General features: G+C 40.2%; 2 protein-coding genes across 2 annotated transcripts; one reads left to right on the top strand and one right to left on the bottom strand.

The window, feature by feature from the left end:
* Positions 1–15,094: 15,094 nt before the first annotated feature.
* Positions 15,095–52,504, top strand: SLC9A2 (solute carrier family 9 member A2). Its single transcript, XM_069005427.1, has 12 exons — positions 15,095–15,392; positions 20,920–21,383; positions 26,671–26,921; positions 33,525–33,742; positions 35,101–35,303; positions 37,866–37,955; positions 39,272–39,342; positions 40,779–40,940; positions 41,538–41,634; positions 42,534–42,665; positions 44,567–44,657; positions 46,708–52,504. The coding sequence occupies exons 1-12, from the start codon at positions 15,110–15,112 to the stop codon at positions 47,076–47,078; spliced, it is 2,433 nt and encodes an 810-aa protein (XP_068861528.1). The 5' UTR covers positions 15,095–15,109; the 3' UTR covers positions 47,079–52,504.
* Positions 52,505–53,536: 1,032 nt separating this feature from the next.
* On the bottom strand, positions 53,537–64,134 carry MFSD9 (major facilitator superfamily domain containing 9). Its single transcript, XM_069005415.1, has 6 exons — positions 62,158–64,134; positions 60,114–60,201; positions 58,786–58,829; positions 57,440–57,569; positions 56,839–57,048; positions 53,537–56,315 (listed from the first exon to the last, which is right to left on the bottom strand). Exons 1-6 carry the CDS (start codon positions 62,596–62,598, stop codon positions 55,528–55,530), a joined length of 1,701 nt encoding a protein of 566 aa, XP_068861516.1. The 5' UTR covers positions 62,599–64,134; the 3' UTR covers positions 53,537–55,527.
* Between the last annotated feature and the right edge of the window lie 7,955 nt (positions 64,135–72,089).

Below are 72,089 nucleotides of genomic sequence, written 5' to 3'. Positions count from 1 at the left end.
ATGGACCCTTTGGCTTGAATTCCACTTAATGATAAATATTCCAAAATCGTTCCTCATCATTTTCATAAATATGCAAACATAGATTCAAATGAAAGTGATGACTGCTGTCAAAAGTCTTAATTTGAAGGAGCTTTTTCAGGAGCTTTTTCCTTGTTTTTCCATAGTGTAAAAATGCCTGATACTGATTTACCAAGAACTGCAGAGCAGATAGAACAGCTGGTGCCAAGATCAGATTTACATGTCTTGTTCCTAGGTAATGTAAAGAAAGGCAGATGTAGTGATCAAGCTCAAAACTTCATATATACAAGTTTGCATGAATTAAGTTAAGTTCCCAAGCTCAAATGAGCTCACTTTATTATTATTGTTGTTATTACTGTTATTGGTGGGGTTTTGTTTCAGCTTGTCTTGGTTTGTTGGGTTTCTTTACCCAGCCTTCCATTATGTGCAAATTTTCCTGTACTATTTTTTCTGTTTCTAATGGATAAACTTCTGCTAGATGACAGCATTAATTCTGCTTTATCTGCTGGAAGAGGAATGCTTTCACCGAAGAGGAAAGGAGCTACAGTGACCTCTGTTGATGGAATTAAGCAATGTATTTAAAGAGCCAATAAGGAAAGGCGACGCATTCAAACCCTCTGCTGTAAACCAATAGAACCAAAAGTAAGCTGTGCTAAGAAGAAGTAAGTTTCGGGCTGAATATGAAAAAGAATGACACCCACACTTAACACCCACTCACCCACTGAAGTCAGAACCCTTATCAGAGTAGTTGCCTTTTAAAAACTATCTTTTTTTTTTTTTTTTTTTTTTTTTTTTTTTTTTTTTTGGTGTAGGATTAAAAACCATTAGCATAAAGACAGAGGACATAACACAGAAGGGAGATGTGGGTTTTTTGAAGTTCTATACTCCATTCCAAAAGTTTATATCACCAAAAGAAAACATCATACCTCTATGTATTACATGATCTGAATTTAGTGACCAGTTCCCTGTGCCAGACTGACACACGGTATTCTTGAAGTTTTGAGGCAAAGAAGCTTTCCAGTTGGCAGGCTGCCTGTGGAAAAAGAAGTATCTAGGAACTGTCATGCCTTTATGACCAAGAATTTGGAACGTGTCTTTATGGGCTAGCTCTGATACAGGAAAATAATTAAACACGTAAATACCCACAAGGAGCTGGACCTTAATGCTTAACTTGAAGGTTGGAAGCAGTCTCATTAAAGGCAAGCACTTAAGGGTTGATCCCATATGAATAAAGTTATTGAAATCAATAAGAAATCTTCCATTAAGAGCTAAATAACTTGTGGAAATGATAGTAGTATGTTTTTATTTTTTTTCAGACTTGGGCCTTTGCTAAGGACTACTCAAAGGCATAGGACTAAACAAAGGCACAAATGAAGGACAGGGCTTTGTGCTCTTAAAGTTATTTTATGTTTCCAAACTGCCTAGTAAACAATTGGTGTCCACACTGTTTGTCTTTTCCAGGAGCCACAGTGATACAAATTGGTATTGTTTTCCTTTAGTGTCAGGTGTTATGGTAGGTCTGACCATGATAACCATGATAGAATTTTCAGGTATTTCAGTTTGATAATGCCTCCACCAGAGCCTGAGAAGATTTTTAGTATACTTTACAGAGCCACTGCTGTCCCTAAAACATCCTTCTCACAAGAGACAAATGGGTATTGCTAATGACATTTTATTAGTATCTACTATGGTATTCTCATTCAGGGTTTGTACAGAACGGTTTCTGCAAGTGTAAGGAGGGAAAAATACCAAGTTCATTCTGGTTTTAATAAAAAATACTAAAAAATGTACATAAAGAGATATTATGATAGAGATAAATGTAAATCCCAAAATAATAGATCAGTGCACTATGATATCATTAACTAGATATTAATAGTGTACTTGTTCTGTCAGTCTAAGAACATCAAGATACACAAAGAGTAAAGAATTAAAACCAATCCGAGTCTGCATATGTTATAAATGCCATAGATATTACGGTGTCTTTATACAAATTTCACAGTAAAGCCAGATATTTATAGCTGCCTCTTTGAGAACTACATGCTGCCAGGCAGGAAGGAAGTATTGATGTATCTTCTGTATATAATTAATTATCCTGGTGAAGATCTTCATTGACTGCTGGGAAATTATGTCTGGATATTCTCTCTGCATGAGTCTGACAAATTTTTGTGCACAGTGGTCAGGATATGAGGTATAGCTGGGTGGTAGCTTAGATCAAAGATTTCTTTTCCTCAATACATTATCATCCTACATAGACCTCTACATGTTAAAGGACATCAAATACCCAATCACCATGCTAAATATAAACCAAAAGAAGACTGTTCCTAGAAGAGTTTACATATTAAGTAAATTAATTATATGTTAGAATACCATATAGAACCATTCTATATAAAGAATATTTTTTTCTGATAATTGTTATCCTACCTTGTAAGAAATTTTTGTAGGTTGCTTGACATAATTATAAAAGGAACCTTTGTATTTTTGTACATAGCTACAACTTTTGCAAGGAGGCTGAAATCACCTATGCTCTGACAGCTAAAAACGAGCTCCAATTCCACATGCATTAGCTTTGTGACCTCAGGTATCATTTTAGGAAGCAGGTTGTGACTTGAAAGGAATCAAAATATCTTATTGCTGCTTTCTACTGTGCATTCTTATTACCCAGCATTCAGGATTTATAATGTAGTTCTTTTCCAGTTTAATCTTATAGTGCATTTATGAACAAATTCCTGAGTTGTTATTTATGTACCAGTCTTTAGAGGTCATCTCTTTTGGCTTATCTTATAGAAGAGAAAGGAAAAAGTCAGCAGTCATCTTTTTTTATGTCTGCAAAAGTATCTTTTTCATACAATTATAACTGTTTGACAGGAATTTGCTCAAAGTTAATGAATATCTTTGGATGGAGATTAAAAACAGAAAATTACATCTTCAGAGATGTACTTTTCTTTAAATTACTAGTATGTGAAAACTGTTTTGGAACTTTAATTGCTGCTACAGGCTTACTACAAAATAAACTTTGCAATAAACCCTGGCTGATCCTTATCTATAACCAAAAAATCTCCACACTGGCAATAGTATAATGTAGGGTGAAATCATATTTGGATTTGGATTTTTTTGCAACAGTTCAACAAAGCAGGATTTTCTCTTCAAATAGACCCAAACTTCTCCTCTCTGTATGTGGAGATTATCTGGATCCTGCAGTAATTGCTGGTTTGGTCAACTGCTTGATTTTCTACACTGAGGAGACTTACATACTTTCTGGTTTTGGCCTTACACAGAAGCATTTGGGTATCATTTCTCAGGGTAAACTGCACAGTTCAAACCCAGAATTTGAGTGACCTCCTGAGTTGGAAGCCAACTTCTCAGCTTAGTGCCAGCTCTGAATCATAACAATTATGCCTGTTTCCGAAAACTGCATCTGAACCTGCCGTTTTTTGACCCATGTGATTTTGGAAATTCGTATCTCTCTATTCATCCTATTTTAGCATGATACAGGTGAGAAAATCCTGAGTCTCAATCCCAGGAGAGAAGGCTTCATCAAATGCTCCCAGGGAGGCAACCACTAGAAAGTTGGTAGGTAAAATCTCTGCTCATCACAGAATCACAGAATGGTTCAGAAGGGACCCCTGGAGATCATCTACTCCGAACCCTCATCCATGACTCCTGTCCAGTGAGTAATCAATTAAAAAATACCTGGAGAATGCACACACCTACAAGTTTCTCAGCAAGGGTCAGAATTCATATTCCATCCCAGCACTGTAAGAAAAAGTTCAGGAAAAGAGATACAAGCAGTGAGCTATGGAGGAGGAGGCACCTTTCCTAGGCTGGCCTGTGATATTTTAATAGTAGCTGGGGGAAAATGTAGAATTTGAATCCACCACATTTGGCTTCAGATGTGTGCCCAGCTTATTAAGGCGGGGTGTCTTTTGTGCTCAGCTCTAAGAGGCAGCATCTACAGACAGTGATTGATGGACCTTTTCAAAGTGCCTGCTGCTTTCCAGGAGCCCTAAATAGATCCCAGCGTGCCGTTGCTACAGGACAGATGAGGCACCCTAAAAATAAAATTATGACTACATTTTATTGGGGAGTTGAAGGAGGTTTGAGAGATTTTGGTCTTTTTTAGAGCAGCATCTGAACACATTTTATGTGATGCTAGGGCTGATCTTGTGAGCAGTTGTTAAAATCATGCTGATACTTTTTACAGTTGTTCTGTACCAAGATACTTGCATGAACCCTAAAAAAGCAATTTCCGGAATCAGAGCAACTGTATCATCATCTGTATCATGAGCCCCATGCCCATGTTCATTTAAGAAGCTCATCTATTTTGCCTTACAAATGCATCTTCTCACATGTGTGTGGTACTGAGCTAGTCTGGGAACCCTAGGACTGCTCGGACTGGACTGCATGTAGGATCAAAAATTTGTTGGCTCTTCACTACTGGACTTCTTACAGCTTCGAGTTTCAAGGTATTTGACTTCTGCAATAGAAAACACAGGTCAGACAGATTCCTCTTTCCTCTCTAAGGTTTTTTTTGTTAAACAACTGCTCCGGTTTATTTCAAACACGGAGGGATGGTGTTTGCTATGATTACAGGACTGGCACCAACATGCTGGTCAAGCTGAGATGAGAACCAAACTGCTTATGGGACAAATTTACTTCACCACAAGACAAGCAGAGGTTAATTGCACAGGACAGACATACAGCCTCTGCTCCTCTCCTCAGAAGTGGCATTTCCCAAGGCACCTGCAAATGGAGAAGGGGATTTACTTATTTTATACACCAAGAGGTGAAAATTTCTAACAAATTATTTTAGAAATTTTGCTAATTCTTTATTTTGGTAGTGTGTTCCTTCCTCAGAAAGTATAGACGGAGTGCCAGGGAGTTAAAAAAAATGCTGGTAGTTAATGACTGCGAATATAACTGCTCCACCTTTTTTTTCCATGATGCAATGTTCCAAGAGAGACTGTTGCATAAGAAAGTAGTCAGAGGCAGGTTAAATTACAAGGACATGGATACAATCTTCTCAATACAGTAATGCTATCCTAACATGGCTTCTACGAGTAGGTTTGTTTGTTGTAGGCATTGGAACACACTTTACCATTCATCTGCACTTTTCAGTTTTGGTACTTAGGATGGTTTTCTTCAGGGTGTAGGTTTTCATTTGTTGGGTTTGTTTGTTTGTTTGTTTTCCCTAGGGTTTTTTTGTTTGTTTGTTTATTGTTTTTTTGCCCTGTGCAGCCTTTTCCCTGATTAAAATTATGCTCACATTTTGATGCCCTTATATAATTGCGGGATCAAATCCTACTACTTTTTCTTGACTTTTAAATGCTTGCAATTAAGTTGGGAAGTCTAACATTTAAGTATCTATGCCCAGCTGAAATGGTTTATAAATGAGCAGATTGTATATATATACATGAAGAAAGGGAAAAGTAATTTAGAATGTAGGACTGTTTATTAGAGCTAATTAAATGGAAGATATAAAAAAATCAATAAAATTATACTCATATATATATGTGCATATGTGTGCATGTGTGTTTGTGTGTAAATTAATTGATATAGATATTAAATATATATATAAAAGGAAAAGAGGCTGTCTGCTAGTCATTGAAGAAGCAATAACTTTGCTCTCTACTAAACTATTAGCATTTCAGTATAATCAAAACCAGATAGATGAAGAGGGTATAGGAGCCAAAGTGATACTGTGATTACCAAAGCATTGTCAGTACTAAAAAATTCATCAGATCTTTTCAGTGGTATGTTACATATATCTTGCATTTAAAAAGTTTATCAAATGCTGAGAAAATTAACTGAAGTAATTTCACTGAGGCAGAGAAAATCTGACATCTTCCTCATTATGCCACTGTGTCCAGTTTGTTTCTATAGCAGTGAGCAACCATTAGCTTGTTAACAAAAGCTTCCACTCTTTTCAAAGCTTTCCAAGGAAGTGTCCACATTTTCCATTCCTGAAAGCTCCTGTATGCATCTTCCCAGTTTAAAATGTCATATAAATTCTTTGAGAAGTTTTATAATATCAGCAATTTTTGCTATTACTGTTCATTTTTTCTTTTGAAAAACTGTGATAATGAGAATGTTGTACCTTTTTCTTGATACTCTTTTGGAATGTTAAATGAGGCATAGGGTTCAATAGTATCTTTTTTGAAATCATGAGAAATTTCTTCCTAGGAAAAAAAAAAAGGATTTTGATGCCTGGCTTCTGCCTGCTCTAAGGACTGCAGCTTTGCTCTCTTAACCCCATACACTGATGCTATTCCACTTCGGAAGTGCTAAAATCCAGGCTGTAGGCTGGGGAGGTTTCCTTGTGCAGCTGAATGTCGTACTCTTTATCTCTGGAGCGCAGAGGCAGAATTTAACAGCTGTAGTCCTTTTAAATCTAAATTTATGGTGTCTTCAAATCAGAGGCTTTCTTCCAACTCTCACAGCCTCGCTGACTGTATTCTACCAAATACACTTCCTCTTTAAGAAGCAATGGGAAGGGTGGACTTTCCCATTATATGTCTTCTTGAATGAATGAATTATCTTCTTTAAGTTCTTACCTGATTGTTTTGTGCTAACTTTCCCAAGGACAGGATTATGTGAAGAGGTGAAGATTTATTTTTACACATGAATCATAGGAACAATGAGCTGGACTATTTATTGAAAACAAGCCACACATAACATTCTGTGTAAAATTTAAAGCCAAACTCCACCAAGTCAAGTGGAAAACCTATTTTCACACCAGCTATCTATTGGTTGTAGAGCTAAACAGCTGAGGTAAGCACTTAAAGATTCTGCAAGGGTTTTTTAACATTCTACAGTGAAAATGTAGTCACATAAGCGATCCAAGCAATGGCTAATTGACTTCAGTGGTTAGGCTGGATAAAGAGAAATAAGTAATGGAAAACTGAGTAGAGATAAACAAAACATAAGCCAGTGGAAAGAATAATTAATCAACTCTTGAAACACATCTTTCTGAATCCTAACAGAAAATTATACATAGTCTATAAAAATTACCACCTACTCTGGTTTAATTATTTTTGTAGATAACATATGCTCACAATTTAAGTCTGACATACACAGTATTAGTGTACAGACACTTAATTTTCTGTCTGACCACTGCAGCAATTCACAAACTACCTTTCAGTGCAATTCAAATTGCAAAACACCTTCTTTGTATTGGGGCTACTTCTGCTTCAGCTGCCAGGAGCACTTCCCTGCCTTCAGTGGGATACATATAGCATGTATCCCACTCTCTCAAGAGAGAGTCAGCTTTGAGGATTGTAGAGAATCTAAGGTAGTGTTTATGCATTTGCTAAAGGATGGTTCCTCGGAGCTAGTGATGACCTGAGGAAGCACTGAGTACATTTATTTGTATTTCGCAGGTGGGTTTTTGGGATAAAGAGGAGAAACAAGAGGGTGTCAGACACAAGGTACAGATGAGAAAGGGGCCATGGGATGAACAGCTCCCTATACCACGTATTAATGCTGTTCCAGCTACTGTTATAAACTGACCTTCACTGCTGCTACATGATGGCATTCTGTAAGGCAACCCAGTAGACATTTCTAGACTCTTGCTTAAGATCTGAGTCCTCTTAGAAAAGCTCTTATCAAGGGCCGAATTGTGACCTGCTATAACTATTCAAACCAGGTCATGTCGCTGAAAGGGGAAGCAGAGTTTAGGCTGTGCTTAACTGAGAATAGGGTGGTAGTTGATTTCCTTCAAGACAGAGCACAGTCTGGGCACATTTTTTGCTTTCTTCAGAGCTGCTTGAGAAACATTGTAACATTTATTTTTAAATGAAACTTCTTCAGGGAAAAAATCCACAACCTCCCAGCATTTTTGAAAGCAACACTTCTTCCACACACTTGTGCCACTAATCTAGTGGCAAAGAGTGAGTCGGAAATGTAGCTTAGCAGGATTGGGTCAGTCTTTACCTTGCCCTTTGCAAACAGAGGTTACATATCTATGCTCCAAAGGTTGTCAGTTGTAAATATGGGCTACAGCACTAAAGGAAACACTTCGGTCTCCAATTTCAACACTTGAACTCATGGGAAAGTGTTAAGAAATATGTTTATCATGTCTACCATAATCTATCAAACTCTGCTTTCAAAGGAAAATTCTCATTTTTGTTGATGGTATTGCAAGGCTAAAACTGGAGACATTCTTTTAGTCATTAACTTTTTTTGCCCCCAAAGTTAAACATTTAAATTAGTATTTCTGTATTCATGGCAGTGACAGGTGCTAAGCTTGAGAACAGTGGCTACTTTTGACAGCCAGAATGGGGACACAGCCTCAGAAATCATTCAATGACTAAGTGTCCTGGTGCAGAGTGAGCTAAAGAGGGGATTTACTGTTTAAACATTAAACATGTTGCTTAGCTATTAAACAATTAGATTGTTCTAAGCCTTAAGCAAAGGAGACCAGTCTGTCATCTCGAATTCTAGGTTTCCAGTAAATGTGCCCAACAATGTAATTTTTCAGTGATACCCAGATCACCTGAAACACAAGTAATAAAAGGAAAAACAGTACAACCACTCTGTGGGCACCTCCTCTTGATTTTGCATGTCTTATAAACAAAAGGGCACTTTACTTTGAAGTAAAAGCAGAAATTAACTTCATGGGTTATTAGTCTTCCTGGGTTATATATGTCCCCCTGGCTCCAGAAACATCACTTAGTCCACATAAACAGTAGTTTATGGCAGGTCCCTTTTTCTGTTCTTGGGAATATATTTAATTCTGATGCCCTGTGGTGCTGCTAAAACCTCTCTGTTATTTGCTGTGAGGCACAAAATGCTCTCTCAGAGCTTCCTGTCTGAATCTGCTAGAGATGCTTACTCATGGTGAGCAGAGTGCAGTGTACACACCTGCTGGCTGGGGAAAGCCTTAGGAAAAGTCTTTCAGAGAGTGTTCACATGGGTGCAATTACTCTGATACCCAGATTAGCCCTGGCTTTCGGGAGGTGGTTGCCTGTAATCCACAGAGGCAGCAACACATTGCTCCCCCAGGGCTTCACGCTGGAATAACTGTGACTGGTGCTGTGACTGATGCTGAGTATGGCCCAAGGAAACCCCAGAAAAGCAGAGTTCATCACTCTCAATTCAGCACTTCATTTACAGGGCTGCTTTTGAAGATTTAAAAAATTGGTATGCTCCTTCCCTGATGTTCTGTGTCTATAGCCAGGCAACCTGCTGCTTCTACCACTCCTGAATCCTGGAATATTAAAAGACTGCCGGTACCTATCCTCTTTCTCAACTCTTTCCTGTTAGAAGCTCCGTGGGACGAGGAGCCCGGATCCCAGCGTGGGGAGAGAGAAACACAGTCCAAACCAATATGGTTGATAAGCGAACTCCGTTTATTAGCAGTCCAAAGGCACTTATATAGTATACCAGCTTGTTAGCTCCTAAGTGGCTTAAAGCTTATCAAGACACATTTCTATTTCTACATAATTGGACTTACACTGGCAAGTTTCCACAGTCTTGTTATGATCAAAAGAATTCTGTGCCCCTCTCCCTCGTTCACTCCCGGATAGCACAGCTGCAAGTTTTTCACTCCCTCTCTCTTTCTCAGGCCTTCTTGTTATCTTTCACACAGGGACTTTCCCATGGAAAGTTTTCTCACACACAAGCCTAAAACTTCCAGGCCTACTGCTTGCACAGTTCTTTTATTGATCCCAATAATTCTATTTCCCAACAATTTCCAATTTAAAAAAACAAGTTGTGCAGACACGACAGCTAACATAGTAAGGGCCTTAAAATGGCTAACCAAAGTTCAGACCTGCACAGCTAAATTGCTGCCATTAAAGTGCCCATAAGAGCAAGGTATAATGCTTCTGGTGGACCTGGTTTATGGGGACGATGGCTAAACAGTCCTGGAAAAGGCTGTAGAAAAACACATCCTCAATGGACTATTGATTTCAGATAATAAATCACTTGATAGCTGAGATATTCATTCACTAATTAATGGATTTAGAGGCAGAGTTATTCAGCCAAGGCCCTGATGACACAGTACTTATAAAAAGAGTCTAACCCCTAATGGGATAGACTTTGAAAAATGATTGTTAATATAATATGGGTGAGTGACCAGCCCTCCTCACAAAGAAAACCACTCTCAGTCAAGCATGTTTGTATTTTATAATTCTTAACTCTTCAGTGAGGCTACTTCTAAATAAGTAAAAAAACCTCTATGTCCCCTCTTTGGTGTCTGTTTTCACTTAACTCTTGGAACATCATGGTTGCATGTACTACAGGCACAAGGTTTCCTTGTGTTATTGTGATTCCCATACAGCTGCAGATGCCAAGATGAACCATCTCTTTGCCTGATATAGCCCAGAAACTCCCTTCCTTTTTCTAATGGAAAACTAGATTTTTAAACAAATTTATTCTAGTAACGCACTAATATATTTCAGCAAAGTGGTCTGCCTTTAAGTCTCCTGTGCTTTAGGGGAAAATACTTTTGGGGAAAACTGGAAAAATCTTCGGTTGTTTTGGAGAACTTATTAGGAACAATGGTGAAATTTATGCTTTTCTACTGAACCAGGAACACAGATTTTACAATATTTCTATATGGGCTGTGTCAGGGAACATTTAAGATGTATGAGAGAGTAAGCTTCTCTGCACAGGGCTAGTTTCCATTAAAATAAAACATCAGCAATAGAATATAACTTTTTTTTTGCTGAAAATGTCTGTCAAACTAGAACAGCAATGAAAATGATGGACAAATATTTATTAATATATTTATGATTTTCCCCCAACCATTTTGGTTTTTGATCATATTTTCCAGAGAACACCTATAAAATTTCTTGTAGGAGATCCAGTTACTGAAATAGTCACAGTGACATTTTCCAGAAATGCTTTCTTGACGACAAAGACTGGTCAGAAAATCAAGTATGAAAATATGACTCGATGATTTTTAGGGAATCCCTAAAATGTGGAGCTAAATTTATGATACAGTGAAAATTCTCATCTTTTTCAAATTACCTTTTCTTTTCCTTTTCACTGTGAAAGCAAAGTTTTGTTAATAGCAATAGATTTATCTTTCCTACTATAAAGATAAAGCTGGATTAATAATCACAGACGGTGTACACCCACGTAACTCAAAGCCATGCTTACGATAAGAAAATCCCAGTGGCTACTCCAGCAAAAGTAAAACTGAACTGTCCAAACACCTGTATGAGCCACTCAAGCTACTGCAAACTTGTGTGGTGTGTCTGCAAATGCCTCCCTTTCCCAAACAGCACTCTGTGGGTACCCTGGGCAGTCCCTTGCTCTGGTAGTAATTTCCAGTAGTAATCAATAAATGGATTAAAAGGTAAACCTGAGTCATGTGAATTAGCATCTTGATGTATGAAATAACATGCACTTTGTCACGTGAAATGCTGTTAGCACTGTATCTGGTAAAACAGACAATGCCTGGGAGCAGAATTAAAGAGATGAAAGTACACCGGGCGCAGATGGCACGGCGCTGCGTGGGCAGTGAGGCAGCGGTGGGGGCACTGCGGGAAGGTCCTCTATGGATCAGCTGGAATCAGGCAAGTGCGGCGTACGTGCTTTCTGTTTGTGCTGTCACTGAAATGGTGCGGAGCGACCTGACAGAAAATTGTTCTGAAGTGGAAGCAGATGCATTGAGCTGTCAGGCGCAGAGCCATGACGAGACACCACGGCGCCAGGAACACACCTTCACGTCTCCTCTATAGCTCTCCCTGACCCCCTCCCTTCCCTTCCTGGGCAGCATTGAAGCTCAGGGATATTTTTCTCTGTATGGTGAGGTCCCCAGTCATGGTTTCAGGAGAAGCTGCTTCTTGCACAGATACCCACAGGGCTGGACATAGTGTGTGGGGTACTGGAGGGGGGTGAAGCTGCTGCTGCTGTCTCATACAACCTATCTGGGTGAAGCTGAGATAACAGGAATATCATACTCCATTCTGCTGTCTCAGGCAAAGCTCTGCCCAGATGCAAAGTCCTTCCAGCCTGGTGAAACTCTCAGTATCTGTGGGACCATGGCTGGTGGCAATGAAAAGTGGCATGTGTCAAAATAGTGACAGAATCTTCACAATCACTTCAGTACCTTATACCATGCTGAGCTTCACTGCATCTATTTCAGCTAGGTCCAAAGACAAATAGGGCCCACTCCCCTGCTGCATCATTCTATCCTGTAAAGGCAATTCCTATTCAAAAGGTGGATATTCTTATCTATACAGTCCATCCATAAAATACATTATTTTGGTGTAGTAATAGGCTATAAACTCTAATAATTAATTTCCACTCCCATTTTCACTTTTATCCCAGTGTTTTGGGATCTGTGTCAATGTGATATTTCCCTTTTTATTACTGGCATGTAAGTCTCCAGCCTCAGGATTAATGACATCTTTCCCTCATTTTTTTTATTCCCATTTACCAGCTTCTCATGTGCTTAATACAAAAAGAAAGCCTATTAACCAGACCCACAGCAGTGTCAGAGCTAGAAGGATTTCTGTTGTGTGTGCCCTTTTATTTTTGGAGTGGAGGAAAATAAGAGGTCAAATATTGGCAAATATCTGGATGGTGCCTCAAGGAAAGGTTCGTTTTCCCGTGTGTGGGCAAAACTTTGTGACTAAAAGCACATGACCTGGGTGCTGAAGCATCTCTCTGTCTCTGCCAGGACGCAGCAGCCGTGTTCTGTCATCCCTCACTGCCTGTAATGAACAGGGCAGCAATGAGGAACATTTTCCATGAGAATGGATCTTCTTCCATTTTCGTATGACTCAGTCTTTTCCCATTTAAAGTCCTCCTTCCCCTCTTATGGCAAAGGGAAATTCCTCAGCCAGTTCACAAATTTCCAAATATTGGTCTGGCAGCTGGTGGACCTGCAGGGCTATTGCACAGTGGCTCATTTCCCTGCTCTACAGTGCATTTTGGCTGTGTTATTGAATGGGGGTATGAATTCCAGCATAGATCAGAATTATGAGGGGATATTAGAGAAAAGGGTCGAAGGGACAGCTTGCTCTTGCCAATGCTTCTCACTGACACTACTGAAGATGAGTCTCAGTTCAGTGCAGCATCCTGCAGGTAGATAACTAGAAGGGATCCTAGAGAGCATGTACTGATGTTTTCATAACTGCATTTTTCAGAAAGGTTTTCTTCATCTGCAGAAAAGGTCATAAAATGAGACATGCAAGTACCATTACAGATCTTATAATTTTAGACTGAATTAAATTTATTATTTATAATAAATAAAGGTATCTCCTTCACCTGAGGGTTAGACTTCTCTTCTTATGGATGGTCTGACTGGGACAAGGAGATTAAAAAATTAAAGACCATTTTCTTTTCGTATTCCTTTTCCATATAAAGGAAATATCCTCAGAACTGGCAATATTTATGTGTTTCCCCTATTTCAGAGAATGTAATAAAACAAATAAAAGAAGATATGAAGATATTGCATTGTGCTAGAAAGTTAGATGGTGAATATACTGGTTTGATATTAAAATATGTTTTCCTGACTGAATTGTAGATAAATAATGAACATTTCTTTATAAATATTATGTCTTAAAACTTGTCATTGAAACCACAGGCTTAGTGCCCTTTTTCAGATTCTGAAGTTAAATGACAACTACAGGTATTCAGCTAATTGATTCTGAACTTTAACACCCTTCAGAAACAGCAGCCACTGATAAATGTGTGAAAAAAATAACTCCCACTTCCTGCTTTAGTTTTATTGGAAGTCAAGAAAGACATGCTTTGCTATAGAGGCATGCAGAATGGTGTGCTGTAAAGATTTTATGAGTTTGAGCTTTGGAATACTGTCTTACTCATATGTGGTGAAGTCATGAGTAAATCATGGGTGAGATTCCATTCTTTTAGGAAATACAGAAACGTGGTGCCCAGCAGTATCTGATGGAATCAGCTCCCAGTGCCTTCAGAAACAGGATTTTGCAAATCACATGGTCAGTATTTGCAACACACACTTGCACGTACATAAATATATTATCAGTCATATATATATATACACATACATGAGAATACATGAATGAGCAATCACATATGCTTATACAGTGTGCACTTTTAACTCCCTGAATTAATAGAATTTATATCTCTTAATTAACAGAAATGGGATTGTTCCTATCACTTGCTTGAGAGGTGGAAACATATAGACAATATACATTATTTTATTTATTAAATATATAATATACTATATAACTAAGTATCATGGAATATAAAATGTCTATATTCTAGAACATGGATCTACATATATATGAACCTACATACATACATGTATACAGTGTGTAGTCTTTTAACTCTCCAAATTAAGAGAGTTTTAATTAGTGTGAACAGAATGCTGTCTTTCATATATGTGGTAGAAACACCTTTTCTGTATTTGGTAATGGCAAAATACATATGTTCATACACACATATTCATATGTAAAAATACTTTATTACTATATACATATAAGCATTCATATGCATATATATATTTTTTTTTACATGAATGTGTAGAGATGTACATACATACATATAAAGTCCACAAATTGCTTTTAGATATACGTATGTAGAGACTGTATATGTATCTACAGGCGTATCCATATAGAGTGTGTTGACACCTTAGATTAGTTTATATAAATATATATGTATGTACTTATATGACTGCATACATATCTCTCTTAGAGTAATCTGCAGTTAAAGGAACACTCCCCGGCGCTGCCTACACCTGTGCAGCCCCGTTCATCCTCGCAGGTGCTGAGGGACGGGAGCTGGTCCCGGGGTGCCCGAGCGCCCGCTCACGGCGCAGCACCTGGCGGCGGCCGGGACCTGGACACAGGACCAGGGTCCCTCCCGGGCGCTGCCGCGGAGGCTGCCGGCGGCCGGCCGGAGCCGGGGGCGGCGGGGGCGGCGGCCGGGAGGCTGCGGCGGGGCTACCCCGCGGCTTGGCCCCGCGGGGGCGGCCCCGGGGGCGGCCCGGGGGGGAGCGGAGCGCTGCGGGCGGCCGGCGGCGCCGGGCCGGGACTCGCCCAGTCACCGGGGAGGAGGCGGGGCCGGCGGGGCCGCGGCGGCGGCAGGTGCCCGCGGCGGCGGGGATGGTGGCGGCGGCCGGCGCGGGGCTGTAGGGCAGCGGAGCGGGGACGCCATGGGCAGCCGCCGCGGTCCCCCGCGCCCCGCCGCGCCTCTGCTGCCGGTGCCCGCGCTGCTGCCGGTGCTGGCGGCGCTGGCGGCCGGCGCGGCGGAGGCGCGGGCCACCTCGGAAGGGCAGCTGCCCGGTGCCACGGCGATGGGCACCGGCACCCCTCCGAGCCCCAGCGGCACCGCTTTCGAGGAGACGCGGCTTCACGTCTTCACCCTGGACTACCCCCACGTGCAAATCCCGTTCGAGATCACCCTCTGGATCCTGCTGGCCTCCCTCGCCAAGATCGGTGAGCGGGGCCGTGGGGCGACCCTCCCTCCCTGCCCGTACCTGGCCGGCCGCCGCTCCCGGGGCCGCCGCGCACAGCCGGGCTGGGGCGGTCCGCGCCCGCCGCGGGGGGCGCGGGGCGGGCGGGCGGACGGGGGCTGATGCTCCTCCGCGGAGCGGGATGTCCGGGCGGGATTTGGCTGGCAGGAGTCGGGGTTCTCTCAGTTAGGAAAGGTGCGGAGGAGAAAATAGACCGGTCAGCCCCGGACTACGAGGACCGTAAAACCCGGAGTTCACCCGGTGCATGACTGACTTTTTCTTGATCTCTCTGCTGTCATTTGAGCACGGTCTTCTTTTTCTTAAAATAACGCCGGGTATAATGACAGTCTCAAAACAGAACAACGGATCGATGAAAAGAAAATATTTATGAGGGTAGAGTATGCCTCCTTCTTACTCTGATTTTCCACCATTCACTTATGTCCCGAGAACGATATAAAAGACAGCACTCTTAAGAGTAAGGAAGGCCACCTCTTCCCTCATGTGGAAAACATTTGCATTGCATAGTTTCAATGAGTTTTGTACAGCTTATATATCACGTTTTTAGCTAACTTCTATGTCCCAAACAGAGAAAGGTGTACATCATAATAGTCTAAAAAATGTCAGGTAATAGTGTGCTAGACAGCTATTTAAATTGCAGTAAATCTCTATGAGTTTTGAACTTTGTATCTTCTTACCTAGAGGACAATGTAAGGAATAAAGCTCTGGGACCGAATAAGTAAGTTTACCCACACTGCAGTTGTTACATTCAGAACTCTGACTTTGCAGCACAGATTACCTTAAAAAATACCATCATGCTCATTCTGACAAAACATTTTTATCAAAGTTAAAAATTTTAACCTCTGCTTGTGAAATTTAAATAGACTGTGTCACAATTTCGTCGGTGATCAGGTAATTAGAATTCTGAAAACCCAAAAATTTGTACTCACCTTCTGCCATGGCTAACACTGTAGTTGGAGGCCTGATCCTTGACCCAAGTAACTTGGTCTGCCGTCATTACTTCCTGCAGAAATACTGTGCATTGCAGCCATTAAGCAGGCATGTATCCTGATGCATGTATCTTAATGCATTAAAGGTGCATGCTTAGTCTTAAGTATGCACTTAGGTGTTTGCAGAATCAGAACAGAGTTCAAATATGATACACTCAAATATAATATGAACTGTAATAACCAGAAAACAGGGAGTCGGGTCAGAACTTAGCCCGGTGAGTACTGGAAATTGCTCTGGCTTCTGATTTTAGATAAAGCAAAAACTCTTGAATAAGCTAAAACTATTGAAAAAGTTTCTGTTTTATTAAAGGTTTTTATTAAAAGGTAAGCCATTTGAAACATGTAAATACACATACAGACACAATAATACATAATTTCTGTAAGACTATACATTCTATCATGATATTTTGCCAGTGCATAGGCATCTAAAGAGTTAAAACAAAAAAAATGTTGCCTGACTACTTTAATTTTCCAGTGTGACTCTAGTAAGTAAGCAAGCAAACAGCACAGCTGAAGAAAAATGCATATAATTTTAAAAACCTTTCAGTTACACCAAATGAAAGCAAGTGTGGCTAATCTAGGGCATGCTGTTGTCAGTGCGTGTGCGCGGAGCAATGAGGGCCAGATCCAGGAGTGGCCCTAGGTGTGGCAGTTCTCAGCTTCACCACACCTATCTGCAGGCGCCCTGACTCCGGGACTGGAATTAGGAACATCCAGTTCTTGCTCCTGGAGCTCTGTCTGTGCTTCCTTATCCAGTGAGTGCATCAGGTAAACCTTCCCAGGTCAGGCTCCCATTGCTCCTAAGTCACATTCCATGTGAAATTTTCACTGGTTTGTGCCATCTTTTCTATTGAGGGTAGCCCAGATAGGCAGTTTCGAACTGCCTAGATACCTAAATGCTGCTCTGCCATGTCCTACTGGTTACTACAAGTGTCTCGATTCAAAAGGATGAATATGGGTTTCCCAGCCCATGTCACTGCCTGTAGCCCCAAGAGTGGCCCTTTGAGAGAGGAGCCTCTCTGATGCATTCCTCTCCTCATCATTTCCTGCTGGGCAGCACAGGCATCTTGCCCCTGACATGCCAGGCAGCGTGAAATCCACCTCGAGACTCCTGCACTGCCCAGGAAACTTCGGTGCTTAATCTGGCATCACAAATTCCTTTCTGGGGCTAGGCACTGAATGCTTACGCTTGGCACCGCCGAGTATCAAACCTTCATGAACAGATCCCTAAGGTCTTTTCAGCTGTGAGGAACTCAGAAGATAGGGTCCTGTGTAATAACAGCTCTCTCAGTGTGTGAAAGATCCCAAAGAAAACTCAACTGCAGCACCTAGTTATGAATCTTTTAGCAAATATCTTTTCACAGAAGTGCAGTTTCACCAGAGCTGAAATGTTCCAGTATTTGCCAATTTTTATAGGGAATTTACCTGAAAGGTTTGTCTGATCCTGCCTGTGATCATGTCACTGTAGGCTTGGTTTAGAGGGAGCAAGAAAGCATAAAAAGGAAAACCTGAGGCTGTCAAGCAGAACTTGAACATTTTGACAAGATACATTTTCACAAAGACATTAAGAACGTGGTGCTTTTTATTCTAGTATAGGACATGAGCACAATTTGAAATCTAATAAATTGCCTTGAATGGAATTATTTTATAACTACCTCTACTTATTTCTTCTTTTGTGTATTGATACTAGAGGTGTGTTACTCACGTGCTGATGGACTCCATGAGTATATTAGATGGGACCATTGCACCTGAATATGCTGGAGTGTCTAAGTAGTAAGACTAGTATACTTAATGCCCAGTTTTACTTAATTTTTATGCTACCAGACCTACAGAATGTTGTGTAACTGATCCAGATTCCCATTACTTTTACGTTTAATCACAAATGCACGAGAGGTATTTCTTCTGACTATTGAGCTGATACCCTTCCAACCCTGCTCTCCTGAAAGAAGGTTTAAGCTGTTCAGAGGTACTCATTTAGTGGCATTTCCAGCATCAGAAAGCACTGGAATTCACCCCAAAAAAGAAGGAAACTGGGATTCTAAGGTCTTTTAACTTGAAACATACCAAACTTGCACTTTAGGCAAGTGTCCTACTGCCATTTTTGCCATGATATATGGAGGATGTTTACTCAATAAGCATCTTTCATGCTGTTGAAGCTGAGTCACTGCATAATCTGAAGCCCAAGAACAGGGTCAGAGGAGAAGAAAGTAGCTGTAGTCCTGCATTCAGCATGAAAGTCTGAGTATTTCTGTACTGCAGGGGATCTGCTCCCAGGGCACTCCTGACCCTGTGGCTGTGAATCCAGCAGAGCAGGGAAGATGTCCCTCATCCTGCAGGGCATCTGCTACGACTTGATGTGCTCTGGATTCTAAATCCTAGCTCTCTGTCTTCAAATCAGGAACCATAGTCTGTCCCTAATCATCCTTGAATACTTTTCACGTAGGCAGGAAGTCTTCCAAGAATTTTGATGCTGTTTACATGAATCAAAAGCATGTTTAGCTTAGTGGGAGTCTTTCCATTACCTTTAAGAATGAGGTGGAATCCCAAATCTCTGACAGGCTATGAACTTTCCAGAGTGACTTGTAAAGAAGAAAAGAAAAGATTTTTATTTTTTTACTCACAGTAGACATTTCATTGCCATTGCATTACAAGCGGTTGGGACTATTTTTGTTTTCATCAAAAGCTGCATTTACAAGATTTCCCTCCTCTTGAATTTTTATTAAGGAAATGATTTAAAATTTACTTTTGAAGGGTTTAAAAAAACTTTTGGCAAAACCTACTTACTCAGGGGAAACTTCCTGACCATTGAATAGGAATTCTATTTCTGTCACTGCAGAAACTAAGATAAATCATAAAATGTCTATATGGAAGAGGCTGAAAGGTGAAGAGTCAACTGCAAATTCTTGATTTTTCCAGGATCGTTACCTGTTCTGCCAAAATAGGACATTGGTGATTCTGGTTTTGAAGAATTGCAATGAATTTGGCAGTCCTTCTAATGAGTCACATAGGCTGTGTTTCTAATTATTGAAAGCAGTCTGTGTTCATTCAAAAAGGAAAAAAAATGCAACTTGAGCTGCTTGCTTTTAAAAATAGTTTTAATAGTTACAGAATATATAAGTAAAAAGTCTGTAGATTAAAACAGCTTTCCTCTTGCTCCTTAACAATTTGTTTTTCCTAATTATAAGTTCAGGCTTTCTTTTAACTGGAAAAAAAATCCATGGTGAAAGGAGAATTAACAAAATAGGTGTTACAAGATACATAACCCCAAAACTGGAAATGTAAACTGGATGTAAATGGTAAACTAGATGTAAACTATATGAAGACTGCAGTAGTTTAACTGTTTCAACTACAGGTGGGATTTTTACTGAAATAGTTTTACTGAAATAGACGCCCGTTATTACCACACCCAGTGTTTCCGTGCAGCTCTCATTTAAAATAATTTAAATGCTTTTTAGTCAGGCAGGGATTGTGGGATCTTGTGGGTGTGGATCAATTTCTATATAATTATGTGGGCCAAATATAGATAAGGAGGAGTCTGGAAAAGATTGGCATCGCTGGGACCTGGAATGTGACCTTGGTGCATAAGGTTGATCATTCCATTAGATTGGCCAGAGTAAGCTCCTTCAAAACTTTTCCCACTCATTACCAGAATTATCCTTACAACAGCCAACTTCTATAAGTAACTAGAATCTTTAAATCAAAACTGCATGGCTTTGAGAGTTTTAGAAGGCTAAGTAACATTCAACCTCTAAGTCCACATTTGTAATCTTTTAAAATTCGTTTCTTCAGTACTTTGCACAGATTTTTATGAGAGAATCCTGACTCTACCACAATTCATATGATACAGAAGAATGAATATAATAATACAGGCTACAGCTTACTGTCACTTTATGGAAAACATGTTGATTCTTGTGAAATTAATTTGGAGGCTTCACTAAAAATAATAATTGTATCTGTAAATGCTCCCTCCTTGTCGTAGGGGAAGTGATCATGGGTGACTAGGTGCAGGTCACATGTGCTAGTTCCCCTCCCTAGCTTTGAGACTCTTAAAAGTAAAAATGAAATTAATGTACTCTTTAAACTCCTTTGTGAAGCTGTCCAGAGAGGAAGAAGTGGTTAGTATGATTTTTTTTTCTCTATCTAGATGTAATTTGCCCTAGAGAAGCATTTCATTTGTGTTTCTGGAGGATTCCACATTTTAAAAATTACCCCACAGTTTCACAGAGAACCCTTACACACAGTTGCTCCATCCAGCCTAGCTCTTAAGTGGAATGTCTACCTATTAATTTATCTCTCCACCAAATCAATAGAATTAACTATGCTAGCCAACATATTTGCCTTGACCCATTATGGATGTCCAGTTCAGTCTTTGCAACGAAAATGAAATTGCTCTGCAGTCGCTGTTTGTTTAGCATAGAAATGAAGACAACAGAATCCAGAATAATCTTACAGATTCAGTACAAGTAATCATTTCCCTTTCTTGTGTTTGAATTTCCTTTGAAGGCTTTCATCTCTATCACAAGTTGCCCTCAATAGTACCTGAAAGCTGTCTCCTTATTCTGGTTGGATTGCTTCTTGGTGGGATTATTTTTGGAGCAGAGGAGAAGTCCCCACCTGTAATGAACAGTGACGTGTTTTTCTTGTATCTGTTACCACCCATTGTACTCGACGCTGGATATTTTATGCCAACTCGTCTGTTCTTTGAGAACTTTGGTACCATATTCTGGTATGCTGTGGTGGGTACACTCTGGAATGCCATCGGCATTGGAATTTCCCTTTATGGAATTTGCCAGATCAGTGCATTTGGTTTGACTGATATCACTTTGCTGCAGAATTTGCTCTTTGGCAGCCTCATTTCAGCTGTGGATCCCGTGGCGGTGTTAGCCGTCTTTGAAAATATCCATGTCAATGAGCAGCTTTATATCCTGGTGTTTGGAGAGTCTTTGCTGAATGATGCTATAACTGTGGTAAGTTACTTGATAAATGATTAATTGATAAAAATGATGAATGATTGTTTACATGCCACTCCATTGTAGCTCTTTGTATCTGCTTATTACAGTTTGCTAATAGATGGAAGTCAAGGGGTGCCAATGTGACTATCTAATTCTTTAAACTTTTGATTTAGAAACCACAGTGGTCTTACTACGTGAGAGTAATGGTAGCATATTTACTGTAGGGATTTTACTACCTGATCACTCTAGTTTCTGTATCTTTGTAATTCTGTTACTTCTGTAATTTGAAACTCTCTGTTTTCCTCACCTGCAGAAATGTTGGGCAGGAAAGGGAACGGGCCAGTGTGGATGTCACAGTGTGTTAATGGGGAGGATGGCAAATCATGGAGATAGCACAGGACGTGGCTGAGGTTAACTTTTTGCATATGCCCATCCACTTGGAACTGCCCTGAAACCACCAATACATATATCCCAGGCTACAGATAAGACAGCCACCTGGAGGCAGTAATTTCTAATCATTAACTAGCTGAACTAGGGTTGTGGTGCTGGTGACCTGAGGACAGCAATCTGAAATTCCATTATCGCCTGCAGTGTCCCCCATTTGTACCTGATGACACTGTGTCTAGGGCATTACTCCCATTTACCCATGCCTTGAAATCCTGACCATGCCAAGCATGTCCTAGCATGCTTTCTGTGTTGTGAGGCATAGAGGCCCCATTTTTCATATGCTGGAAGGATCAGAAAGATTCGTGAATTGGGTCTGCACTTTCCTGTCTCTGTCCCTGGCTGCTTCTTCCTGTCCCATTCTATGCACAATTGTCCTTCTGTTTTCCCCTTTTCTTGGACTTTACCTCACCTGTTTTTCCCTTTTCTTGGACTTTTCCTCACCTCCTTAACACATGTTTAAGTCATCATTTATTCTGAGCCTTGGTATTGATAAAATCTTGTGTGTCTGTGGGAATACTATATTATTTTTTCACTTACACTGCATGCTTTACCTGAATCTGTTGCTTTCCAGTCAGCTGAATTGCATCTCCTCTTATGGGCTTGCCTTAAAGCCTAGCTTTTCTCATTAGCTTATAGTTGGAACTGCCTGCCAATGCTAAAATGATACTTAAGCCAGTCCTGTAAATAAATAGGTGTACATACTGAGTTTCAAAAGGCTTAGCAGTTCAGCCATGGCAGGGTCTGTCTCTAGTCACTCTTAATGGCCACTTGTGTGATGGATGTCTCTTCATACAAGATTTTTTTCTAGAGGGAAAGGATCTAGTTACTTAAAACTTGTTTGGTGGATTTTTTCCAAACAAAATCACTTTTTTCAATCACAAAGTCAGCCACTGGAGCAGCAATTAGTACTGCATGATTTGCTAGGAAAACCCTGCATCCTGATGACTGGCATATTCATATGTGCTATTTCCCAAAGGCAAATTTCTCTAAACCACCATTTTTATAGGGGCTGGCATGGCAATTTAATGTGTAGCTTTCCTGTAGGCATCATTATTGCCTTCTCTGGAGGTTTCCTTATGGCCTACCTCCCCAGATGCCCTAACAGAGGGAAGATAACTGTAGGGACAGTCCAGTAATGCACTGGCCTTACATATATTTATGAAGGAGAGAAAGGAATGTAAAGTACCTTTGGTCTTACTTCCTATCGCTTGAAGGTAGCACTTGGACAGAGATCAAGTTGTTTCCACATGCACAGAATTGGTTTGTTAATGGTTCCTTGTTATGTTTTTGCACACCTGCAATCATGTGATTATACCTAGAATGTGACCCGGGCCGCCACACAGATTCCTGGGGCTGCCCTTAGAGGACCTTGCCTTCCCTGCCCATAGCAGGTGCTGCTGGAGCAGCCCTTGCTGGGCTCTCAGTGATGTGCTCTGAGGAGGTGATGTTATGTACTCTCCCTTCCTCTGCCCCTGTTTTACAGGGGGAGCTGATAAAATCTACAACCAGCAGAGCTCAGAACCTTTCAGCTTTCATCTGCTGGAGCCCTTGAGCCCTGGCAGGACCTGAAGTGGGATGTGAGGATGAAGTAGGAAGGGAGTTGAATGTAGGTTGGCCGTTCATGGAAGCCACCTAACTCCTATGGCCAGTGCAGTATCAAAAACCCGGGGTTACGCAGATAGGCAGTGCAAAACAGGGTGGCTTTACTAAAGGTGCTTTTATTAGAATAGCAGTGTCACCTATGCTTTCCTTTTCAGGGAAGGTGCTACTACACCTTCATCTTGTATAGAAAGAAAGGTGTGTTTTCTCAAGAATATCAGTTCTGCTGCATTTTTCAGATGGTCTTTCATACCTAATAGTTTTTGCAATATGTCTGTGCATTTGAATGTTCCATTTCCTCCACTGGTGGAACTTTGGAGCTTGAATTTGGCAGAGGACAATGTTTGACAATTGGATTCTTGATCAGAGTTGGTGTTTTACCAAAAAACTGTTAGACAGAACTAGCAAGGTGATATTAAATGGTAAGATCACAGCTGAGTGTTAGCAGTTCAAACTCCAATTCTGGGCTTAAAATCAGAAAGAAGGAGCCAGCATCATTATAATAATATTATTCCCATGTTAGAAAACATTACAGAAATACTCTGTATTCTGCCTCTGCTGACAACATTATTTTAGAGTGCTTTAAAGTAATTTTAGAATTAAAAACTTAATAACTGAGAACTGAGGAAAATAAGCAATTAGTGTTTCAGAGATACTCTGAGACAAGATTAAAAAGTGATCAGTGACTAATACTGCTTGGTGTGACCTTCAGTGAGTTCACCTGAAGGCTATTGAGTTAATGGAAATCTTGAACGTCAGAAAATTCCCCTGTACTCATACCAAATGCATTAAAAATGTCACCAGAGTTGTTGTTTAATGCACTTGGAAGTTTAGAGAAAGCTCAGTAAAACTGAACTGCTGTAGAGTGAATGGGAAACGAACCTGATTTTGATCTCATGTGCAACAGTGTAAATAAACAATGGGAATGAGGTTAAAATCGTGTTCATTACATTCCATAGTCATAGCTGCTGCTTTTACCATGGCTGAGGTACACAGGAGAAAATTGCTTTTCTTCTTTCAAATAACTTACGGCATTAGACTTGATATTTATGAAGATGTCTCCATGTGGAGCAACAGGCTCCATTCTATTTGCAGGGGGTATACTTTGCTGTGAAGATGAGGTGACGTTAGGAAAGGCTTGGATAGATAAAATTCTTTGCTTCTTTACAAGAACCTTGCAGTTCTCTTACTTTAGAGGCTAGCCTTGTATATATTTATATAGTTATTTTTTAAAATGTAAAAAATAGTATTTAAAACTCCAATTAAAGAAAATAGTCAGCTTCTGTAATACATACCAAGAGAGTATCCTGCCAGGTCAAATTCTGCAGGTATCTTAGAGAAAAACACAACTCTGGGATCGTCCCAAGTTTCAACAAGTGACTCAGGGAAACTCCTTGCACACAACTCAAGTCAACAGTATTCTTCAGTCTGTGCAAGGAGTCCTGGGAGTCTGTGGAACAAGAGGACCTTGTAAAGTAACCAGCAAAGGCACTCCTACTGTCAGTAGGTTTAATTCTGGTATACTTCTCTCCATGCAAATCCATAAGGTCCACAAATCAAAACAGGTGGAAAAACTGTGGAGCCTATGACATTATTTTCTTGTCCTGCAGAGTACACAGTAACATGGAATGGGTCAAAAAGGCTGGGAGTCTGCCTCAGAGCAGCAGGGGGTTTGTCCAGATGAAAAAGGAGACTTCTCCCAAGGGGACTCATCCTGAGAGATCACTGTTATCAAATAAATAGAATCATAATCCTGCTATTATTGTATTTGCTGCTTTGTAATGAAAATTACTGGTAACTATTCTAGGTTTCATTTAACCTTCTATTTTCATGCTTGCTCTGGAATATATTTTTTCTTTTCTGTTTCAGTTCTTTCACTTAGCCCAAACGACCCATAATAAGCCGTGTCTTTGCATTAAACCCTTAGTTCTGTAAGACTTACCCAGTTTTGACTAAGAAGTGCTGAACAGCTTATGTTCTGTCCTGTGAGAGAGAACTAGACTGCAAACATGAGAAATCCTTCCACAGCCACTACTCAAACACCTACTTTGTTAGCACAATGCAAGTACTGATAAAACATTGTTCTCTCAAGTAGCATTCCTGATAGAGAAACCTGTTTGGTTTACTAAGAAGTCCAGAAAGAAAGCAGAGGTTTAACTCCTGCAAGCTGTCTAAGATGACTGGTCTTCACTGGCTTGGCCTGTGAACCCACTGTGATGGGACTAGGTGCCTGTGACCAAAGTTAGCTCTGTACAAGGGGACAGTGTAGCCATCCTGGTACTGCAGGGCTGGGAGCATACATGCAGCACCAGGGGAGGGTTGAATCTCCCAGGTGAGTCTGCAGATGGGGCAACCCTTTAAGGTTTCTTTATGAGTAACTGATTCCACTGTTTTCTGTTTTGGAGAAACTAAAATACCGGATATTAGAGAGATGTGTACTTTAGGTTGTACTGTTTCCTGTATAAAACAAAAAGGGTCTCTGGCTAAGAAAACGTGATAATCCCATTGACCTAGTTTGTTTTGGAGGATGGTTATAAACACTTTGAAAATTAAACTGGGCAAACACCTGGAAACAGGTTTTTTAACGGCAATGAAATTCAAATCTCTAGAAATACTTGCTATTTTGAACAGCCTTTAAACCATTGGATTCCTAGTGGTCGATAATTTTGAGCAAGAGAGATGGCTTCATGAATACCATGTTTCTTTTACTCCTTGAGGTGCTCACTGTCTGTTCCCAGCCCCCCCTACACCCTCTCCTATCCCACCAGTTTAGATGAATCTGTGGTCTAGTTCAGTACTCTACCTCTCAGTGTCATGTAGATCAAACAGATTTGAAAATAACCTGATTTTTCACTGGTTATGAAACTGGTGGGTTTTTTTTCTCCTTCTGTTTTATTTCTTTTAATCTGGGGAAAATCTGAAATGGACATTAGTGGAGAAATTAGAAGCTCTGTAAGTAAATGAAGAACTAAAGAAGAATTAGATAGTTTTATGCTCCTGGCCCCCAGAGTGGCACAGGTTAAGAAATCTGTCCCATTTGCAAAAATGGGAGTAGTTATATTTATCTGTCTTTGTCTATCTCCCCGGTATATATGGATGACAAATAATATGCCAGAGATAAATAACAGCATATCTAAAAAGTGAATTCAAGGTAGATAGAGAAATTCAAGTGCAACTTTTAAGCAGAGGAACATAATGGCATGAAGGGAAATTGAGAATAGTTCAAAAAGATAATGTGCTTTCTTTTTCCTCATAGGTCCTGTACAATTTGTTCAAGTCTTTCTGCCAGATGCGCACAATTAAGGTTATTGACATATTCGCTGGGATTGCTAACTTCTTTATAGTGGGGATCGGTGGAGTATTGATTGGAATCCTTTTGGGATTTGTAGCAGCCTTTACCACCCGTTTCACCCATAAAATCCGAGTGATTGAGCCACTCTTTGTCTTCCTGTACAGTTACTTGTCATACATAACAGCTGAAATGTTTCATCTCTCGGGCATCATGGCGTAAGTACCCCAAACTTCAGTAATCATAGCATCCAAGTAAGAATGCCAAAGGAAATTGGAGAGAGGATCAGATTTTGCAAACCTTGCCATGTGGCATTGTTCCACAGTGCATGGCAGAGTTGCTGGCTTGAGGATTTCCGGCCTCTTCCCTCCCGCTTCCACCCCATTCTCTCAGCTTGCCACCACACCAGCTGTGTCACTAAAACTGCTCATGGCATCACATCATAAGCCATATCCTTGAAATGTTCCAAGTTAAAAATAGTCACTTGTATTTTCAGTGGGCTTATTTTTAACCCAGGTCACTTTGGTGACCTGTGTCCTCATGTGACCTTTCAACTAGTCATAGTGGCATGGGTGAGGAGTGGCCCATGGTGATGTAGGGGCAGTGGTGGCAGGGAGGGAGTGGGAGTGGTAGCAGGGAACTTCATGAGCTGGCTTCTCTTTTGATGCCAATATATTGTGAACCTATGTTTAAAAGTTAGTCATGTGAGCAGCCAGTAAGTACCATTCAGTGAATACAATGTATATATCATTAAGGCAAACTCCTGCTGGATTACAGGCACAATAAAGATTGGGTGAATGTAAAATTTTCAGTCCTATGGTGATATAATCCTATAGTTTAGTATCTTGATACGTGTGCCTGTGTGTTACAATGTTCTCTGTATGCATCATTATGTATAAAATAATATTTTTCTTCCCACTTCCAACAGATAGAAATATTTTCACTTCTGGTTTTCCACTCTTGGTCTTCAGTAAAAAGAGAGCACAGCCTCTTCATTCTGTTTATACTGTAACAACTTCAACATTAGAAAGAGCCATTATGACATTTGATATGCTTAAATGTTTTGCTCTGGTTCCAAGTAATATTTTTAAAGCCAACTTTCTTTAATGACTTTGTATTGTTCTAGTGGCAAATATGAGTCATTCAGGCATTAGGAGCAGAGCTTTTTGTGCAAGCTCAGATGTTACCGCTGAGTATCACTAATACTTGATAATACCTCACCTGATTATTATCTTTTAGGCAAGTGAAGATAGGTTTAATATCATAGTCATGCCAGTATAAGGTTTTCAGGGGCTGGGAGGCGATTTACAAGGAAACTTACAGGTAATGATTATACTTATACTGATTACAGTAGTATAAAAATAGGAATATGCCATGAAACAGCAGGGGTTGGAACTTTAATGTAACTAAAGAGCTAAAGATTGCCTGGGTTTCTTCCTCTGATATGAGCCTAAATAAAGCACCATATGCATCCACTTTGACCGAGTTCATAAATGTGCCATCTCTTTTCATAGCTTCTATTCATAGCATTTGTGTGGTTTCTAGTTTCCTCCACCTCTTAAGCCAAATGTCCTTGACATCCTATGATCAAATACTTAAAGGGTTTCTGAACCAAAAACGTGTGGCTAAACTGTACATGGAAAAAGTTGTGTCAGGGTTTATGAAAATACTGATTTGGACCTGCTGCATCCAGGACACAAAGGAAAGGGCATGGTGGGTCTGCTGGAGGGTCCGTGTACCCACCACATGCCAGTGCCTGTCACCAGCAGACCAGTGCTTCCCACAGCACTAACAGCCTATTTATTTTCATTTGTGCAGTGGCCCCTGAGTGGGTGCAGAATAGAAGAGAAAACGCAAAGTATTTTTGCCCTCAAACAGAACGATAGAAAATGAGTTATCTTTAAAATGTTCTGTCCATTTTTGACTCTAAGCATACTTTGTAATTGCTGACAGAACTGTGTACAGCAGTAACATCCCGGCTGAGACAGAAGGGCTCTCTGCTGCCATGTAGGGTCTCAGCTGCTGTAAGCCATAAAGCCTGTCCCATCCCAGCAGTGCTGCTGAGAGCCTTGGAGCTCCTGCAATCTCTGCATCCCCTTGGAGTAAATCTACCCTGTTCTTTTCACATTTCATTGGCCTTTGAACTACAGGGAGTAATTTGCTCTGTGTCACAGTGCAAAAACACACACCAGTGTTGAGTTTCCTGTCGTTTTCTGCAGTGACTCTGATTCATGTAAGGATTGCTTGGGTCTAACTTAAAAGTCAGCCCTCCTTTGAGAAGGTAGTTGGAGCAAATGACCTTGGAATGTCCTTTACAAATGAGATTGTTTATTTATTACTTGCTTCTCTGGCCATTTACAGTTCAGCCTATGAGGAATAATTGCCTGGTCTCCCCTTTTTCACCCATATCCACGAGTCTGTTAAATTACTGATTCCCACTTCTTTCATTACCAGGTTTATAAAGATCCTCAGTGAGACCTTGTGGTTACATGCTGTACCATCCTGTAGGGGAAGGACATGAACAGGAACGTACAGTGTTACCAAATAAATAAGATACTTACACGGATTGCCTCATTCCTGGGCAAGTAGGAATTCACTAGCAGAGGAATAGAAGGGAATGAAAAGCACTTGTCCCTCTTCTGATAAGTTTGTGTACTCATTCTAAGAACAAACGATTCTTGAAATGTCCGTATATAACCCCTGCACTCGGTTACTTGGCTGAAATACTGAAGGGACTGAACCATGTCCCTGCGAGCTGCAGTGAGAAAATCTTCAGAAGGAGAGGAAAGAGTTTCTACTGTATCTAGAGCTGGGTGTGAATGAGGATCTCAGGTGTAAAACATACAAATGTGAATCTGAGCTTTATTCGCTTGCTTCCATTTCTAATTATAATGCTTCATTTTCTGCTTACTAATTTCTCATAAAGGCTGTGAAGCAGCAGAACTTTTAATATAGGTTTGGTTTGTTTTTTTTTTTTTTGCAACAATAAATTAGCAGGCAGAAAGGAGCAAACATTGAAACTACTGTAAGTTTAGTAGGTCAAGGAAACTTGAGGATTGAACCCAGTGGCCTAGTTTATTGCAGTCCTGACAGAAACTGTACTGTTTATACAGTGAGACTTTTATTCTTCAGAAGTACAGAATGTTGCAGGTTAATTGCAATGAAGTGCTTTTCCCTTCCCCTTCTTGACCAAGGCAACTACTCAGGTCACAGAATTGGAAGCCAGAATTAATGTATGTGGATGAGAAATGTAAAATAAAGCACATCTAAGCTCTGGCTTTGATTATTGTGACAGTAAAAATTTGGTTTTTGAAGAACTTATTATAATAATGTACATAAAATCTTGCATAAAGACATTGATTTTATATTAAATTCTAACACTATGTCCCCACACAATTTTCAAATGAAAGAGACTTCAACTTCTTTTTCTAATGTAAAAAAATACTCTAAAGAAATATCTGATTCAAAGTGAGCAGTGGTTAGCTGTGGAATATTACTTACCTGAAGAGTAACAATTAATGTACTGCTATATTTGTTATAGCATTGAACAACTCCTCAGTTGCTTGACACTAATTGAATGAATGCAAAATGTGCCTGAAAATAAGAGTGTTGTCCCTTTAAATTCTAGTGGTTAAGCAAGGTAGGTGTTTTAAGTTACAGCTTGCAAAGATTCTGATTAATATGGTGACAGATTCTTATCAGACATCTATTTACAGTGTCTCCATTACCTCAGGTTCCAAAACCAAACCATGTCCAGAGCATGCTTCCCCGCTCCCCATGCTGCAGGCTTTCCTACATTACTATAATCATGAAAATGTTTTATTTTAAGAAGGTAATAAATAGTACTGCGTGTTTTGTTGTGCCTTTGATGCAGACCTGACAGTCCTAATGCTTCAGGGCACTAAGCTGCTGCTTTGGGACTCTGAAATGACAGTGGCCCTAGAAATGGCTGTTTTGCAGCCCACCCACTGCCTTCTTGCTCTTTTGCATTTTCTGCCCCTGCAGTTGCCGGCTCCACTGAGTGTGCCATCGGCTGGAGCAGCTGGGCTGCATCAGACCTGTTACACTTGTGCAGATAAGCAGTGTACACACAGGAGAGCTGTCACGACCCATGGCATAGCCTGAGATGTTTGTAGGTGTGTCAGTGCAGCCTATGGCTTGTGAAGAACTGGTTTGCCACTGAGTATGAGACTTTTGGAGGGTCAAAGTGTTAAGTAGATTTGAGAAGATTTGCATATGTACTTTTGTGGTTGATCATCAGAACTATGTGCAAACTGAGGAACCTGGGAGTGTTGACAGCTTCTGGGCTTGAGTGCATGTCCTGCTTCTTGTCAGGACAAAATCCGTGCATGGCCCAGGTCCCCTCCCGCTTTCTTCCTCAGGCACATAAGTTTGTGGGATTTGTTGTAAGTCCCCACTCTGGGCAACTGAAGATTGCAACAAAGAGGACAGCTGGGAAAAGCATCAGTTTGTCAGTATTGGCAAAATTTCAGGACTTCTGTTGTCCCAACCACATGCTCAAACTGGAAAAGTTACCTTAACTACTTAGAGTATCAGGGAGAAAGCTTGTGTGCTTATGAAATCGACATTGTATCTTCCGCAGTGGACCCTGTGTAACCAGGATGAGCTCTGCTTCCCTGGCAGTGTGCTACCTGTGGACCACAGTGGGTCTTTCTGTTTAGGACCTTGGTGAAATAAGCTGGCAGTGAGGAGAGGGCTGACAATTTTATCAGTCCTAAATATAGATGGGGGTCTGGGACAGTCTCAGTGAGGCTTTCTTCCTTCTTAGACTTGAGTTTGCTTAGTGTTGGAGCTAGTCTTTGCATGGCAATGGACATTTTATTTTGTGCTGACTAGATCTGCTTCTCTATCACCAAGTATAGGTGGACAAAAGTGCAGAGTGAAGGCCAGGTCAGGTGCATTATTCTGCCTGTATTTGTAAGCCACTATCTGCCCCATCAGACTGCATCTGTCCCCATATCACATCCTCTTCCTTGGGTTTTATTCACTCTGATGTACATTCAGGGCCTCTTCTGCTTGGGAGAGGTCAGCAGACTACACTGTGTTCGCTCCCAGTGTCCACATGTCCTCCCAGGCTTGTCCCTCAGAAGTATTGTTGCTCAGGCACTTTGGGGATGTAGATGTGGCTCCATGTAAGAGAAGGAAACTTCTGGACAAAACTAACTTTAATTAATCAGGAGAAGTGTGTTCAGAGTCTGGCAGTGACTACAACCTGAGCTGCTGCTATGGGCTTCCTCTTGCAAAATGCTAAGGAAGTTCACTCTATGAAGGTCCTTTTGAAGTTACTGCTGCTTCTGGGATTCCTGCTGTTCTGTCATTTAAAAAAAAATTCCTTATTTAGAAGAAAGAGCCCAGGCATGTGTGTTCATAATGTCAATGAGGTTTTTCTGAGCTCTGCCCCAGTCTGCCTGTCCATTTCCATTCACATTCAGGGATGTTTGATTCAGAGTGGTTCAGAGATGGGGCTCTTGGCTTAGAAGCAGGACATGCTCAGCAGAAGAATTTCTGCAGTGAGGTCTTCACAAAACTTGGGAGATTTCAAGAGAAATTTTCAGGGGTGCTAGCAAACCTGCCCTCCTCCCCCATGAGAGAGAGAAGTGTAGAGATTTCAGCATGAAGAAATACCTCCTATGTTAGCAAATAATTATAAACTGAAAACCTGGTGTAACTGGAATACATAAACGTGGACAAGTTGGCTGTATTCAGAGAGACAATGTAAATACATGTCTGTTTCTCTGTTTAGATTTAGTGTGCATAGTTTGACTGAGAACACGTACATGGATATGTATAATGTTCTTAACTGGGAATCAGAGCGGATGTTGTTGCCCTAGACAGTAGAACCAGGAACGACAGCTGTTTCACAATGTACCTTAGTTGCCTTAGTTGTCCACCTTGATAGTTACAAGTCAACTCAGACTGTGCTTCCCTATACTGAGACACCACCTTGAGGTTATCCTCCAGCCAGCTCTGCTAATTACCCTTGAACTGGTAAATGTGTAGCTGAGTGGTCCTCAGCCATCCCTGTACCGTGGGCAGCCGTATTGAGCAAGTGATGTACAGCCAGTAATGTCATTCTTTGCTTTTCCTGAGGATTAACAAACTCTGTTTGCTAACACAGAAAATGGACTTGTAGATGTATTTACAGTAAGCCCTTTCTTTCCTCTCATGTATCAGCTGAGATGCCCATTTCATTCATTTGTAGATGCTTTAAATGTGCAACAGCACCTGTGTGATTTCTGGTGGTGTTTTTCTCTTATTCAGCCCTATGTGCAGGCAGAGCAGGCCTAAACTGGTGAAGGATGAAAAATTGTCTGTAGCCTTGCTGTTTACTTTGCTTGGAAGAGGAGCTGACTACTGTCACTGCCACTGAGGTGGGACAACTGCTGGTATGGAAGGAGGGAAGTCCTGGCCTGCCCCAGGATGTGCAGTTTCCACCCTGTCTAATGTGCTTCAGCAGCAAAAGATGGAGCAAATCCTGTTTTCCAAGGCTGTCCCTATCTCTCCTCATTTCTGCCTCTTTCAAAACAGAGTTGAAATGACCCCTGCACAGATCATGTGCATTTAGTATGTGAAAAAACCCTCTATACACTGATGTCTTCTCAGAAAACTTCCCATTGCAGAAAAAAAATCATGCCCAAAATTGTAGGTTCACTAAGCCTGTAAATTTGAGATTGGTTATTGAATAAGTTACGCTTTGCATTTTAAAGAGAGCTATGGAAAATGAATAATATTATTTAGATATGAGAGAGGTTAAAAATAACATAAAGCCAATGAAATATGGGATAATGTTTGCCTTTTAGGATTACAGCTTGTGCCATGACCATGAATAAATATGTGGAGGAAAATGTTTCTCAGAAATCCTACACAACAATAAAATATTTCATGAAGATGCTGAGCAGTGTCAGTGAGACTTTGATCTTCATCTTCATGGGTGTGTCTACAGTTGGGAAGAACCATGAGTGGAACTGGGCCTTTGTTAGCTTCACCCTCCTCTTCTGTTTAATCTGGAGGGCACTGGGTAAGCAAGTCTCAGACTATGGGTCAGTATTTTTTGCAAGTGAAATGTTTTACCTCTTGTCAAGTAGAAAATGCCAAAACTTAAGACAGAGACCCATCAGTTTGTAGAGTGGTTTTTGTATTAGTAACATGCAAGGTGAACTTCCACCTTTCCCCAAAATGGAACCTAAAAATCAGTTTTGTCCTGATCCTGCCCATCTAAAGGGAGAGGCAGTCTGCTTGTTAATCACAATACATGTATTTAAGTAAACATTTATTTACAAATAAGCAAATTTTGGAGGAAAGAACTAGCAGTCATACAACAATTAAAAAGTTTGTGGGGTTTTTTGTGGTGCTTTTTTGGTGGGGTTTTGTGGTTTTGTTTTTGTTTAATTTTTTTCTTTGTTTTTGGTTTGGTTTTGTTTTGAATTTATGTTTACTAGCTTTTGGATTTTCCCAGTCATTGACATAAATAGTATCAAACCAGGAAATGCTGTAATTGAAGTGTTCAGGTATATATTGCAAAGACAAACCTGTAAGAAACTGTTCAATCCCTCCTGAATTTGCAGAACTAGCTCTTTTTCTTTTGCCTAGAGAACTAAGTGTAGGGCAGGCTGGTAGGTCTTAAACCTGCTCCTCTGCCCGGCGTCATCTGAAATGATTCAGTCCCTCAATGTACAAAGGTGGGTCATGCTCTAATCTGCAATCCTACATCCAGCTCCCAAGTCTCTTTACAGAGCAGAAATTTGGACTATATTTCTACTGCACCTGCAACCCCACAATTAATATTTTATGCTGAAAAGCAGCCAAACAGCCCGGTTGCCACCCAGCTCTTGCCCCCCAATGCTTGCTCCCTTCACCTGCCTGCACTGGTGTCTTCTCCCCCATCCCCAGTCCTGCATCCTTCCTGTCTGTGTTAGTAAAATTGAGTGAACAGGAGTTTGCAGGATTCTAAGCACAAATTGATGGAAGGGACAAGCCAGTTTTCAAAATCACCTCAAATCCTATTAAAAAGCAATTAGGAGTCTTGGTCTATACTGACAGAGAATTATTGCTGTTCTAGAGGTGCAGTCTAGTAGATAGCTGTCTCGTGGAGATCTATTAGCTGCTTCAGGTCCTAAATCCAGCTGACCTGAGGTGTTTAGCTCACTAAATATGTTTAAGATGATGTCCCTAAGGCTGTTTAATTTAGTATTATGGTATTTTCAGGCTGCTAAATAATGTTTTATTTCTTCAATAATATATATTGAAGAAGCAAATAAAAGGTAAGGAGCAAATAGAAATGTTTCTAAACAAATATTAGCATCATGGGCTACTTCTGTGTAATTTAAGTTCCCTTTTTTTCCCCCTCCTCTTTATATTTCTGTTTTTTTCCCTCAGGTGTTTTTGTTCTGACTCAGATCATTAATGTATTCCGGACAATACCTCTCACTTTTAAGGACCAATTTATTATCGCCTACGGAGGTCTTCGAGGAGCAATTTGTTTTTCGCTTGTATTTCTGCTTCCTCCTACTGTGTTTCCCAGGAAGAAGTTGTTCATCACTGCTGTTATCGTGGTGATATTCTTTACTGTTTTCATTCAGGTAGTACCTTTTTTCTCCTGGACTTCTTCTTTCTCAGGCAGGTTGTAAATAAGCCATGGGTAGAAAAACAAATGTGCTAACTTACTGTAAGGAACATACTTGAAGGTACTCACCAAAGTCATAGTAGAAAAAATGCTATGCATACCACAGGCAGGTAGCAAAAGTATGTCAGATATTAAGTACTTATGCTAACATATAAGTAGTATTAAGTATTTAAGACTAGTGAGTTTGGAGTAGAGATAAAAGATAATCTGGGTACACCTCCAGCACTAATTCTTTTTTTAGAATGTTTAAATGTGTGTGTGTACTCAGGAGTTCAGTGTTGGATACAATGCACAGTGAGTAGGGAAAGACACTAAGGGCCCAGACAGGTGAATTGGAGTCTGGGTTTTAGGAAGTGATGCTGCAAACCGGCTGGACATCCCTAAAAAAGCACCAAGTGTGTGAAAGGACATGAAGAACTTGTCTTTGGTGACCACCTGGCCATGGAGGCCTGGTCAAGGGCGACCAAGAGACTGAAACCTGCAAATGTAGAGGAGGCCAAGCCCCTCAAATAAACATATCAGACTAATCATTTTCCAGAGCAGTGAGAGACAGGTGAGTGGCTACTAATGAAATTTCAGATCTGTGGGAAAAAATGTAGAATTTTGTTACTCTGCATTTTACATGGAAAAAGGTGCTGTGGGAAGCAAGTATCTGTGCACCTGCTTGGGAAAAGGGACAAGGTGGAGGTCAGTGAGTTGATTTATGAAAACGGATTTTGAAGGACAGAATAATTTAAAATATGGAGATAAATGGAATGTGCTATGAGATGCAACATGATTTATCAAGGAAAAACCTGGTATCATTCTTTCATAAGGCAATTTATTTTCTAGAGTAAACTCATTTAACTGGACTATTATAAAATCTTTGGGGAGGGGGCTACAGAGGAGATTGTTGATGTAACTACTCATTAAACTGAGGTTTAGATTTACATTAGGATGACTGTAAAATGAATGAGGACGGAGCTGACAGTTTCTCCTTTAAATGGAAATAGAAGCAGATTGTCCTTTGGGTCAGAAAGGATCTCTGGGGGTTTCTAGTCCAACCCTGGGCTCAAAGCAAGGCCACCTTTAAGTTAAATCATGTTACTCAGGGCCATTTCAAGCTGAGTTCAGAGTATCTTGATGGATAGAGATACCCCAGCCTCTCTGGGCACCTTCTTGAGTGTTCAGCCACCCTGGCCTGATAATAGGCTAATGAGATATTATTAAAGGAATTCCTCAAGGATAAGTTAATACTCTTGTTAACTGACCATGGCACATAAAGGTAGGAGGTTTTGTTGTTGATGTTTCTTGATGACAGATTTTGAAAAGTGTTCTCAGTGTAACAGTGATATAGAGTATCCTGTAGAAAGAACTGAGGGCCAATATGAAAGGAGGAGAATGAAATTGAACAGTAATATGTGCAAACGTGTTCTTGCTAGGACTTTCTTACTAGGAATTTCTCTTGTGAAATGGGAACCTTGCATTTGGAAAAAAACAGAAAGGGAAAAAGATGCAGGTGTACTAGTTGGTAATGGGGTAGATTTTAAGTCAACAATGCAGTGGGGACAGAAGAAAGGCAAATCTGATCTTAGGGCATACTGAGACAGGTATTTCCATTAGAGCATAGTGGCACGTTCTGGAGTGATCACGGGACTGGTGAGCCTGTCATGTGAAAGGAGACCAGGATGCCTTGGCCTTAGCAAGATGAAGGAGAAGAGGGACTATAATTACTGTTTATATGAGGGAGTGAACACTGTTTAAACTAAAAAGACAAATGTTGGCACAAGAACAAAGTGGTACACAGTGACCATGATGCAATTAAGAAGCAGCTTTCTAATTGTCAGAACAATAAGGTTCAAGATGAGTGTTCCATTATGAGCAATGGGGCAAAGAAACCTAACTACTTTTAAGATAAAGCTTGATTCATTTACAAAAAGAAATGTGACCACGTTGTCTGGGATAGTAGGGACTGATCTCAACACCACAGGAGGTTCATTCCTCTCCCCTGTGCCAGTGTGTCTATACAAGTAAACAAATTATCTTAATTCTTCCACAAATAATTGTTCAAAACCATTATATCATTCAGGGATAGCCAAAATGTTTTGTTCTTTCTCTGAGAATGGTCAGGCAAGGACACATATTTACAAAAAACCTTAGTGTCATGATCTTAAATATCAATAATAGTACTGTTTAAATAACTTTGAATACCTATTTTGGAAGTAATCACTTAAAAAGAGGACTTTACATGTTCACTTTGAAATTATAGGGAGTCAGTTTATTAATTCATGTTTTTCTAGCACATAACAAAACTGGAAAAAAAAAGTTTAAAATTACTATGGATGGGATAGGTGATGTATTCCTGATAGGTTCAGTTAGGGTGACCGTCTTGGATCTCTCAGTTCTAGGGTGCCCCTTTCTTCCTTCTGTTGCATTAGTGGAGTCTGAGCTGACAAGGGCTTCATAGCTAAGTGCAAAACCTGCTAATCAAAAGAGTGAATTAATTCTTATAATTAGTGTGTTCTTTTTGTCTTCACAGGGAATAACAATTCGCCCACTAGTGGAGTTTCTTGATGTCAAAAGGTCAAATAAAAAGCAGCCTGCTGTCAGTGAAGAAATTTATAACAGGGTATGTTGCAGCCTCTTATCGTAGGTGAAACTCTTGCAGAGATGAAATTCCTAGTCACATTCGGAAAGACAAATATTCATCATACAGTATTATGGAGGGGTTGTACTAGATTTCTTTTTGATAGCTGTTATAAGCACAATAATTGTAAAGCTTATATTTAACTTTTGGCAATTACCAAAATTATTGTTACGTATCATTATTTTGGAATCTCTCACTTTCTTAATTGTTCAGATCTTGAAGTAAATTAACTTTCTGTAGTCTATTTCACACATGAGATACGTGTTATTTTATAATTTGGCTACATCAGGAAAACTTTGGCTTTATTTAATTACATTATACTGCATTTGAGTTAATCTAATTAAACAAATGCAAACTTCCCTTTAACACACTGTTAAACTTACCTAAGTCTTACATCATCAACCTTTTTATGGATGTATGTTTGGTACATGTGTGTCTCCAATTGCTGCGGATTATTAGCCATGCATCTTCTTGAATGTATTTCTCCTTGCAGCATACCTGAGGCAAGTGGCTTGAAATTTCAAAAGTGAGGAATAGTAAGGCCCACATTCAGGACAGAGGCCAATCTAGGCATCTAAAAGTCTGTCCTTTTAGAGCTTATCCTTTGGACATATCTACTAGGGTTTTTCTGTGAGACTGAGAGACCCCTACTGTGGTTCCTGAATTAAAAGGAAGTGTTGCCTCTGTGATCAAGGGAGACCTTAGCTGAACCCATTCGGTTTTTCATAATTCATAATAGACTCATAATAATTCATAATAGGAACAGTTTGTTTCTAATATTAGGTGAACAGGATGCTTTAAAATGAGGCTAGACCACAAATTCCTAAAATAGGAGCTCAGGACCTAATGCTGGCTCTTAGTTCTGTCTCTGCATCCTGAGGGCTGGTGCTAATGGGGGGAGCTTCTGTCTACTGAGATGCTTTTCTCCACGAAGTCATACTTGCCTCACTGTCAGGCCTGGGGAAGTTCCAGGCATATCACTGAGTGATTAGGGAATTTCAAATAAGTGAAAATATGGGAAAAAACTTTACTTTCAGGCAGGAGCTGAGCAAGATTGACATTGAGGAAATTAGCAACTAACTTCTGTCCTTTTGAGGCTGTGAGCTATGGAAGATCCAGGGGGAAAGAAACAGATTCTGTTTTTGAGCTTGGTTTGGACTGCATTTTGTAAGACTGGAGCATTGTTCTGAGCTGTGACTAGATGTTTCTGTTTTAAAGTAAGTTGGAAACTAAAAAGGTCTAAAGACAAGCCAAGTGATGTCTATAAGTTTATGTAATGAACCAATGTTTTCCTTTAGTTCTTTGACCACGTGAAGACTGGAATTGAAGATGTGTGTGGACACTGGGGTCACAACTTTTGGAGAGATAAGTAAGAGTGGCATGTGAAACTCTTTGTTATACAGGAGAAGTTGAAATGGCTCAGCAGCAACAAACAAAGGCTGTTGGGCATCATATTTCATTTTCAGCATTTATTCTTGAAAGTGGATGGTTGTTTTTAGAACATGTGGGTTTCAAAGGGAAAGTAGCAAAACAATGTCTTTTACTAAACCACAAGCAAATAGAACAGAATCGCCAGCTGGGAAGAAAGGCAGCCTTCTGATCCCAGGGTGAAGTATGGTACCTTCTGAGGGTGCATGTTTCTGACTGTTGCAGAGTGTTTCCTGTATGTCTGCTGAGCCTTTCATCCTTCCCAGCTGCCTTCCTGCAAACTGTATTTCTTAGGGGAGTTAAGTGATGGGTTAGTTTCCTGTTTGACGGCAAACATACAAAAGCTTTTGGATTTCCTCTAGAAAGATCAATGCAGCAGCTGGCATGAGATACATGCGACATCCTAATGGCAGGCAGCTCCACAGTTCTTGATGCTTTTACTTAAGACTTAGTATCAATTAAGAAGATTACCTGAATAATTCATATTTTTACTTTACCTGCTGAATCGTCATCTTCATTAGGTTGGATCTAATTCCTTTTACACCCAAGTTCTTTAGACCCAAAGCATGGGCACTGCTCACCACCCTCTAGTTGCTGCTCCAAGAAGAATTTAAGTGTTTTATAGAAAGAGAATAGCACCAGCAGGAATGGCTGAGGAGAGCTCTCTCCAAATGACTTTGGGGCAACACAGTCAAGACACTTTCCCGACATGGGTACAACTTTCGTGACATGGGTACAACTTTTCTTTACTCAGCCTGGTTCTCCTCCAGTCTGTGTGAGATCTTTAAAGAAAAGGTTACAGAGCAAAGGAGAGTCCCAACTCTTCATGGCCTTTACACCCAAATTCAAGAATAATTTCAGAATGTCTTTAGGGCAAAGTATTTTCTGACAAACAAAATCAACACCAGCTGTAATCAATATTTTTTCAAAAAACATCCAAGAGGGTGCAGTTGCTTTAGAGAAAGGAAGAACTTCTAAAGTTTTAAAAAAGCAGGCTAGAATTTCAAAGAAAAAGCAGTTGATACAAATTCTGGCCTTTTATTTGTTATTACAGTAAATATTTAATGTTCTCTTTGTCTTGATGAAAACAGAGAATTAAAAATAATATTTTCTAATAACACAGAATACCTGAAAGTTAAGTTGCTTCTAGGGAGACTGTCCATTAACATATGAACCAAAACACAGGTTAAGACTATCTATCTGAAGTAAAGTTGACATTGACCCTTTCTTAGGTTACTCAGCATTAGGTTGTTAACATGAACAGACACATTCCCAGAGAATAAAGTCCTTTAAAATTTCATTAACTACAATATATTGGCTTTCCTTAACTATGCACAGTAAAAATTAACTGGTTGGGCTGGTTTGCCTCATGTACAGGTTTAAAAAGTTCGACAATAAGTACCTGCGAAGACTCCTAATCCGTGAGAACCAGCCCAAATCCAGCATTGTTTCTTTATACAAGAAGCTAGAAATCAAGCATGCCATTGAGATGGCAGAGAGTGGAATGATAAGCAAGGTCCCATCATCAGTGTCTCTCAGGTAAGCAAGCGATGCCAGCATGGCCAAGCATCTCAGCTGGGTCTCGTAATTTATTTCACAGCCCGAGCTGTAGGCAGGATAATCACTTTTAGTTAGGATACTTTGTGTCCTAATGTCACCAGAACAGTAAGAGGATGTGAAACAAGAGCCTTTTGCCTGTAGCTTCACATGAAGTGCTGTGTTCTTCCCGGGTATGTAGTTTTACTGGGACAGCTGCTCACTGGAACATTGATCTGCTGTGTAGAGTGGAGGTGGACTTGAACATGTGCCTGCCTGTCTGCTGAGAATAGCTACAAGGGAAGCCTGAGGGGCATTTTGAAAAGTACCTAAATAAAACTGACAAATTGTTGTAATTTATGTCACATTTTGGAGATTGAGTTTTGTGTCTTATCACTGAATCAAATGAAATCAAGATTTCATTTCTACATGTTACATTTTCATATATTAGTTGGTTGTTTTGAAATGTTGTTTCCAGCTCTAACAAAGGAAATAATTCCAATGTCATTCCTGACCATAAAAATAAAAACATTCTTGTCTCTCTCCATCCCTCTCTCTTTCTTCCCTATTTTCCTTTTTTTTTTTTTCATTCTGTCACAGTGACTATCATGAAGGAAAGATAAAGCCACTTTCTCCCACTGAAATGGAAAACATGCGAGAAATATTGACAAAGAATCTCTACCAAATACGACATCGAGTAAGGATGAACTTTTGCCTACTTAAATATCCTACTTCTCTTTGAATATACTGATTATCTTCCTAACACATCTTTGAGCTAGTACATCTGCTCTATCATATAATAAAAATAATGATCTTATTTACTTCTGTTGCCTTGAATCCATATTCTGTCATATATACAGTAGCATATTCACATTCCTTTGTATAAATACTTGATCTTATACTATTGATAAGGCTTAATGTTTTTGTCTTATTACCTCCAATATACCTACAGTATTAGAGCAGGATCATAGGTGCCAATTCAAGCCAACATTGTCTCCTTGTATCAGTATATTGGTCACTTCATGATATGGGATTAGATTTCCTATTTGCCTCCAGTTGTAAAATTGTTTGTATTAAGAGTAGAGATGATGCGCTGGAAAAATAGTGAAATAAAAGCAAAAGGACATTTCACATTTATCCTCCTGTGGCTAAGTAGTTTGAATGCCCGAGCCCTTGGAAAACATTCAAAAATTGAGCCAGCTTCATTTTGCTGGAGGTAAAAATGACTTCCCTCTAGGGGACTCATCACTTTCAAACATGCGTCCTCTACTGACATACTGACCAAGCTACTACAGTGGGGGGGGGGTAAACACGGTATTAAGCCAGCTTCTTCATTTTTCTCTTTCATTATAAATATCAGCAGGTTAAAAAAAAAATGAAACAAAACCAACGAAAGAAACAAGTGGTTGTGAAGGACATGAATAAAAACATTCTCAGTATAATTATTCTTCTTGTTCTTAATCATCTGCAATACAATCTTGTTCACAAGGATTTATGATGCTTATTAAAGCAAAAAGCCTGTTTTTCACTGTTCATATAGTCTGACACATTTGACATCATGCTTTCCAGGCTGTGATCACTGCTTTTATATTTCAGACAATGTCCTACAACCGACATAGCCTGGCTGCAGATGCAAACGAAAAGCAGGCCAAAGAAATTCTGATCCGTCGCCGGCACAGCCTTAGGGAAAGCCTGAGAAAAACAAACAGCCTGTCAAGGGAAAGACCGGTACTTGCATTTTGTGGTGTTTTTTGGTTTCTTTTTTTTGTCTGTTTGCTTTTTTAATTTTAATTGAAAGCAGCTCTTTGTAGCTAATTGTCATGCAGAAAAAACAATCTTCTGACATGCAGGAAAAAATCCTGAATTTGGAAGACTACTGTACATATAATACCACACACCTTGAGTTGCACACATGAGCCTCTTAATTTGTGTTGACACCTTCAGCAAAGCTTCAGTCTCGTAGAATGTGTTATGGGAGTGGGATCTGCTGCCATAACTTTGCCTCAGAGAAGCTGGACAGGCCCTGTACACAATGTGGGGATGATCAGTATTCTCTATCAGTATTTTGATGAAGGTTGATGTTGTTCTGATGATGGTTGAGGTTAAAAATGACTTTGAGATAGAAAAGCTACTTACAATATTTTGACCACATCAGTCAGAGCAAGCTCTTCACCTGAAAAATGTTGTATGCTCTTTAGTACTCATAAAATGTAGTCAGGCCTTCAGATTTTGACACTGGTTGTGAAAACTTCCATTTACAAGGATTGCTGTGGCATGATAATATTTGAGTCTCTGAGGCAATCCTGCAACTGTAAACTTCCAACCATACTGCAATGGAACACACTAATTAAGCAGGGAAACTGATCCTCTGAATCATGTCAGGTATCAAGGAAATTAGCCATCCTATAAATATGTACTTTCATGTTGCAGGAAACTTAGTGACTGTTGTCTTCATTGATACAGTTGTCCTTCAGCAGCTGAGGCTGGAATAATATCTCTAAAAGGGCGGTATCTCATAGGTGATCATTACCAGAGCTACTGTGGTGTTAATTATCACAATAAGACTGTTCCCGAATGATTTTTTCTCCTCTCAAACACAGTTACATACGTTATCTTTTTCATACAATTCAAATATTTACCGTGTGGAATAGTGAGGAGACTCAGCAGGACTTTTGGGACAGGGAGAGACAAAGGATGTCTAATAACTTTTTAAAACACACAAGCTATAGTTTTAAGAATAATTATCCTTGGATAAATCCTCCACAGAGGGAAGAGGAGAAAGAGGAAAAGAATAAAACTCCAAAGAGAGAAAATCTCTAAGGAAAAAAAAATTTCCTTTCAGGTTCCCTTTCGGTCTGCCACAAGGAATGGTATGAGCAGAGGAGAGCTGGTAGACTGTAAAAATTTTAAAAATCTTTGTAGCAAATGTAAGAAAGGATGTCCTTGAGAAACTTTTGAGTTTAAAAAAAAGCAATTTGTCCTGGAAAGTACCTCTCATGTTCCAGGAAGTATGAAGTGTGGTCTGCACCCAGAGCCTTTAAAGCTAAGTCTGGGGAAAACAAGGATTTTATGCCCTGAACTGGTAAATGATCATGCTGCTGCCTAACTTCCTCATCAATTTCAGTGTGACTAGTCAACTGCATAAAGTCATTTATATGTATAAAGCACTTGCAGGATCAGAATACAGATTTGTTCTTGAGCCCGAGCTTCAGTCTCAACCAAACTTTTTCAGCTGACTGATAAAAAGTTTCAAACCAATTTTAAACATGGAGCTACATCTAGTGCCATGCTTGCAGCATTTGCCTTCCTTGGGGAAACCTGTGCAGGCAGGTTGAGGTTGAGGTTCGAGACCATACATTTATTAACTCTGATCTCAGAGGGCATATCATTAAGCTTTCATTTGATTAAACTGCTTGAGATTATTCAGTCTTTACCTTAGTTAGCACAGACTTCAGCCAGCAATCAGCACTGAGTGTGTAGTAAAAGATCACATATTAGCTAATCCCAAACTACTCTCCAGCCCTTTGGCTGCATAAACCTGTTCAAGCCTCAGTTGTATACCTGAACATACATTATGCAGGTACTCTACTCTGCAGTGACTTAAAATGTTCTGTTTCCTTTGCATGCAGGCTGCAGCAAATACAAAAAGATTCCTTTCACTTCCTAAGAACACTAAACTCCCAGAGAAACTACGAGTGCGAAATAAAACATCTTCCAGAGGTAATGAAATTTTTCTGCTTTTCTGTTACTGTGCTGCAATCATTTTGCTTACATAGAAGGAAAGTTTTTCCAGGAATGATGTAGAGAAATCAGCATGTTAGAGTATTTAAAGCAGTGGGTCCTAAAGCAGAAATTTGAGTGTAGAGATATGCCCTGGACAGCAGGGTTTTATGGGGCTTTCTCACTTCCTATTCCACATTGGCATAGTCCTCCCAGCACATCTCCCATCTCCTCATCTCCTCCTGTAAGCAGCAGCCTGCAACTCTTTTGCACCAGGAACACTGCCATGGCTCATTCTCCTCATCTTTATTCCATAATGTGCAGATATTCCTCTTGGATTATGAGCCTATTTGGTTCTTTTTTCTCTGGAATCAGGGTAGAGGACACTGCTCTGAGAACCAAAGCAGAGAGGGCAATGAGGACATTTGGTCTAGTTTATTGTTGTCATGAAGAACTCAAAAATGCTGTGGTTTACAACCAAATTGTTATTTTTTCCCCTGCTTAAACTCACAAATGTTTTGTATTGGAGTTCTGGAATTCTAACCAAAAGAAAATTTTAAAAATCTGTAGGAGCACAGCTATTTGATGTGAAAACTTTGCCCAATTCTCTATATTACTTTTGATTGTTACTGGTTTCATTACCATGCTTATACCATACTCGGGAGCATTTTCTTTCATGACAAGCTGTCATCAAGATCTCTTACTGGGAAGAAGATATATCTGCAAAGTTGTTAAAATTTCCTGATCTCCATCCCAATTAGTTTTCCACTATTCCAAATTAATTTAACAATAGACTGTGTTTTTGTCTGTTACTAATTATATCCTTGCTCTCCTGAGTGCAGGATGCCTTTTATTCTGTAGTTAGTCTGCAGAGGTCACCTACTGTCACCTAGAATTAAAGAGAAAATGTGCCTCCAGATTATTCAATTGTCAAAAAATATATTATTTGACATATTTAGAAGGGAAAAAGCCTGAAAACACAGTCTGATGAAGACCTTCCTTGAAATATAATTATCTGGGTGAATGGACAGTTACATGGTGATATGTTTTGTTGACCCCTTCCTCACCTTTTTAAAAGAAATAACATGAAGGCTACTAATCTAAGTTGTTCTTATGACAGTTGCACAATACACAGTTGTTTACTTTGATATATTTAAAACGTCATATCTGATTAAAGTCTAGAACAAATCTGAGGCATTCATAAACTCCTGTTGAAATTATTATCAAATGACTCAAGTGTGCAAGTTTTGATGAAGATGTTAGTTCATTTTAAAGAAGTCTGCTGGGGAAAAATATATGGACATGTGCACGTCCAGGCAATCTCCATCTTGGTTTACCTGGCAGTGATCATTTAGGAGCATTCCCTAAACAATGATGCCAGCTTTCCCTAGAGCATATTCTATCTGTTCTGCTGTTAGTGGGAGGAAGAGTCTGCAGCACTTGCCACCTATAAGATTTGCTCTGTTGGTTCTGTTTCATGTCTTACATTCAGGCTTATTAAGGATGGGATGTTTCCACCCATCTGTACACTGACCTTGAGAGATCCTTTGCCTGGTAGAGTATTGATGCTCCTTTTCCAAAGTCAGGTTTCTAGAGCCCCTGTACATGTTGTGCTCTGGAAATGCCTCTCAGTTTAGATTTCATGAGATGTGAGGGTGAGAAATCTAATTTTGGTATCCTGCTTGGATGTAAGCAGGGACTAGACCCCAAGCTCAAAGAGAGACAGATTTTTCTGTCCAGAGAACTGGAAATTTCACAGAACTGGGGAAATGTCACCTCAATCAAGGGGGCACTTGGCAATCAAGGAGCAGCTGAGTGAGGCCTTCATAAAAATCACACTTTTGAGGGGAGGGATATTTTTAAGTCAAATCTATCCTCTATTTTGGCAGAGTTAGGGGGCTGTTACTGGGTCTAATCAGAAAGTACCGAATATAGAAAACATGGGGAAACTTTACTCTGTGGCTGCAAGGGTTCAGTGTGCTGTTACTCAAATATTCCTGAAACAGTTATATTCTGCACCTAAAATTATAATTTTGTTTTCAATTAACAGTGGGTGACAGCAGTGACTCAGAGTTGGATGCTGCTACCACAGTGCTCAATCTAAGACCTAGAGCAGGGAAAATCTTGAGAGACCAGAGACTGAGACAACAGAGACCACTCCCTGAGTTTAGGGTGGAGTGGAAGAATGAAGTTGATGGGAGCCAGGACGGACAAAGAGAGCAGCAGGACCCAAGCACCTTGCCTCAGCCATCCATTGGGTTCAGGCAGCCACTGCTGACAAGACCAAGATTTGGCACTTTGAGCAGGGAAGATTTGACTGCAGACCATGGGTCAGCAAGACCTATGCCACCACCACGGTTAGTTAGGCAGGCATCACAAGGGGAAAGGCAGAGAAATAAGCCTGATAACCAGCCGTACTGAACACAGCCAAAGAAGAACTATTGATAATAAACCACGGACATACTGAATTAGGATTCTAAACTATCTGATCGGACTATGGGATCCATTAAAATAACAAAATAAGCCTCACTCTGGGTCTAACCACTTCCATTTGAGTTAAGTCAACTCCATTAACTAAGTGAAAGGAATACTGGATCAATTGCAAAGTTAAAGACAAAATATATATATATATATATCTCTTTTATAAATAACTTATTTCAATACTTTAATTTAATTACATTATTTTCACTGTTAAGATAGTATGGAAATGTGCCTTATCAAACATCATCTTTTGTGGAACCAAGTCATGAAGGTTCAATACCCAGTTTTCCATTGAAATCATTGTTGAAAGTCCAGTGATGAATGGATTCTTAAAAAATACCCCCAAACTTGTGTGTCATTTCAGATTTTATTTATAATCAATAATACCTGTTTTAACCAGAGCTTTAATATGAATTACACTGAAAATTGCACAATGCACCTATCATATAGACTTCTAAAGAAGAAAAAATATATTCCTGAAGCCTAGCTTGCTCAAAGACCTCTGACACAGAAAAAGAGGAAGAAGAGAAGAAACAAGCTGTAGGGGCAGAATTGCAAATACAGCTTATAAAAAGGACTTGCAACAGACACAAGACCTGAATAGCTTGAATTTTTACTTTCTGAATTTTTGGCAATATGTTACCTTTGAAAGGTACTAAGGATCACCAAAGAAAAACTGAATTACCTTGGCTTTCATTTATGTCAGCAAGAACTGAGAGCACTTAGCAGGACACCAGAAGGCCTAAGAAGAGAAAACTTCAAGTGGATAAATAATGTTCTGAATCAAAATTGCTTTTTTGCACCTTAGCTACTTGGTTGCAATGTAATGCAAACACGGCAGTAGAATAGTTTCAGAGCACTGCGCGTAGACAAAGCGAGCAGTCTCCTGTTTGAGTCAGGGACCACTGAGACTCGAGAAAGCTCATTCACTCAAGCTTGTGACCCTGGTTAATTTGTTTTACCTTTTGTTTCCTCATCTGTAAAAGGGGAAAGATAATCTTTTCTTTGTCTGAGCTATGCACTCCAAGGAACAAAAATGTTCCATCTAATTTGTTTTTACAGAAAAGTAGCACAGTGGGGCCCTGGAATCAGTTGAAGTCACTGTGCACCTTAGTAACATGGACTTCTTGATGCTAGCGTCAATGGCTGCCATTTGAGGGCATATGGGAAGGGAGGGTGCATTAAAATAAATGATACTTAACTGTAGCTCTCAGGAATTTGCACTTTCTGTCCCACTTAATCTAAGTACTGAGCTTGCTTTAGCACAAATACACATTTCAGTACAATGCAGAAATAATTTTCATTCTACTTGTTACAAGATTGATAACTTTAATTGAAGAATGTACACTGTGAAATCATAACTTTTCTCTTTCATTAGCACATTTCTAAATCTGTGGGCAATAAGATTATTTTTTTTTTAATTTAAGCTTGTTTTGAAAGAACTATTAAAAATCTGAGCTTCCTTTTAAGATCACAAGGTAGATTTCTTTCAAATGTTCATGGGTGGGGGTTGATAAATGGGAATGTAAGACTTTCCTTCTTCCAACAGCATCTCCAAAACATTTATTTCATGTATGTATTTGATATATCAAACCTTCCTAAACTCTTTCCTTAGCACAGGTCCTTTGATCTTTTTCCTCTGTTCCAGCTATGGAAGTTTCTGCTGTGTGGCAAATGCAAAGTCTAAGCTGCAGAGGAATGGCTTTGTGAACCCTATAAACCTCAGTCATATGTTCATGGTTATTCTCAAAAAATGATTTTTGTGGCAATCAATACTTAGCTGTCCTTTAACGATCATCTCCTGTTTGGAAATAAAATTGGGTTCAAACAAATCCAGGAAGTTTTAAAAACAAATTTAAATTTGTCTTTCAACAGGAAAGTACTTTCATCTGTAAGATTGTCAGGGAATGCTCTGTCACTGCATTATTTTTGACTAAGAAAAAAGCCTCGAGTTTTGATTTCAGTTTTGAGGCAACATCCTCCTTACAGATCAGACTGCTTAGATTAGCTGGTTTATATTAGGCCCATCTGAAATCTGACCAAATAAATAAATGTGAAATGTTGCACATCAACATTTAGTTTACTCTCTGTGGAATTTTCTTGTTCATGTGCTGGTAATGACCAAGCACTTGGCTTCTATCTGGGGAGAGTTGCCTTTCATTTTTTTTCAAACAGTTGTAATTTTTTATGGTACAATTTTAAATAATGAATGCAGGTTTCAGGAACCTTACTGCTACGCTGGTTGCCCATTAATGCAGAGCATGCTCACATTATTTGTGCTTAAAGTGGTGCCCCATAGTACAAGCACATCAAATTGAAGGTCGTTTTTATGAAATATGGTCTTAAGCTCTTGGTGCTCCAAAACATGATAGCATGTTGTTACCTTTCCAAAGAACTTTGAAATCCACAGAATACAAGCATCAAGGCACATCTCCAGCATGGTCACACTGTGAAGCAGAATCACAAATCTCCTGGGATTCTGTGTCCTTGCGAGTCCTCTCTGCCTTCCGCACTTCTGCTCTTCCCACCCTTTTCAGGCTCTTTTCCACTGCTACTGACTCAGCCGCTCGTCATGTCTGGGAACTGATTTCCTGGATACTCTCCTTTTCAGTAGCAATGACGGCAGCAGGTGAAACAGGCACCGTTCTAGGTAGCCCTTCCCATTCAACTCTTACTCTGGTTTGGGTCAGAGGTTTGCCTTTTTCTTTTTTTTTTCTTTTTTTTTCTTTTTTCTTTTTTTTTTTTTTCTTTTCTGCAAAGTAAAACAAGTTAGCAGTTTTTTGAGCCTTCAGAGGAGATATATCCTTCATGTTTTATCAGTTTGTCTGCTGGAGAATGAAATGCCCAATAAATCTGTCCTCGAGCACCACCTGATGGGGAAAGTCATGTATTGACTGAAGACCATGTTTCTCGCTTTTTCGAGGAAACCAGATCTTCAGCAGTGACTGGGAAACTTGCCAAAGCCACATACAAATATTTTGTTTCCAGATAGACTCCCCAGCACACTCTGTAGTATAGATATTTTAATGAATTTTTGATGAAGAAAGTCCAGTTTTAGGGATAGCAGGAAAATTCAGTTCCACTCTGAATTAGGGTTTTCTGAGGATTTCCCCTTCAGCTCCTCAGAGGCCTATAAATTGAAAGTAAATAGGATAAGAAAGTAAGTATTGCAAGGCCTAGAGGAGATAGACACCCAGTTACCTTTTTTAGGCAGATACTTGAAAAAAAACCCAAGAATAATATGCCAAAAGAGGCAAAATTTTAAGGGCTGTCCTACTTGGTACTAAAGTAGAATGCAAATTCCACTAAAACCAGTTCGACAAAAGAAAATCATGCTGCATAACAATTTAAAAACTTGAGAATATCCTTCTGCACTAAAGCCACATAGAAATCACACAGAAAAACAAATTTAATTTTTTTTGCCAAAATAACATGCCTGCTGTTATGAAGAGTATCTTGGGCTCTCTGGGAGAAAACACACTGCACCCTGCACCAACTTTTTCAAGAGCTGCCAAGTCCACCAATTCCAGACATCAGCTGACACTCCAAGAAATGCTTTAGCTGGTCACCATTTCCAAAATTGTCCTAGTTCTGTCAACATCCCCCATCCCCTGAAGGAATGATGAAGGATTTTGAAATTGGATGTTGGGATGCTTTTTGTACCACAAGAGCTCTGATCCTATAAAAATATTCTTGTAAGTGTGCATAAACATAGCACCCTAGTTGTCACAGTTTTTGTTTCAAAAAGTAATTTTTTGCCACAAAAAGGAAAAGAAATTTTAAATACTTCAGCTCACTTCATTTTTCTTCTCTGAGACCTCCTATTTATTAGATATTTGGCAGAATGGAAGACTGGTTCCTATTGTGTAGCACATCTCAAAAAATAGTTCCTTGGTGCTGAGATTTAAAATAATTAAAAATTTGAATTAATTCCTCTTTGTAAATTAACACAGAAGTTTATCAGGACTTCCCTTTAAAATAAACTGTATACTCTTTCATTTCTAAAAGCAGTCTGACCTCCACTCACTATCATTTGATTCTCAAAGTTCAGACTCCAATACACTCTTACAAGATTCATGATCAGCTCTTTGTGAATGAGTCTTCAATATTATAGCAATAACAGCACAGGCAAGTTTTGGGTTTTCAGATGCCCAAGTGCCAAGCTATAAACGATCATTTACCCAAGGGTATCCTGTAACACCCATAACCGAATGGGGACTGGCAGCACCCACAGAGGTTCCCGGCAGCAGGAATGAAATGGCACTACAGAGAGGCTGAAGCAACAAGCAAGCCAGATCATAAACAGCACTTGTCCTGTTTTGTTGCTGCATTATCTGCTCAATAGTCAACTTGTTCTCAGAAGATGAGAATGGTACTGACCTCCGTGATGATTTACGCAGTGAGTAAATTCAGAACAAAGAAAAATGGACAAGAAATGGAAGTCTGCAGAACTGGTGTATTGGGTTTGGATGGCAAGATTTTGGTAACGGGGGATACAGAGGTGGCTTCTCTGAGAAGCTGCCAGAAGCTTTCCCATTGCCTGACAGAGCCAATGCCAGCTGGCTCCAAGATGGACCCACTGCTGGCCAAGGGCAAGATAATCGGTGGCTAATAATATATAAAAGAAGGAAAAAAGAAGTTACAGCATAGAAGCAGTTGTGGCCAGAGAAGAGAGGAGTGAGAGAAACAACCCTGCAGACACCAAGGTCAGCGCAGAAGGAGGGGAGGAGGTGCTCCAAGCCTTGGAGCAGATTCCCCTGTAGCCTGTGCTGAAGACAATGGTGAAGCAGCTTTGCCCCTGTAGAACATGGAGGACCACAGAGGTACAGAGATCCACCTGCAGCCTCTGAACGACCTCATGTCACAGCAGGTGGATGTCTGAAGGAGGCTGTGACCCCATGGGAAGCCCACATGACAGCAGGCTCCTGGTAGGACCTGTAGACCTATGGAGAGAGGAGCCCACGGTGGAGCAGGTTTGCTGGCAGGACCTGTGACCCCGCAGGGGACCCACACTGGAGCAGTCTGTTCCTGAAGGACTGCACCCTGTGGAAAAGGGACCCATGCTGTAATGGTTAGTGAAGAACCATAGCCTGTGCGAAGGACTCACATTGCAGAAATCCATGGAGGACTGTCTCCTGTGGGAGGGACTCCACGCTGCAGCAAGGCAAGGACTTCTCTCTGAGCAGCAGCAGAAACAACGAGTGATGAACTGACAGTCTCACTCCCCGTCTCCCAGCACCGCAGCAGGGGAGGCGGTAGAGGCCGGGAAGGAGGGAGGGGTGGCAGGAAGGTGCTTTTAAGATTTATTTTACTTCTCATTATCCTGCTCTGATTTTAATTGGTAATAAATTCAATTATCTCCCCAAGCTGAGTCTGTTTTTCTCATGACAGTAGTCAGCAAGTGATCTCTCCCTGTCCTTAACTCATGAGCCTTTTGTTATATTTTCTCACCCCTGTCCAGTTCCAGAGGGGAATGGCTTTGGTGGGTACCTGGTGTCCAGCCATGGTCAACTCCCCACAGTTGGTATGTTTATAAAGGATCTCTTCAAAACTACACAGCCTACTGCAACAGGAAGAAAGATCTTACATTAGTTCATCATTTTAAAAGCAACAAAATCAGTACATATCATATGATACCAGCTCTTCTGCAGAAATAAATTACTATTTTGTGTACACAGCCTCTTCAACAAGAGCTGATCAAAATGGTCAAAAAAGTCACTATTACCAAAGGGAAAATTTTGAAGGGCAAAGAGCAAAAAAACCCAACAAACCAAACCAAAACCCAACCCTTCCTATAGGCCCAAGAAACCAACCCAAAATAAAGTAACAGCAAGCAAGAGAAAAATCTTAATTTGCAGTGGTTTGCTGGCAGAGACTATTTTCCTTTAGTCCATAATCAGATCTGGTTTGTTACAGTCTTCTACAGATACTACAACTGGATTCAAGAAAGTGCTGAGTAATTCAGTAGTTTGCCCACTAGACTGTAGCCAAAATTAACTGCAACTGCTCCTCCCTCAAATTAAAAAGGGGAATGACATCTCTGTATCTGCAGGAATATCATTGAATCTTCACTCTCTGAACTTGAATGGTTATGGCAACTAAGAGGCAACACAAGAGGTGCAAATGTGGCCTCCAGGAACTAGGGATAGTAGCTTTAAGGAATTCATCTCAAAATTTCCGAGTCCTCCATTTTATTTTTTTCTTTTTCATTCACTGCCAAGACACTTCTTGGTTGAATCCTTGGTTCCTGTGCCCTCTGTAGAGAGATTCAAATGATTTTAACCATAGCTTGAGGAAAAAAAAAAAGTATCTGCACTTCATATTGACCTGAACACTTCTATTTTGTGCTGTAGCTTCAGCAGAGGAAGATGGGAAAAAAAACCACAGTGACAAAATGATTCATGTGGAATGTCACTTCATTTTATTTCTAGTCCTTAAAAAAAAAAAAGTGCAATTTTTCTGTACCTGTACAGAAAAGAAATGTTTCTGTAGCACTTCAGAAATCATTTTGGTCTACAAGTAAAAAACTTCTGCAAAATGTGTTGCAACATGTCCTCAAGACCACATGCTTCCACAGATTTCTCAACTGGGAGGTTTCTACAACCAATAGGATATGTACTAGGATAGATGTTTACAGAAGTCAGATTAAATCAGTGCAGCAATTTAGAAGGGTAAATGTTATGTTACGTCATATAATCAATGAGTATTGGAAAAAATACTAAATCATTTATATGTATTAATTTACTTTCAACCTTTTTCCTTAACCCCTTGCTAGAGATGCAAAACAAAAGCCCCTTACTAACAGAAGGGTGGTTTTAGGTAAAGAAAAAATAAAAAGATGGAAAGAAAGAAAATAGGAAATTTAGAGCAATAATGTTTTGGGCATCTACCAAGAAAGGCAAGATGAGATAAGAGACTTGAAAATGCCTCAAGCTCCTAGGGAGAAGTGAAACACAGATTATTGTAATAAAGAATTCTGAGGATATGTACTGAAATCACAGTAGTAATAATACACTGATAATGCCAATAAATTCAGAATTCTATATATGAATTCCTATGGTGCTGCCACTGGAATCACTAAGGTTTCAACAAATATTTGAATGCTAGTAGGCAGTGGAAAAGGTAAAGAAGAAAATGAAAATGAAAAATGCAGAACACCATCCACGACTCACCTGAAGCAGGAAGAGTGTTTGCACTGACGTGATCAAGGAGATAACTAAGTTGCACAAACCACCCCCAACCAAACACTTACACATAGTTGACTTTGTACTTTCATCAAGTAATATAACGAAGCTGATATGGAACACTATCAGCGCAAAATACATTTTTTCCATGTTTCATATGAAATACAAACAGTGGTGACTGGCAAGTAATGAGCTTGAACAGTAAATAGCACAGGAGTGCCACAACTCTCTGTACAGCTCTGAGAGTAACCTCTCTACAGTTAAGCCATGCACACAAATGAAGACTAAAATACCAACAGCACCATTTTTCTCTTGTCACTGAAATGTCACTTATGCCTGAGATGAGGCAGGATGCATTAATTCAGATCCACGAACTACTGCTAGTTGCTCCAGCACACCTTTACAGTCATTTGAGAAAATTAAAAAGGAAATTTATTCTTAAAATGAAGGTAGAAAAATGGCACAGGAAATATAAACAAATAATTTATCACAAAGTTGCTCAGTAGAAGTTATTACTAAACAGAAGCCACCAGTTCAAATTTCAATAAAACCGAAATTCAGCCTCAGTTTCAATATGAATGGCCTTGTATTACTCTAAAATTAGGTCTTCCAGTACATGAAGTTAGCATATACTCAATTCTGTTACTTGGGAAAGACCAGGAATTAGCAGAGGTTGCCTGATTACCCCAAAGTGCCTAATCTTGGTCTGCAGAAAGCTTTGTGGACAAAATATGCTACACAAAAATCACATAAGCAAACACCCTGTTATACAGGCTACTGTCACAATAGACAAAGGGAAACAGACCACAGCATAAGAAATTAAGGCCAAACATATTGCAAAATCTCCTGATTAAATAACAAAAATTCACCTTTGATTCACCTTTTTCTCACAATCTTTCAATCGTTTCAAAAATGATTCACAAGCAGGATTTGTGCATTTACTGACATTCTTTTTTTCCCTTCCAAAATGGTTAAAAATCCATTTAAAAAAATCACAGCCACTACAATATAGCAACATCTGCCCCTCTTAGAAATGTCCCAGTGGTACCAGTTAGAATAATGTTTGTCTAGAGTTAACATCCCTGCAGCAGAAATATGTGTATGTACTTGTTTCCATGTGAACACAATGTGTTCCCTTTAAAAATCATGCAATTACTGTACAAGCCTGGCAGGTAAAGATACATCTGTGCAATCCAGTATTGGGACTACTGATTTTTTAACTTCACACTTCCATGACTACAGTATTTTTGTTTGTTTGCATTCATTATCACAATAGCAACTAATGCTAGTCCCACGGCTAGACTCGGAGGGCCACAAGGACTGAACTCCTGAGCAATTCCAGAAAGAAGTGGAGCAATAATTCGTCCCACCGATGTCACAGACTGTCCAACACCTAGGAGTGTACCACTGGCCTCGTTCCCACCAACAGTCAGCTCCAGATCAATGATACAGGTACGGCCTATAGTAGTGGAGAAGGCCAAGAACGTGGAGGACAAAATGACCATCCATATGCTCAGCGCTGACGCATACAGGAGAATCAGCACACAGGTGAAAGTGCTGGAGTGCAACAGAAGTCTGTAAGTGTTGTGCCCGTAGAGTTTTGTTATTGGTCCGAGCAGACAACCAGCCAGGACTCCAAGCACACTGCTATAGCTCATCAGGTATCCAGCAAACAAGGGTTTCACCCCAAATCTCTCCTCCAAGGCCAGAGTAAAATTGCTATAGTACAGCAGAATAGCAACAGACATCAGGAACCGCACTAAAAATATATCCCACAAATTAGAGCAAGCAATTCCTTTGATCTTCTTCAGCACTGTTGCAACTTGGATCCATGGAGACTGGAAAAAACTACTGTTTGTCACAGCTCTACTAGTTGCTGATTTCAAGTGCAGGTCATGATTTGATTTTGCTGAGAAACTGTTTGTTCCTTTGTCTTGGTCATGCTCCCTATTGCCAGTGTTTTCTTCACTCCAGGGTAACATCCAGACAAGACCTACATAGATCAAGAAATTAGTTGATTTCATTCAATTGCATCAACTTTACATGGAAGACCTCAGTTTGACTGTAACAATTTAAAAAAAGACTTCAACAATACTTGTCCTTAAAAAATTTGCAAATATTAAGTCTAGTGTTATTCACAGTATCAGTTCAATTTTAAATGCAGTGAAAGCAAGAAGGGAAAGCACTGAGATGCCATTCATACCATATAAACAAATCTAATTGTTAAAGCCAAAATTCTGATTTCTAGTCTTCATCTTTGGGCACATCAAAAATTCCCATTTGTGTCTGAATGTAAATGGGATATAGGCAAAACAAAGGAGAAGCACCTGGAGGATAACTGTTTTGAAATTCCCACCCTTCCATACAAGTTCAAATTCAAAGAGTAGTATTGGTACACAAAATATTTATGCCATAGATGATAAACACACTATGAAAGCAAGGTATTACAGATGGCATAAAAACACAAAAGTGAGGAATGAAGGGACCCAAGATGCAAAATGTGGCATACAACTTACCACCATTCAGAAGGAAGATAGAGGCACAGATGAAGGACGTTTGGTAAAAGCCACCTTCGAACTCCGCAAGGTAGCCACCAACAACAGGTCCCAGAATGAAGCCCACGCTGGAGGCTGCATTGAAGCGCCCCATTACTAAAGGGCGATCTCTCTCCAACACCAGGTCGGACAGCAGGGCTTTAGAGATGGAAAGTGTGTGTTTGAAAATACCTGCAACAAAATATAAATCAATTCATAAACATGTATTTCTCAGTACAAAAAAAAAAAAAAAGAAAGACAGAAGGTATCTCAAAAACAATGGTCCAAGTCTGTATGATTCATATTTTTAAAATTCCATTAATCACAAATTCTTCAGCGCTAGAGTAAGCAGCTTTGTGAGCTTTAGCTGTCTGGTGGGTAAAGCTTCAACATTTCAAATTACATGCAGGAAAAAATAATGAGAATTCTTGATTTGTAGAGACTTTTCCAATACTAAGGTTCAGTTGGTGCTGTTAGGTGATTATGCTTATGCAGCCATCCACCTACCATGATTTCTCCCACAGTACTTCTCAAGCTGAGACTACAGGGAATTTAAACTGCAAAATGCCAAGTGTTTACTCACCTACAGGGACTCTAGAAATGGTGAACAGGAACACTGTGGTGGATGCTCCAAGAAGGAAGTAACCCAGTGCACTGAGAAGAATACAAGCAAGCAGGGAATACCGTTTTCCTACTATATCACTCCAGCAGCCCTTTCACAAAGTAGGAAAGAAAGATTATCTTTTTGTAACACTAAGCTATGCACAGTGATCAATCAGTACTTCTAAATTAAATTGAGAAAAGAGATCAAAGGACTGTCAATGAAAGCCTAATAAGCTTATTACACAGCATTCCTAAGTGCTCAAAATCTGGAATTCACAAGCAGAGTTCTGCCCTACTGGCAGGGTACCTGCCAAAACTATGATTCCATTTAATGTTACCTATAGAGCTTTTTTTTCAAAAAAAAATCTCCCTTTTAAAAAGACAGTCCTGCAGTAAATATCACAAAATATTACCAGTAAGGACCTTCTGAAAATCTTACCATAACCAACCACAAATATTTGTTTGCATCACTGGCTGCTACATATTAGACACTTGTTGGAACATCCTAACAGCAATGATCTTGGCTATGAGGAGTTTGTCATCTGAGCATAGACATGTAAGAAGTAGCTATGCAGAGGGCAAACAGAAAACTTGCATTTATCATGCTTATAAATCAGCTTGATTCCTAAGAGGAAATAGTTTTTAAGAAAGTAGACAATGGTCTTGCAATTCAAAGAAAATGCCACAAAATTATAGCAGGAAATTATCCTAGGTGGCCTGCATAACAAAGCCTGAAACAGTTTTTTTATGAGACGTTCTCATAACCTGTTCTCTTCAAAACTAGAAAACTAGTACCAGGGTAATATTAGGATATAAAAAAAATGAATAACTAATAGAAAAAAACCCCAAAGAAATAGCAAAGATGCATGATTAATTTTAGACCATACAGTGAATGGTCTAAATGGTCTACAGTCACTGCTCATTAAGCAGGGAAAGCAAACTAGATCACAGGCTACGAAGAGCTGACTCATGAGACTGCTTTTTGGACAGGCTACTGCATAGAAGGAAACTGCTTTACTAGCACCAGCACGAGAGAAGATAATGTGTAACTGCAACCTGTTCAGTAATGTGTCTGAGCCAAAATCTGTATTCTAGTTTTTGTCTAAAAACTGTGCTCTGTTTGGGTCTGGAAAACCTGGCCATTCCTTATAAACGAAACCGACATTTTTCATGCAAACTGATAATTGGTCCCTCCAACCGAAATGTTTATATGAACAGTTTATGCATTTTCAAAATGTCAAGAAATGCTATTATTAACCCCACCCTTTTTCCACCTACAATCCATAGAAATACCAATATGCTCTGGAATGCAGTGTTAGAACTCACCACAAATGTGCTGGAAAATAGCTGCATTACACCATAGAGAGATCCTAAAACAAACAAAATACCAGTGTTAAAAATTAAGCTTTTTTTCAAAAATGAAAATTGCACAAAATTTTAAATGATGAAAAAATGTGGAATTCTGGGAATAGTTTACTAGAAGAATGGGAAGAGGGAGCAGGGCAAACCAAGGGTGGACTTTAGCATTTAATCAAGGAAATAATTTCAGGGAATGACAAAAAAGAAAAAAGTGCTGAAAAGTCAAAAAAACTATGTAAGTTAAAACGATGTTGCTTTGTATGGTGTATTAAACAAAACAGATCTTGGCATTTGTAATTGCTTTCTCAGAATCAGGAGAGAATTTCACTACTGAAAGGGACTTCACACTTGGTGCTTCAGTCTACTGCAAGGCACCACAGAAGCCCTGAAGGAAACACGGACCCTACTTTCTCATTTTGGAGGCTAGGACTTTAGCAGCACTTAGTGACAGAAGAGAAGGAACAAAGAAAAGCAGAGAGAAACATCTGCCAGACTTTTTCATTTATAAGAATACACCTCAAACCCCAGTTTTTTTCTGAAGTTAAAAATCAAAGCAGACTGTTGAAATGAAAACATATTTCTGACTAGTTGCTGCTTAAAATAATACTGTCAACTCAGTGTAGAGGGAGAATTATTTCATACAACGTGTTAAATAAAAAAGCAAAATAATAAAACTGAATAACAGCTCCCATGTCAACCACATAAAGAATATACTGTATCACTCAACACCATAAACAATGCCATAAGAGGCACTTTAAAGCCACAGAATTTACCTTATCACTAAATACTTTAAGAAAAAATTTCAAATGTTCAGAATTTATTTGTAAACACTCCTGAAAGTGAATAAATATTTTACCAAGACGGCTGTAAGGATTTTAATCAAACTCGGAGCAATCACGGGCATTGGAAAGCTTTGGAGAACCAGCTGCAGAAGTACCATTTGCAAAGTGTAAATAGCAGTAAAACTACAAGCAACACCTCTGGCTCCCTAAATTGCTAAGTTGTGACTTCTTGGATGCTGGAAAAGGAGCCATACAAATGCTACTGCAAGACTTCCTTGTTCTTTCCAAGTGTGCTCTTTCCAAAGCACATGCTTTTGGCTACTGTCAGTGCATGAGTTTGGACAGGTCTCTGGGTCTAACAGAGTACAGCTGCCCTTACAGTTTTACTTGGAAATTGTCTTCACTTTTTATTATGCTATTAGCAAGGAAGCATTATGTTACAATGTCCAATTTGCAGTAAGGCATAATCCAGGCCTTATCTTACTCTTTTGTAAATCAAGTACTGCAACTTACCTATGATTCCAGCAACTGTATGACTTGCTCCTAGAGATTTGATATGAAGATTCATTAAAGGAACAACCATGCTCACCCCAAATAAGTCCTGAAAAGAAGTCAAGAAAAGTTTAAGTAACTTTGACAAAGATAATAGCAACCTGGCTTAATAAAAGCCAACATTAAAAAAAAAAAAAAGTAAATTATCTCCATATCAAGGTCAAAAGAAAATTTTTCATATTACAAAACACATAAACCGAAATATAAAGGACTGTCTCACAGAGGAGTTACACCTATGAAAACATCAATCCTCTCCCCCCACTGCAGATACAATCCTTCTGAAGGTATATATTTAAACATTAAATATTCCTTTAATACACATTAAACTTTACCTGTTTAACAAGAAAAGTACTTCATACCAGAGTTTTAAATTCAAAGTGGTCTAATTTCAATCACCTAAAAATACTTGCTATTTGTGCAAAGAATGTATAGCGGTATTTTAACCCTACTACAATGGGGAATAAGCTACAGTAGATTTAAACCTACTTACATACTGCCTTTGTGTATAGATTACGAAATGTAGTGAAAAGACAGAAACATGAAAAAGAAAAAAAGAAAAAAAGGCAAAGCATAATTGAAAACATTTTGTAAGAGGAGGGTAAAGGACACTGCCCATCCTGAGCAGTACAAGGATCTCCTACTCATTCCTTTTGCTTTATTACCTTTTGTTAAGCTCACAACATTGACCCAGTAGTTCTTTCAGTACTACTACAACCTGGCACAGCATTCAGAGTCCCTTGGAGAAGATCTATTGGAGCAAGATCACCTTTCATCACTGACTGCTTGAACTGAACTAGACTACCTCAAAGCCTGATTAACTGTTAACAGTGTGTACCACTAAGTGAATTCTCACAGTCTGTCATTAATTATTTTTTGAGGGTTGAAATTGAGGCTTACAAGGTTAGAATCATTAAATACATTAGCATGAACAAACAGAGCACACCACTTACAAACATCTTCCATAACAATCTCAGGTGTCATCTGCGAACCTGAAGAGAGGTTCAGTGACCTTGTCTAGGTTGTCAACAGAGACATTAAAAAATACAAGACTCAGACTATACCCTGGCAGTACTGGACTGTCACAGGCATGCAGGTAGAGCAAGACCCGTTAACCACTATCCTCTGAGGGGTCGTCACTTCTCATTTCACATGTAACTCCCCATGTGGAATGATAGATACGCTGTATTTATTTGTCTGGCTACAGGAAGTTTGCATCACCACACCCTCTAAAAGGACACTCGGTTGGTTTTCTTGTGTGCCCCAGCTCAGTATCAACAAGTTATTACAGGGCTGGAGAACCACAGCATTTAAAAGTCAGTTAAAAGCAGCAAAGCTTTTTCTAATGCACCTCTCACTGGGGTATTTGCTCCAGGACACAAACCAACTGGGTTGTTTCTATTGCCCAATCTAAAAGTAGGTAAGACAATATCTTGACAATTCACAGTGCAAACTTGTACTTATTTTGTATTCATTTTCCAAGCCATCGCTTTTAATTTCAAATTAATTAAATGACACTTTCCTGAGGCTCGGGAATTGCTACAGAATATGAACCTTTAAAGTCTGTGTTCTTTCAATAAGGGACTTTTTTTTTTCTTCCAGAAAGAACATATTTTTAGGTTTTTTTGGTCCTTTTTTTTTGTTTGGTTGGTTGGTTTTTTTTTTTGGTAGGTTTACAGGAACAACGGGTATTTCAAGGAAACAGAGAACAGCTCTCTTATAAGCACAAGGCAAGACTCAGCTTTTAGGGTGCTGCGCTATTCCATGACATTCACAGGATAAAAATCCGGCCTGTGTGTCAAACTGCGAGGCTGTTTGCACGGGTAAAACAGCACAGCCGCTACACACCACCACCGCTACGAACACTGGCATCCCCAGGGAGCAGCTGCAGCGACGCACCCCGGAACCCAGCAGCCTTGGACTGCAAAGGAGAAGATTGCCGCTCCCGGGCGCGGCCCCCGCCGCAGGCCCCGCGGGGCGGGCCCCATGGCCGCCGCCGCCCGCTTACCAGGAATCCCACCGCGTAGAGGCACCGCACGAAGCGGGCGGACGCGGCCGGGCTCCCCGCGGCCCTCCGGCCTCCGCTGTCCTCATCCTCCTCCTCCTCCATGCGAGCGGCGGCGCCGGGCCTGCGCAGTGCCCGCGGCGCGGCGGAAACGTGGAGGCGGCGGGGCCGGCGGCGTGGCAGAGCCGCGGGAGTTGTTTCGTTCGGCACGGTATCCCTCGTGTGTCCTCTTTTTCGGGCGAAGACGAGGAAGAGTAAGGGTCCCTGGCAGCCTCGGGACCCCTGCCTCCACCCTCCCACAGACACCTCTGTAGGACTTTGCCCTTCGGCCCCTTGCGTGTTTGTACGGGGAGAATTTTGCAACCCCTCCCCCGGGGCCTGAGGTTGGGTGGAAGGCAGGAAGAGCCAGGTGGAGCCGAGAGGCTTTGGAAACAAATATGCCATAGGAGCATGGGAATGGATCCCCTGCACTGCTCTCCTCGTTGCTGTAGAAAGATGGTTTTTGGGCCCGTGCACCTCCGATCCTGCCTATCCATGTGGCAAGCGGCCGTGTCCCAGCGCTGCCGTTCCTCGGCCATCTCTCGGGCTCAGCCCGGTGCCTGCACCAAGTGTTTCTGGCAGCAGTGTTTTCTTATTCACTGCTGTGCTGTGTTTTTGTTAAAAGTCAGGGATAGCTGGAATTGTTGATGACTACAATGTTGTAATGCTTTTGCATCCAAAGCAAAGAGAGATTGATAAATCTCTCAGATGCACTGGTGGAAACGATTGTGACATGCAAAATGTGACCATCTATGTTGGAGTCAGAGGTGCTCTTTTATATAGTTGCTTGGCCAGGTATCAGTGAAAATGCTGCAGTTTTAAATACTTTTAAAGATGCACAAGTAAACAGGAGATGCTTTAACTTGTTTTTAATTATCAGTAAGAAGAAGCTTTTGAAAATGTTGATGACTTATGCTTTAAAAGCTAGCATGAGTTACAAACTTTGAGAATGATCACTCAATAACTGACAATAGCATAACTTCAGTTCTATCTGCATGTTTTCAGAAGAAATAAATATCACAAGGTTGAGGATCTTTTACAGATTTAGGTCACAAAAAAAAAAAAAAAAAGAGGAATGTGGTTTTCCCTATGGTTATTAAAATTTAAATTTAAAAAAACCTAAACCACCAAAACTGTAAAGCAAGACATATTTCTAGATATGCAGCTTATTTATAAGATACCAAGGCAAAACTTAACTTAGTATATGCATAGGGACAAAGATATTATCAGAGTCCAGACAATAATAACTCAGTTGTTTAATAATATCCCACTGGCTGTTACGTTTTGGTGTTGGGTTAACCAATATATCCTATTAATTTATCTCTTTGAGGCCACTTTGAATAACAAATTCTCTCAGTGAGGTTTTAAAAATTCTGGGTACAACACTAACGGAGATCAGTTGCACACAATTCCTCTGAAATCGACAAAATGGTGACAAGATACTGAAATATTAGAGCATCCTGGGAATTGCCACTACATTGTCTGCTCAATATTGCACTAATTTTACCCTTGGTCATTTTAACTGATAGAAGAAATGGAAAATGCCTGAAAATTTATCAGAAGAAACTATTAAAGAAGTGGATGATTAAAAGATGTTGCAAGGGTTTCAGTACTTTTCCTGGGGTCTAAGGGACATTGACTTCTATGGAAACACTGAGCTCAACTGAAATTTTTAAGGTTTTATGTGTTAGTCTCTGCCATAAGTCTCTGAAACCAGTTAGCTATTTTGCATTCTTCTTAGGTTCTGAAGATGAGAATGATCGAATATGATGGGGACAAAATATTGCAGGCAGGAATATTGAATTCCCTGCCAATGAAAACCCTTAGTTTTGTATGTTATTTCAAGCTATCTCTATGCAGAATGACTTGTAAAGCAGAGAATAACCAAACTTTATGACATCAATGCAAACTGTTCATGGAAATAAACAAGCATTTAGAGAACATATAGGTGTCTCTTCCTTTAACTAATCTTTTACTGCTTTTGTCCTGGTGAACTTGATCATATTGCTAAAGAATTGTGCATATTACATGCTTACATAATTTACATAATATTTAAGAAAAAGGTATTAATGTATAGTAAATATGACAAATATCTCTGTTGCCTTTGAACTGAGGGCAGATGATTTCAGCTGCCTCAAGGTTCCCATTCATGTTGTGTCATTGTAATTACAAAATTTAAGATAAAGGCTCCCAAATAAAGAAATCTTAAGATAAATGTTCTCAAATACAGTGATTTTATGGCTGATAAGGGAATTGACTAGCAATTAAAGAATGAAATACAATGAAGGCCATTTATCAGAGTCCTATGGGAAATAGAGCTAGTCTAATATCTTTGGGGGCAGAATTACATAGTTGGTTGATTAAAATGATATTATCAATATAGTACACTTACATTACTTTAAGGTGTTTGACTTGTTACAGGATGATTCTTAAAAATGGGAATGCAATAGATACTCAGAAATGGCAAGCTGCAGCATGTGTATCCAGAATTATCTGGATGATCCTGTTATTTCTATCTTTTTTTTTCTATGACCTGGTAGTAGCAATTGAATGAACATTATTGATTTTATGGATAAGACTAGAACCAGGAAGAATATGCAGACTACTGTCACTACACAGTCAGAGTACTCTGTATCCATTATATGTAAGTAATGCAAGTGTGAAGTGCATCACACTAGAAACAAAGCATGAGGAGGTGCACCTCTCTGTTGTGACAGTGATTATGAGATGAACTTGGTAGTCGTAGTACTCAGCCAGCAACCGTAAGTTTTTATTGCTATTTCGTGGCCCCCTGGAAAAGCACCCATCTTTTGATAAGAAATAGAGGACCCAGAAGTAAAAAAGCAGGAAGACTTTATTACATCTGTATCAGTTTTTCAGTTTGTATACTAATACAACATTGTGTCTAGGTCTGCTGTCCTAACTGACGATCAATTTTGAATAAATAGGGTTAAAAAAAAAAAAGAGAGAGATTTTAATGGCAGAAGGAACATTTCATACAGTGTTGGGCTGCCGGAGATCAGATTATCCACAGCCTTGATGGGGTATTCTTGCCTTAGACTATGAATGGGAGGAGAACTAGTCTGTGCGAGAATGTCTGAGATTCAGTTTGGTAGTGAGGGAAAGAGATGAGGAATCTTCAGCCTTTTAGTGAAAACATCTACTGTAAATGTTTGGTGTCACCTGTTACAGCGGGGATTACTCTAACATGCCTATATCAAACCAGGAGTCCTGTGGAAAAGAAATATATATGGACAGATTCTTGGTAGATGTTTCAGAGATGTTTATTTCTCCAGCCACATGGCCGGAGCTCTGCCGAGGAACCCTCACAGTCTGGACTGAGGGTCCTTGCCCGCGCAGGAAACACAAACCAACCAATGGGGAACGAGGCTGACCAGGGGCAGGGAAACCCCGTGTCTGTCCCCTCAGGGCCCCTCTCCCAGGGCTACATGGCAGGGGGGATGAGACCCTGACATTTCACCTGCTTATTTTTAACAAAAGAGATGTAAAACTTAACATTGAAAACAACAAGGACAGTTTCAAAACAAAACAAGCCACCCTCCTGAGTCTTTAAATGTCCAAACAGATTCTGTGGAACATCTTAGGGCTGACAGAAGGGAGACAGAACTCTCTGAGCATGCTTGTGGGGAAACTGAGGCAGGAGAGGGTTTAATTTCTTCCCTCCTCCTTTTCATCCCCCCCTCGGCATCGGAGAGGAGTTGTAGGGAAAGGAAATTGTGTAGGGAAGCCAAGGAGTGAAAAACAGATTAGGAATAAACTGGGGATGGGGTAAACTTAGGAAAGGGTTCATATTGGGTATAGGGTAAAAGGGGAAAGTAGGTTGTGGGTAGGGAAGTTGCTGGGATGGATATTATTTATAATTTCGTGCATAACAGCTGCCTTTGACTGGAATACCTCCAGGCCCAGTAACATTTGCTGCTTGTAAACCCTTCTTTCCTTGCACTATATCAAATTGTACAACTTCCCCATCTCCTACACTTTGCAGGTAATTTTTAGGGTTATTCCTTTTAATGGCAGTTCTATGGATCAATAAATCTTCCTCTGTATCATCTTATGTTATAAATCCATAGTTGTTTTTTACATTGTACCATTTCACAGTTCCTGTGACTTTCGTGGCTACAACTTCTCCTATCACGTGCTTGTGTGTTTGTTGTGGCTGCTGGTCCTGCATGGCCGCCTCCTCGCCGACTCCAATGTCTCGGCCGGGCCCCTGTGTTGCAGCTGCTGTGCGCCCTCCGAGCGGCGCTGCTCCAACGCGTCTGGGCTCTGCGCGGCTCCGCGTCGCCATCGCCGCTGGCTCCGTGGCCTGTGAGTGGTTCCGCTCCGCCAGCTCCACGCTGCTTTGAGAGCGGCCCTGTTTTGGCTCGGTGCTGCGCGGCTTCTCGTATCGCTGTGGAAACCACTGCTTCTCCCTCCACAGGGCTCTCCGAGCCAGTCGCTCAGAGCGAGCTTCCACGCCAACCCCCGGTTCCTGGCTGCTCGTGGCCCACGGCACCTGCGGCGCCTGCGGCGTCGCTCCCTCACTCGCGGTCGCATGGCAGGAGACCCTGAGACAGGGATGGGGTCCGTGATAAGGCGCGCACTCCCGAGGGGGCCGGGCGCATCCAGCTCAGGCACCTCCACCGGCACGGCTGCAGTCACGCACTCCTGGGATGGTGGCCGTGCGGCCTCGGCCACGGGACTATGGCCATCCTTTGCTTTTGGGGTAATGGGACCATATAAATGTTCCTGAATAGCTTCACTGACCACAAGGGATCCACGCAAGGGTTCAATCACTAATGCATGTTTTGTTTGATCCCTTATCTCATCCCAGATCTCGTGCCAAAAACACTCATGACTAGTTCCAGGAGGTTCAATATCAAAAAGTAAGTCTTGAGAAATATAGAAGAAATTTTTGAAAAGCTAGTTAAAAAAATGTTCTAGATCTCCCGGTTCCAATACTTTCTTGTTTTGTTGTTCAAGGATTCCTTTAACTTCTAGATACATTTTTTTCTGTGGCTCAGAGAGCCACATTTCCCACGATTCTTCCATAGTCCAGAGAGAATATCCAAACCAAGGTGAGAAGAGAGGGATCTAGAGTGGTTTCTACTCACAAATTTCCTGTCCTTAGGGATCGGTGTCTTGCCGGCAATTCTCTACCATTTGTTACAGCGGGGATTACTGTAACGCAATGCACCAAACCAGGAGACCTGTGGAAAGGAAATATATATGGATGGATTACTTGGTAGATGTTTCAGAGATGTTTATTTCCCCAGCCACATGGCCGGAGCTCTGCCGAGGAACTCTCACAGTCTGGCTCAGGGTCCTTGCCCGCGCAGGGGAACACAAACCAACCAATGGGGAACGAGGCTGACCAGGGTCCAGGGAAACCCCATGTGTCTGGGCCCTCAGGGCCCCTCTCCCAGGGCTACATGGCAGGGGGAAGGGACCCCAACAGTCACCTGCTAAGCAAGGGCTTGATGCAGTCTGCAGCTGCCCTTCCTCAGCCAGCTCTGTGGCTGTGTGTGCTCCAAGCCCTGACATAGTGAAAGTACTGATAGAAGTAATCTGAAATCCAATAAAACTATTTTAAAAAAAGATCCTTACATTTCTTCAGTAGGGGAGAAAATTTTAAACCTCATAAATTCTTAAATAAAATTTTTAAATTACTTCTGTGAAAAAGATCTAAGACAACTACACTGATTTATTCCAGTAAATGGAATATATTCTTGAATTCCTGCATTACAAATAGGTAAGGTCAAGACCCCCAAATGTGCAATTTGTCTTCCAATTTAGTGAATCTAACAATGACTTATTTCATTCTGGTTTACCGCTTCAGATCATTAGGGTAACTTCAACTGTAGTTTCAACTTTTCATATACAAATTGAGCCAAGTAGAAAAAGTTACAATCCAGTGGTCCAGAACTTTTTAAGAGGTACTTGTAAATGAATTTGAGTTTGGAATCTGCTGTTAATCTTAAAGACATTTAAAGTGTAATCTGTCTGAAAAGATCTGCAAATTTAAGGAATGTGGAAAGAAACCTTTTAATTGATTCCACCCTCAAAGCTGTAAATGAATCAGGTGGTGTACTAGTTTGAAAACAAACCAGTGGGAGGCACCAAGTCAGAATAACAATTTAATGGAAATTAAAGAAAAGGAAAAGAAAGTAAAAGAAAACACTGGTTCAAACTGTCAGAGTCAAGATACAACCTGAGTCCCTGTTAGGCAGGGTGGTGGTAGCAGTCTGGTAGAATGGTGGCTGCAATCCTCTGAAGTGGTGATCCTGTGGTAGAAGGGGTCTGCTCTTCCTCAGAAAGTCCAGTGGTGGCTGTGTAGCTCCTGTTCTCTGGAAATCCAGTGGAGAAGGGTTGTCTCTGGTGTTCAGTCTCGGATTATATCCACGATGGGATGCTTGGTTCCTCCCTCTGGGTGGAGCATCTCACAATGGGGTAATGAGTCATGAGGCCAAGTGTTGATTAGGCTCATTAACAGAAGATGGTCCAGAGGGAGTTATCTCTGAGTCATGCAGCAGGACAATGATGGGCCATTAACAGCAAGATTGTCTGGGGGGAGGAGGCAAGGAAACACTGCCCCACCTGATTTCAACAGCTCATGAGGATGGTAATAGAATATACCTCAACCCAGGACAGGTGGGTATGTCTGAGAGACTTAGAAAGCATTTATAAAACAGCTTGTTAAAGGAAGGAATTATTTCAGGCATTGGGCCTACTTCTTCCCTTCTGGAGTTTTTCATGGCAACATAACTAAGGCCACATATCTTTCTGTGTTTCTCTCAATTAATGTTTAACAGATAAAATAAATACATGGGGAATGGTTTAGATATTATTGGAGCAGAAGGTAGCTGGGCTGACTCCTGTTAACTTCAGTCTCTTTTCTGTCATGTTACAGTACCCTTACATCACACACATCTCCCCCTTACACATCCCTCACCCAGTCTATGGTTTTATTTATTTAATTATTCATTTTAAGATCAGTGGCTCTGTAGAAGCTGGAGAGGTACAGAAAGAACTAAAGGCTAGTTCCTCAAGCTTCCTGAATAAATCCAAAAATATGTATCTTAAAAAGTGTCTATGCAGTAAATGGAAGGTGTTACAGCCTCAGAGTGAGATTCATAATAGCATCCTGCTGTGGAAGGACCCATGTAGGGCAGCAATAAAAATGGTGAAGAAGAAGCCAGCTTTTAATTTCTGACTATTTATGCATAACGGCTTTCATAGGAAACTGTCTGGAATACCTCCTAGAATTTGGCAACTCATTCATTTCTGATTACACGTGTGATGTGTCCTGACTTTGAAGTATTGTAGGAAAAATTAATGGCATTGGCCTGGCTTTCCTATAATTGTATAAAAAATTTAGAGCACTCACAATGGTGATGTGATAAAGGAACTCACATACTTTCTTGTATGTACCTTCTTGTATCTCTGATGATTCTAGTTATCTTGCCCAACTTGCAAGGACATGGATTCATCACACCTTTAATCAGTGTTATGACACAATTAAAAAAGAAATTGTGCTTTGCCATATTTTTACCTATTTTATCTAAAGTAGATTTAATGCAAGATATAATATAGAATGGGATATATGAAACAGAGTGATCCACTCAGTCATACTGAAGTTTTGTCTTCCTTTCTGTGGCTGAATAAATTTGTGATGCTTTTTAGAGTGTCAAAGTCCTGAGCACAGAGAGGGTGTAAGGCAGTGTCCAAATGGGATGTACACCCTACAGCTTCGTTGGTCAGGGTGACTGCAAGTCTATTGTGTGCTCCTGCGGGTGTCTAACAGTGGGTCCTGGGTACATGGAGATGTGTAGAAGTAATGCCTCATAAAGAAGATTTTTCTTGTTGGTTTATTAGAATTCCTGTTGAAGCTTTTGCTGACATAAGGGCTGCTTATGTCCCTTTTGTTCTTACCATCATTATCTGTGTGATCTCAGTATAGCTCATGCAGAATGAATGACTCAGTGATAGCTGTGTTCAGAATGGATTGATTTCCTCCGTTTGTAGAGGACTTCAGCACATTTCTACAACCTCCAGTCAGGTTTTACCTGACCCAGCCATGTACCCTCGCTGCAAGGAAGGTGGATGGTATCCTGGTCTGCATTAGGCAAAGCATTGCCAGCAAGTTGATGGAGGTGTTCCTTCCTCTCTACTGAGCACTGGTAAGGCCATACTTGGAGTGCTGTGTCCAGTTCTGGGCTTCACACTACAAGAGACATGTGAACACTCTGGAGGGAGTCAGATGATGGACAAATAAGGTGATGGAAGGACTGGAGCATGTCTCCTATGAGGAAAAGCTGAGAAAACTGGGACTGCTCTGCCTGGAGAAGACAAGGCTCAGGGAGGGTTTTATATAAATATCTGAAAGGAAAGTAGAAAGAGGATGGAACCAGCCTCTTTTCAGTTATGCCCATTGACAGGACCAGAGACAATGGGCACAAACTGAAACACAGGAGGATCGCTTTGAACATCAGGAAACACTTTTTACTGTGAAGTGTGTCAAACACTGGCACGTGTCGCACAAGGAGGTTCTGGAGTACCCAGCCTTGGAGATATTCAAAAGCAACCTGGACATGGTCCTGGGCAATTAGTCCCAGGTAGTCCTGCCTGAGCAGGGAAGCTGGACAAGATGACCTCTAGAGGTCCCTTCCAAGCTCAATCATTCTGTGATTGTGTGACTTGTGGTCTGATTTACTGTAGTATTAAGAATAAAGTGGTCATATCTCAAACTAGTTATTCCAGACTCTCTCTTAGTCAGTGAAAAAACCAAACCAAACCAACAACCAACCAACCAAAGTAATTGTACTTTTAGGGCACAGTTCTTTGCACATTGAGGTGGTCATCCAAAAATGGGTCAGATGGACTATGCCATAAAAGTGATATATGACTGTAGAGGAAACCTGAAGTGACCAGCTTAGTTGCAGAGCTCCAGCCAGACATTTAATGGACAAGATGTGTGCAGGTATGCTGTGTAAAGTGTATGGCTGTATGTCTGCCTAGTACTCTTCTGACAAGTGATCATGTAGGCACAATAGGTACCATCCTGCCCAGCTGGGGAAGATGGACAGGATGAGGATTGGAATCAGTGGGTGAGATACTCCCATTACCGTTCAGAACATTAAATGAGCACTGAGGTCTCAGAAGGACTCAGCTCTGCAGCAGTTGCTGAAATTGTTTCTTGGTATACAGTGAGACTTGCAGCCAGTTCTAAAAGTCTGTTTTTAGATCATGAACATATCTGCCAGCACAGATAAGGAGCTGCCTGCCAATTCCAAACATACGCACCCGACGCTTACTCAATCACACACAAACATAAACAAGCAAATAAACAACCTCCCCTTCCCATAAATATAGTTTTTTTCCCCTTCAGATGGAAAAGGAAAAAAGAAACAGCCTGCTATTGTTTTTTTTTTATTTTTTTTCCCTATTTTTAAATACAAGAAGGGGCTCAGATACTATATTGAAACTGGAGCTATTATATACATAAATAAAATATGCAGATTCAGGACTTAGTTTAGCCCTATCTATCTGGTGAAAGAGCAGAAATAAAACCACAAAACTTTTGCCAGCTTTGTTAAATGAGATTGGAATCCATCCATTATGTGGGGTCTTCATCCTTCACACTACAAGTCAACAAAATCAATGAATGTTGGGCTTAATTGGCCAAATTGATTGAATATTAAAACTGATTTAATTACTTCATTGTTGTTATAGTAGGGATAAATTTGGCAAAGTCATTTTGGTTTAAATTGACAGTATTTCTGCAGAAATTAGGAGTTTTGAAAGGAGTTGGGGAGTGACTTTGTTTAAGATTCAGAATAATGATTGTTTTGGCTTAATAAGCCTGGCCCTGTTTTCTCTGCCTTGAAACTTTCTTC

This window comes from Aphelocoma coerulescens, chromosome 1, assembly GCF_041296385.1.
Source record: "Aphelocoma coerulescens isolate FSJ_1873_10779 chromosome 1, UR_Acoe_1.0, whole genome shotgun sequence".
NCBI classification, from domain to species: Eukaryota; Metazoa; Chordata; class Aves; order Passeriformes; family Corvidae; genus Aphelocoma; species Aphelocoma coerulescens.
The sequence above is the reverse complement of the archived record's forward strand: the minus strand, read 5'-3'. Positions and strand labels throughout refer to the sequence as shown.

Excerpts from the sequence above, each read along its gene's own strand:
- SLC9A2 (XM_069005427.1), top strand. The coding sequence starts at position 15,110 with ATGGGCAGCCGCCGCGGTCCCCCGCGCCCCGCCGCGCCTCTGCTGCCG. Across the intron at positions 15,393-20,919 it reads GGCCTCCCTCGCCAAGATCG|GCTTTCATCTCTATCACAAG; the intron begins GTGAGCGGGGCC and ends TTTCCTTTGAAG. Across the intron at positions 33,743-35,100 it reads TTTAATCTGGAGGGCACTGG|GTGTTTTTGTTCTGACTCAG; the intron begins GTAAGCAAGTCT and ends TTTTTCCCTCAG.
- MFSD9 (XM_069005415.1), bottom strand. The coding sequence starts at position 62,598 with ATGGCATATTTGTTTCCAAAGCCTCTCGGCTCCACCTGGCTCTTCCTG. Across the intron at positions 57,049-57,439 it reads CATTTCTAGAGTCCCTGTAG|GTATTTTCAAACACACACTT; the intron begins GTGAGTAAACAC and ends ATTTTGTTGCAG. Across the intron at positions 56,316-56,838 it reads TATCTTCCTTCTGAATGGTG|GTCTTGTCTGGATGTTACCC; the intron begins GTAAGTTGTATG and ends TGATCTATGTAG.